Source organism: Schistocerca gregaria, chromosome 4 (assembly GCF_023897955.1).
Source record: "Schistocerca gregaria isolate iqSchGreg1 chromosome 4, iqSchGreg1.2, whole genome shotgun sequence".
NCBI lineage: Eukaryota > Metazoa > Arthropoda > Insecta > Orthoptera > Acrididae > Schistocerca > Schistocerca gregaria.
In genome coordinates this window covers 151,750,918-151,823,006 of record NC_064923.1, presented here as the reverse complement: position 1 = coordinate 151,823,006, position 72,089 = coordinate 151,750,918, and the positions used below count along the sequence as shown (strand labels likewise).

At 43.8% G+C, this 72,089-nt stretch overlaps 1 pseudogene; it reads right to left on the bottom strand.

Annotated features, from left to right (window-relative positions):
• Positions 1-52,674: 52,674 nt before the first annotated feature.
• On the bottom strand, positions 52,675-52,792 carry LOC126268322 (5S ribosomal RNA; annotated as a pseudogene).
• Between the last annotated feature and the right edge of the window lie 19,297 nt (positions 52,793-72,089).

Sequence of the window (72,089 nt, the reverse complement as noted above, 5' to 3'; positions counted from 1 at the left end):
ACTTTCCCTTGTCAAGACCTATTCAGGAACATATCAGAGTGTACCATTCACGTAAAAATGCAACGTTTTTAAACATAGTTTGCAGACAAAAAAAAAAATCCAAACTTTCGACATTTAACAAGATAAGCTCTAGACCATACTTTACTCTTCCCCACACAAATTATGTATAAATTGTCTTTGTAGGAAGTTTAGAAGTGTTTAATTACTAATTATATTATTTTACTTGCGTATCTCTGAAACTACCTAATTTCGGACATTTACCTCTTTATACTAGATTCTCAAGCATGTAAATGTGTAGTTGAATCAGATGCATATTAAAATCTGGAGATAAGGAGACTGGAATGCTATGGACACGTACGAAAGTCGATGGGCATATTCCCCAGAAAACTGAAACAAACTTCTCGCACCAACACATTGTCAGATGGCAATCCACTGAGCGGTCGACTGATAAAACAATGTGTAAGTTTCAGCAGTGTTATGGAATGACCATCAGGACCAACGAAAATGATTTAGAGTGCACGAAGAAAATGATCTTTTCCTTATAATTCTACAAACTCAAAACTTACAGAAAACCGACACATTCATTTACCCATTTAGAGCTAAATCATGGTGTAAATTCCGAAAGGTTGAAGTTTTGGGAATGTGTTCTCAATACAAGAACTCTGTTCTTGAAACTGTTATGTAAAGCATCGTGCAAATATATAGGAACCTAAATCATCCAGACCTCCTGAAAAGTGTCTATATCGGCAGACACAGAATCACAATGAATCCTTCAATAATATTTTCTGTTCAAGAGTGCCAAAAATGTATTTGTAAGTCTAAATACACTCCTGGAAATTGAAATAAGAACACCGTGAATTCATTGTCCCAGGAAGGGGAAACTTTATTCACACATTCCTGGGGTCAGATACATCACATGATCACACTGACAGAACCACAGGCACATAGACACAGGGAACAGAGCATGCACAATGTCGGCACTAGTACATTGTATATCCACGTTTCGCAGCAATGCGGGCTGCTATTCTCCCATGGAGACGATCTTAGAGATGCTGGATGTAGTCCTGTGGAACGGCTTGCCATGCCATTTCCACCTGGCGCCTCAGTTGGACCAGCGTTCGTGCTGGACGTGCAGACCGCGTGAGACGACGCTTCATCCAGTCCCAAACATGCTCAATGGGGGACAGATCCGGAGATCTTGCTGGCCAGGGTAGTTTACTTACACCTTTATGAGCACGTTGGGTGGCACGGGATACATGCGGACGTGCATTGTCCTGTTGGAACAGCAAGTTCCCTTGCCGGTCTAGGAATGGTAGAACGATGGGTTCGATGACGGTTTGGATGTACCGTGCACTATTCAGTGTCCCCTCGACGATCACCAGAGGTGTACGGCCAGTGTAGGAGATCGCTCCCCACACCATGATGCCTGGTGTTGGCCCTGTGTGCCTCGGTCGTATGCAGTCCTGATTGTGGCGCTCACCTGCACGGCGCCAAACACGCATACGACCATCATTGGCACCAAGGTAGAAGCGACTCTCATCGCTGAACACGACACGTCTCCATTCGTCCCTCCATTCACGCCTGTCGCGACACCACTGGAGGCGGGCTGCACGTTGTTGGGGCGTGAGCGGAAGACGGCCTAACGGTGTGCGGGACCGTAGCCCAGCTTCATGGAGACGGTTGCGAATGGTCCTCGCCGATACCCCAGGAGCAACAGTGTCCCTAATTTGCTGGGAAGTGGCGGTGCGGTCCCCTACGGCACTGCGTAGTATCCTACGGTCTTGGCGTGCATCCGTGCGTCGCTGCGGTCCGGTCCCAGGTCGACGGGCACGTGCACCTTCCGCCGACCACTGGCGACAACATCGATGTACTGTGGAGACCTCACGCCCCACGTGTTGAGCAATTCGGCGGTACGTCCACCCGGCCTCCCGCATGCCCACTATACGCCCTCGCTCAAAGTCCGTCAACTGCACATACGGTTCACGTCCACGCTGTCGCGGCATGCTACCAGTGTTAAAGACTGCGACTGAGGTCCGTATGCCACGGCAAACTGGCTGACACTGACGGCGGCGGTGCACAAATGCTGCGCAGCTAGCGCCATTCGACGGCCAACACCGCGGTTCCTGATGTGTCCGCTGTGCCGTGCGTGTGATCATTGCTTGTACAGCCCTCTCGCAGTGTCCGGAGCAAGTATGGTGTCAATGTGTTCTTTTTTCCATTTCCAGGAGTGTATATAGGAACCTAAATCATCCAGACCTCCTGAAAAGTGTCTATATCGGCAGACACAGAATCACAATGAATCCTTCAATAATATTTTCTGTTCAAGAGTGCCAAAAATGTATTTGTAAGTCTAAATACTTTAAAACAAGTAGTTATCGATGCTGTATTAACATTTAATGATGGAAGATGGGGAGAATAAGAGTTGTAGCCTATCTCAGCATAATCCCTGTCTGTCATATTGCAAAGAGGTCGAAATTACCAGGCAAGTCGAGACGTACCAAGACACAGTGTGCAGCTGAGTTCACAACCAAAAAAGCTTGGTCAAACAGATCGCTGAATATTTCAGAGAAGGAGGGTGGCAAAGATGATGCTGACTATGCTGCTTGGGGGTTTGAGCCTTAATTTAAAAACACGTGCGAGTTTTATCGTCTTAAACTTTAAACACATTTTTTCAAAATGACTTTTTTATACTTTATATACCTATATAAAAAACTACCTGTGATAGGTACTTGAAACTTTGTGACCTGTTTTGTTATAACATACTGTACGTACCGAAGCACCATCACGATAGTGATTTGAATAGGTATGAATCGAGGGGAAAGAAAAAATGGGATAATTTAAAACGATATACACCTCTAGTTCTTTTGTACCTTATATTTAATTCTGCTTCCGTATGCATACGCAAAATGTATAAGTTACCTGTAAAAAATAGTAGACTGTTGTTTTCGTCACTGATTCTAGAGGTAAAACTACGTCAACATTCAGCCAACTGTCTTCACTTGAAGGTTTTTCGAGTCTTTTTACACCAGGGAAGAAACGGTAGGAATGCTTGTCGTACGTGGAAAATGTAAGTTAGCAGAACATCAACTGCAATCATCTTTACAAAACAGTTACAAACATTCGACAGCTGTAGTAATTTCAAATGATATGTTACGTACAGTAAAGACAGTGCTTACTACAATATTGTGTCATCATTAATTTTAGTTTCATCTACATCTACATCTACGTGATTACTCCTGTATTCACAATAAAGTGCCTGGCAGAGGGTTCAATGAACCACCTTCAAGCTCTCTCTCTCTACCGTTCCACTCTCGAACGGCACGTGGGAAAAACGAGCACTTCAATTTTTCTGTGCTAGCCCTGATTTCTCTAATTTTATCGTGATGATCATTTCTCCCCATGTAGGTGGGTGCCAACGGAATGTTTTCGCAATCGGAGGAGAAAACTGGTGATTGAAATTTCATGAGAAGATCCCGTCGCAACGAAAAACACCTTTGTTTTAATGATTGCCACTCCAATTCACGTATCATATCTGTGACACTATCTCCCATATTTCGCGATAATACAAAACGAGCTGCCCTTCTTTGTGCTTTTTCGATGTCATCCGTCAGTCCCACCTGATGCGGATCCCATACCGCACAGCAATACTCCAGATTAGGTCTCTTTAGTAGACCTGTTGCACTTTCTGAGTGTTCTGTCAACGAATCGTAGTCATTGGTTTGCCCCCCCCCCCCCCCCAAATATTATCTATGTAATCATTCCAATTTAGGTTATTTGTAATTGTAATCCCTAAGTATTTAGTTGAATTTACAGCCTTCAGATTTGTGTGACTTCTTGCGTAATCGAAATTTAGCTTATTTCTTTTAGTATTCATGTGAATAATTTCAGACGTTCCCTTATTCAGGGTGAATCGCCACTTTTCGCTCCATACAGATATCTTATCTAAATCATTTTGCAAGTTGTTTTGACCATCTGATGACTTCACAAGACGGTAAATGACAGCATCTTCTGCAAACAATCTAAGATGGCTACTCAGATTGTCTTGTATGTCGTTAGTATATATCAGGAACAATAGAGGGGCTATAACACTTCCTTGGGAAACGCCGGATATTACTTCTGTTTTACTCGATGAATTTCCGTCTATTACTACGAAATGTGACTTTTCTGACAGGAAATCACGAATCCAGTCGCACAATTGAGGCGATACTCTGTAGGCACTAAATTTGGTTAGAAGACGCTTGTGAGAAATGGTGTCGAAAACCTTGTAGAAATCTAAAAATATGGAAACAATTTGACATCCCCTGTCGAAAGCACTTATTACTTCAGGCGTACAAAGAGTAGGTGTGTTTCAGAAGAACGATATTTTCTGAAACCGTGCTGACTATGTATCAATAAATCGTTTTCTTCGAGGTACTTCATAATGTTCGAATACAGTATATGTTCCAAAACCCAACTGCAAGTCGACGTTAGTGATATAGGCCTGTAATTCACCGGATTACTCCTACTTCCCTTTCTGGGTATTGGTGTGACTTGAGCAATTTTCCAGTCTTTAGGTACGCATCTCTCTGTGAGCGAGTGGTTCTGTATAATTGCTAAATATGGAGCTATTTTGTCAGCATACTCTGAGAGGAACCTGACTGGTATACAATCTGGACCGGAGGCCTTGCCTTTATTCAGTGATTTAAGCTGCTTCGTTACTCTGAGGATATCTACATCTATGTTTCTGATCTTGGCAGTTGCTCTTGATTGGAATTCAGGAATATTTACTTCATAATCTTTGGTGAGTGAGTTTCGGTAAACCGTGTTTAATAACTCTGCTTTAGTGGCTCTGTCATCAGTGATTTCACCGTTGTTATCGCGCAGTGAAGTCATTGGTTGCGTCTTGCAACTGGTGTACTTTATGTATGAGCAGAGTTTCTTTGGATTTTCTGCCGAATTTCGAGACAGGATTTCGTTGTGGAAATTACTAAAAGCATCTCGCATTGAAGTACACGCTATATTCCGAACTTCCGTAAAACTTTGCCAATCTTGGGGATTTTGTTTTCTTTTAAATTTGGGATGCTTTCTTCGATGCTTCTGCAACAGCGATCTGACCCGTTTTGTGTATCATGGTGGATCAGTACCATTACTTATTAATTTACGTGGTATATATCTCTCATTTGCTGTCGATACTATCTCTTTGAAAACATTCCACAACTTTTCTACACTTACATGATGAGATCGGAAGGAGTGAAGACTGTCTCTTAAGAAGACGTTAAGAGCATTTTCATCAGTTTTTTTTTAAACAGATATACTTTGCGTTTCTTTTTTATGGTTGTAGGTGTTACGGTATTCAGCCTAGCAGCAACTGTCTTGTTGTCTCTAATCCCTGTATTCGTCATAATACTCACATTTGACCAGGATTATTTGTTGCTAAAATGTCAAGTATGCTTTCGCAACCATTTACGCTTCGAGTGGGCTCATGAACAAATTGTTCAAAATAATTTTCTGAAAAAGCATTCAGTACAATTTCGGATGACGTTTTATGCCTGCTGCCGGCTTTAAACGTATAATTTTTCCAGCATATCGTGGGGCGATTAAAGTCACCACCGACTATAACTGTATGAGCGGGGTACTCATTTGAAATGAGACTCAAGTTTTCTTTGAACTGTTCAGCAACTATATCTTCTGAGTCCAGGAGTCGGTAAAACGATCCAATTAATAGTTTAGTCCGATTGTCAGGTATTACCTCTACCCACACAATTTCACACGATCTATCTACTTCAATTTCGCTTGAAGGCAAACTACTTCTGACAGCAATAAATACTCCATCACCAACTGTGTTTAATCTATCCTTCCTGAACACTGTTAGATCGTTTGAAAAAGTTTATAGCGATTGACTGAATGTTAAAGTATATTTATTAAAATATTTATTTAAGCTCTACAATGTTCATTACTGTGGAACAGGTACAGAATTAAAAGCAAATTTTAGGACTGATGACCACGCCTTCCCTGTCTGCAGAGGCGTATGGAGAGTGGGAAAACAAAATAATGCCGTTTCTGCGCCATTTCGCAGCTTCCCTCTTCAGCTGCATTCGCTGTTCGCCGCGAGGCAGCTGCTGCTGATCCCGCTGGCAGCCCGTGAGACTTGGCGACCTTTCCCCTCAGATTAGTATGATCCGCGCATGTTGTTTGAATCTGCACGTTAATTATACTATCCGTCACAAAGGGCGCGCCGGGCGTACACATGCGGGCTTATCACCCGCGCTGACGGACACGCGGAAGTCAAAGAGATTTTCAAACGTTAATTTGCGTAATTACGCGTGCTCGCCTAGCTGCAGCCGGCGCGGATTTTTTACGCATCCGCCGCGGCGCCCGGGGCAAAGAAAGCCCGTAATTTTGATTAGCCGGTAATGTAATTAAACATCGCGCTCCAGAAAGTTACCGGCATTGTCACGGACCGCGACTAATAAGTTTCAAAGGAAGCTAATCACATGGACGGGCGACGCCCGCTCGATACGTTTACACGAACGCACCGAGAGCGCGAGCGCGTGAATGCTCTCGTCCATCCGACAGCCGACGGCAGTTTATAATAAATCATTATCGGCGATTCGGTCCTGTCCTTTAACTAGGTGAGCCTGAAATATAGCCCCCCGGCTTAAGCTCGTGTCGGATGTCATGTTATTTTTGCCGCACTTTTTTTTTATTGTTTCGTGCAAAAGAGAATAATTCATTACAGGGCAGAGGTTTGTCGTTGATACTTTCCCGGCCTTGTTTCTGTATTTACAGGATATCCCATACCTACTTTTGAGGAAGAATGTCTCAATAAATATATATCCTTCAAAATAAGTTGTTATATATATTTAATATCTGCCTTTGGAATTAGTGAAAAAAATGGTTCAAATGGCTCTGAGCACTATGGTACTTAACATCTTAGGTCATCAGTCCCCTAGAACTTACAACTACTTAAACCTAACTAACCTAAGGACATCACACACATCCATGTCCGAGGCAGGATTCTAACCTGCGACCATAGCAGTCCCGCGGTTCCGGACTGCGACGCCTAGAACCGCAAGACCACCGCGGCCGGCTGCATTTAGTACAACATGCTTTTTTACTCCTATACGCGTTTCGGTTTATTGATTTAAAATATCGTCAGTGGTCTGGATTGAATATATATCTACAGCAATACGCTATCAAAATATTGGAGAATCAAATTTACTTATAGCATTGGTGTCTGACTTCCGCTTATACACGTAATTTAAAGAGAAATGGCAGTATGGACCAAAACAAATCGATAAGTCCACATAAAAATTGGTTCTAAAGTACATACCTCAAAAACTGTGGGCATTTGTTCATCTTAGGTATTATGAAGCATATCGCTTCTACTGCAGCTCTTTGGTGTTACGAACCGCCTACAGCTGGCCGTGAACAAATTAAGACATATTATTTTGTTTTTCTCCACGAATACAACAAGGAGTAAACATCTGCTAGTGTTAGTACCGTAAACGTCGTTCATAGTCCTGGGTAAGTGCAGCGTATGTATTTGTTCTACTGGAACTCGTCTGTGTTTTGATAAGTTTGTAAAATCACTTTGCATTTTAATTTTATCTTTGTACTTGCAGCATAATGGAAGCCTACAATTCCCTCGAGTCTGTGTCCTGTTCTCTGAAGAAATAATGAACTGCACCGTAAAAGATATTACAATGTTACTTAAACACAACATGCTTCCGTTACTACTGATATATGTGCTGCGCTTACCAATAACTACGAATATGATTTTGCAACAATAGCTACAGCTGTTTGCGACATGGAAGTTAACAGAGGAGTGTGTCGTCAGTTGTTAAACGCAGTCGGCATATCATTCGTGATAGCAAGTGGTCGCAGTAGAAGGGCGTTTCACAACAGCGAAGTTGAACAAGTGCTCATACGTAGGAAGTTTAGAAAGTATGTTCAATGAACTTATTCTCTTGTTAAGGTCGGTACTACTACCACTCAAAACATGGAATACTCCTTTTAACACTCTGTAACAGGAATGTCGTCTGCTAGCATATTTCGTAGGTATGCCTGCAGTGGGCACAGATGTCTATGACCTAAAGTCACAAGGTTTGCAGGACTAGAAATTTATTGACGTGAAATACTACAAAATATACCACCACCAGAGTTTATATACGTTTTCCTGGCTAATCGTGTATCTGCGTGTTTTGTTGGACTTGTGTGAACAACATATTTCGTGTGAGACGGCAGCAAAATGCATCATGTGGAATACAATAGACCTCTCTGGTGCTATTGTACGCCCTGAGTTTGTGAGTGTAATGTACTGTTCCTTGATTGTTGTGATCTATGTATTTTACCTGTAAGTGCAAATATAGTTACTGGCACTAAATGTCATTTATTCAGTATTACTTATTCAACTGCATCGATTCTAATAGGTTATGTGCTCAGAGACGCATTTAGAATAAGCATATACATAATATAATAGTGAGAAAGTATTGTAACACTTCGAAGCGGTGCACTTACGTGAAATACGAGTTATCCTTACAAGACGAACGCAACTCTTTTATATTATTCTTCTTTATTATTCTTTACGTCACGAAAGATCAAAGTTACCGTGAATATGAGCGCGGCACAAATTCCGCAGATTGAAAGACTTTGTGTGTGTGTGGTCTTCAGTCCTGAGACTGGTTTGATGCAGCTCTCCATGCAACTATATCCTGTGCAAGCTTCTTCATCTCCCAGTACTTACTGCAACCTACATCCTTCTGAATCTGCATAGTGTATTCATCTCTTGGTCTCCCTCTACGATTTTTACCCTCCACGCTGCCCTCCAATGCTAAATTTGTAATCCCTTGATGCCTCAAAACATGTCCTACCAACCGATCCCTTCTTTTAGTCAAGTTGTGCCACAAACTCCTCTTCTCCCCAATTCTATTCAATACCTCCTCATCAGTTATGTGATCTACCCATCTAATGTTCAGCATTCTTCTGTAGCACCACATTTCGAAAGCTTCTATTCTCTTTTTGTCCAAACTATTTATCGTCCATGTTTCACTTCCATACATGGCTACACTCCATACAAATACTTTCAGAAGTGACTTCCTGACACTTAAATCTATACTCGATGTTAACAAATTTCTCTTCTTCAGAAACGCTTTCCTTGCCATTGCCAGTCTACATTTTATATCCTCACTACTTCGACCATCGTCAGTTATTTTGCTCCCTAAATAGCAAAACTCCTTTACTACTTTAAGTGTCTCATTTCCTAATCTAATTCCCTCATCGTCACCCGATTTAATTTGACTACATTCCATTATCCTCGTTTTGCTTTTGTTGATGTTCATCTTATATCCTCCTTTCAAGACACTGTCCATTCCGTTCAACTGCTCTTCCAGGTCATTTGCTGTCTCTGACAGAATTACAATGTCATCGGCGAACCTGAAAGTCTTTATTTCTTCTCCATGAATTTTAATATCTGAATTTTTCTTTTGTTTCCTTTACTGCTTGCTCAATATACAGATTGAATAACATCGGGGAGAGACTACAACCCTGTCTCACTCCCTTCCCAACCACTGCTTCCCTCTCATGCCCCTCGACTCCTATAACTGCCATCAGGTTCCTGTACAAATTGTAAATAGCCTTACGCTCCCTGTATTTTACCCCTGCCACCTTCAGAATTTGGAAGAGAATATTCCAGTTAAGATTGTCAAAAGCTTTCTCTAAGTCTACAAATTCTAGAAACGTATGTTTGCCTTTTCTTAATCTTTCTTCTAAGATAAGTCGTAAGGTTAGTATTGCCTCACGTGTTCGAACATTTCTGCGGAATCCAAACTGATCTTCCCCAAGGTCCGCTTCTACCAGTTTTTCCATTCGTCTGTAAAGAATTCGCGTTAGTATTTTGCAGCTGTGACTTATTAAACTGATAGTTCGGTAATTTTCACATCTGTCAACACCTGCTTTCTTTGGGATTGGGATTATTATATTCTTCTTGAATTCTGAGGGTATTTCGCCTGTCTCATACATCTTGCTCACCAGATGGTAGAGTTTTGTCAGGACTGGCTCTCCCAAGGCCGTCAGTGGTTCCAATGGAATGTTGTCTATTCCGGGGGCCTTGTTTCGACTCAGGTCTTTCCTTGCTCTGTCAAACTCTTCACGCAGTGTCTTATCTCCCATTTCGTCTTCATCTACATCCTCTTCCATTTCCATAATATTGTCCTCAAGTACATCGCCCTTGTATAAACCATCTATATACTCCTTCCACCTTACCGCCTTCCCTTCTTTGCTTAGAACTGGGTTTCCATCTGAGCTCTTGATATTCATACAAGTGGCTCTCTTTTCTTCAAAGGTCTCTTTAATTTTCTGTAGGCAGTATCTATCTTACCCCTAGTGAGATAAGCCTCTACATCCTTACATTTGTCCTCTAGTCATCCCTGCTTAGCCATTTTGCACTTCCTGTCGATCTCATTTTTGAGACGTTGGTAATCCTTTTTGCCTGCTTCATTTACTGCATTTTTATATTTTCTTCTATTATCAATTAAATTCAATATTTCTTCTGTTACCCAAGGATTTCTATTAGCTCTCGTCTTTTGAAAGACTTACGGGTCACGAAAACTAGCTGACCCAGTAAATTATGTTCACGTTGAAAAAGTTGCGACAACGAAAGAAGTCTGGGAGAAATTACAAATTGCCTTTGAGGATGGAGGTCCTTCAAGGAAAGTAGGATTATTACGTGAGTTAATTACCACTGAGCTGGACAAATAAATAAATGTCGTGTAACTAGGGCCTCCCGTCGGGTAGACCGTTCACCGGGTGCAAGTCTTTCGATTTGACGCCACTTCGGCGACTTGCTCGTCGATGGGCATGAAGTGATGATGATGATTAGAACAACACATCACCCAGCCCCTGAGCGGAGAAAATCTCCGACTCAGCCGGGAATCGAACCCGGGCCCTTAGGAATAACATTCTGTCGCGCTCTCAGCTATAGATGGCGGACAGCTGGACAAATGCAAGAGTGTAGACGAATACGTCAACAAAATAATAGCCACGTCGAACCGACTGAGAAGCATTGGGTTTGAGATTGCTGACGAAAGGATAGGGACACTACTGTTGGCAGGACAGGCCGAAAGCTATGCACCTATGATTATGGGGCTGGAAAGCTCATGTATAGCGATTACGGGCTACAGCGTTAAAGTGAAAATCCTACAGGATGTAAAGAGTGCTTCAAGCTGTCATGTACTGGAGAAGGAAGCTGCATCTATTCTTTATTCAAAAAACAAAAGGAAGATATCAGTGAGGTGGTATAGATGTCTGAAGAAGGGGCATATTGCATCTCAGTGCAGAGTAAAAGTAAACCAAAGGTCAGACACGCTGAGAGCCCAGCTAGAGGGACCAATAATAAAGGTAAGGCACTCTCATGTTTCTATTCATTTGGAGATGTGTAATTATCAACTGGAATGGATTTTAGACTCAGATGGCTCTGTGAATATTGTTAAAGAAATCTCTTCTTTATGATGTTAAAGGTAAGACTCATATGGGAATATCTACTGTTGATGGCAGCAAACTCCAGTGTCATTTGGCTAGGATTCTAGACCTACATATAAGTGTAAATGGTGAATCCGATATGGTTACAGCACATGATGTTCATTATGTAAAAAATGTTGCGAATAACTTACTGTCTGTAAGGGAAATTGCCAAGAAGGGAAATACAGTCATTTTTGACAAGCACGGAACAAGAGTGATCGACGAAAGGGGTATTTTTAAGTTGGATACCATTGACAGTAAACATAGAAACGCTAGTCATTCAGTATACTCAACGGAAGGTTTTTATGGCATCACAGACTTTTTTCACCTGTAGTTAGGCAGCAAAACTAAATTTAACAATTCATCATATGGAAGTAAACCAGCATATTTAAATGGGAAATTGGAGGAGGAGACATATGTAATTCCATCAAGACAAGTCATTAAAACCAGATTGGAAAGGGGAAAGATTTGGCGTTTGCGAAAAAGTACCTATGGATTTAAAAAGAGAGGACATTGCTGGAACTGATGTCTACATAAAACTCAAATAAATTTGAGTATGATGCAATCTAAGGCAGATTAGAGTATATACTATAAAAGGGAAGAGAAGGGATAATAATAATGGCAACAAGGCTTAGACGACTTCTTTATCCTGACTGAGAACGAAAGCCAAATGGGAAGGATGAAGAGAGACAAGAATTGAGCATAAATGAATCGTCATATACAGAAAAAATCTGGGCATGAGTGATTGTAAACACATCACTACTCCAACGGAAATAGAAGTGAAGTTAAATATAAATGAGACAGATGTGGAATGTGACAAGAATGTTCCATACTTCGAATTAGTAGGAAACCTATTATATTTGTCTCAAATTTCACGACCTGACATTACTTTTGCCACCAACGCAGTGAGCAGATACTGCATAGACACGAACGAAAAATCAGGGTAGCCGAGAGCGCTAATGCGCTGCTTCCTGGACTTAGGTAAGCGCGCCGGCCCCGGATCGAATCCGCCTGGCGGATTAACGGCGAGGGCCAGTCTGCTGGCCAGCTTGGATGTGGTCTTTAGGCGGTTTTTCACATCCTGCAAGGTGAATACCTAGCTGGTCCCCACGTTCCGCCTATTTTACACGGCTTGCAGACATTTGAACACTTTACGCAGACAGCTGGGGTACACTTCTTCTGCCCCGGCGGTTCGGGGTAGCGACAGGAAGGTTATCCGGCTACCCTATGTCACGAACATTGCCACATCAGTAATAACACGGGAAACCCTGCATCACACGGGACTAAGAACCATAGGAAAGAGAGAGAGAGAGAAGGTAATGCTAAACTAGAAGGCTACAGTATTGCGGACTGGGGGGGGGGGGGGGGTGAACTGGGAGACAGGTACTCCTCTGCTTGCTGCTACTTTAAATTAATGGGTGGCCTCATTTTATGGTCGTATCAAAAGCAAAAAACTGTTGCATAGAGTATCGTAGAGGCCGAGTATACAGCACACTGGAAACATTGTATCTAATATGTGAAATAGTACCCAATTTAATCGCGGAACCTGTAACGATCTTCTGTGACAATAAAGAAGCCATTAACCTAGCTAAAAATGATGTCACTAGTGCTAGGACAAAACATATTGATATTATTCGGGACCACAGAGAGCGACAAAACATCGCTGTGGACTACCTGCGCACAGAAGAAATGTTGGTTGACCTTCTGACAAAACCCTTGGACAAAGAGTAGTTTGAAAAGTTTGTCGGACTATTTGATTTATCTTGTGTAAGCCACAAAATATACATTCAAGGGGGGATGTTGGAATTCTGTGGACAATATATTTAGTGTGAGACGGCGGCAAAATGCATCATGTGGAATATAATAGTCCTTTCTGGTGCTATTTTATCCTCTGAGTTTTGTGTGTGTAACGTAATGTTCCTTGGTTGCTGTGTTCGATGTATTTTACCTGGAAGTGCAAATATAGTTATTGGCACTAAATTTATTTCACTCACTGTTACTTATTCAACTGTGTCGACTCTAATACTTTTTGTGTGTGTGTAGTGTTGGCAATTTAGCAGCTAGTGCACACTAACTAATTAAAAAAATTGTGTGAGTACCTCCACATGATTACCAAAACTATTCCTCTAAATTTTGGTTAAAAGATAAATAACAAAGAAATTTAAGATTGTAGATTCAGCTGCACTGTACAATAAAATAAAAGGATAAATTTTTCGAAACCCTATAATTTTCTCCCCTTGCGACGCTAAGGTTTGAAACTTCACTCAAAGACTCTGTAATCGTGCAAAATCGTGACGCCCTCTACGTCACGCTAGGGCTCGGCGACGCTTCTAACAACAAGTTGTTGATACATGCGACAAAAGAGTCACAGCTCGTAAGTTCATATGAGCTGTGAGGAGGGTCAATGATGTCACACTGGCACTAAAATTCACCATAATTCTGTCCAACGCCACCGTGAATTTGCCACACTATGGAACGTCGTCACAGCCTCACTTATGCACATTTCTCCCTTCCTTTTCATGTCTCAGCGATAGAGGTCAGAACCGCGACACCCAGCGTTGAGATCACGCGATGTTATTGTGGGTGACCGAGGAAAACATTTCAGACACACAACCGCTCAGAGTCGATACGAGAAGGTCTCAAGGGCAACATAAAGAGCGTCAATAAAACCTCCCCTTTCCCCTGGGGCGTCGATTCCCACACATTTCGAAGTGCGATGAGGGACAGAAAGACACTGACAATCTTTGACACTGCCTTCTATAAGGACGTACTGCGGCAGCATCCCTATTGAATGTGATAGAACCCCTTTGGAGTGCCGCGCCACCTCACAATTTTGGCTCTTGTGTGCAGGTTGGAACCACTAGGCACCGTTCAAAACCATCGAACGAAATTTAAATGTGATGCGAAGAAGCAAATGATACACTACTTGCCATTAAAATTGCTACACCAAGAAGAAATGCAGATGATAAACTGGTATTCATTGGACAAATATATTATACTAGAACTGACATATGATTACATTATCACGCGATTTGGATGCAAACATCCTGAGAAATCAGTACCCAGAACAACAACCTCTGGCCGTAATAACGGCCTTGATACGCCAAGGCATTGAGTCAAACAGAGCTTGGATGGCGAGTACAGGTACAGCTGCCCATGCAGCTTCAACACGATACCAGAGTTCATCTAGAGTAGTGACTGGCGTATTGTTACGAGCCATTTGCTAGGCCACCATTGACCGGAGGTTTTCAATTGGTGAGAGATCTGGAGAATGTGCTGGCCAGGGCAGCAGTCGAACATTTTCTGTATCCAGAAAGGCCCGTACAGGACCTGCAACAAGCGGTCGTGTATTATCCTGCTGAAATGTAGGGTTTCGCAGTGATCGAATGAATGGTAGAGTCATGGGTCATAACGCATCTGAAATGTAACGTCCACTGTTCAAAGTGCCGTCAATGCGAACAAGGGGTGACGGAGACGTGTAACCAGTGGCACCCCATACCATCACGCCGGGTGATACGCCAGTATGGCGAAGACGAATACACGCTTCCAATGTGCGTTCACCGCGATGTCGCCAAACACGGATGCGACATTCGTGATGCTGTAAACAGAACCTGGATTCATCCGAGAAAATGAGGTTTTGCCATTCGTGCACCCAGTTTCGTCGTTGACCGCACCATCGTACTCGTTCCTGTCTGTGATGCAGCGTCAAGGGTAACGGCAGCCATGATTTCCGAGCTGATAGTGCATGTTGCTGCAGACGTCGTCGAACTGTTCATGCAGATCGTTGTTGTTTTGCAGACGTCCCCATCTGTTGACTCAGGGATAGAGACATGGCTGCACGATCCGTTACAGCCATGCGGATAAGATGCCTGTTCATCTAGACTGCTAGTGATACGAGGCCGCTGGGATCCATCACGGCGTTCCGTATTACCCGCCTGAACCCACTGATTCCATATTGTGCTAACAGTCATTGGATCTCGACCAACGCGAGCAGCAATGTCGCGATACGATAAATCGCAATCACGATAGGCTACAATCCGACCTTTATCAAAGTCGGAAACGTGATGGGACGCATTTCTCCTCCTCACACGATGCATCACAACAACATTTTACCAGGTGACGCCGGTCAACTGCTGTTTGTGTATGAGAAATCGGTTGGAAATTTTCCTCTTGTCAGAACGTTGTAGGTGTCGCCACCGGCGCCAACCTTGTGTGAATGCTCTGACAAGCTAATCATTTGCATATCACAGCATCTTCTTCCTGTCGGTTAAATTGCGCCTCTGTAGCACGTCATCTTCGTAGTGTAGCAATTTTGATGGACAGTAGTGTACTTATTCACATTTTTTCAAAGCTCATATGGTATGAACACGAGGGAGTGCCACATGAACTTGTGTGTGAATAAAATGGCAATGGATCCCACTAAGACAATCCAGTTCGGTATCACCATCAAAACGTTGCTGAGCGGGTTAGAAAAGTAGCTGTCACGAACCACAGTCCAAGTGGTGTCGAATGGGTTGACTTACTCTGGGTCTCCAGAAAAGTGTCAGGCTGATTTCGCGTCGTAATTTCTATGTACATTTTATTTTCACGAAATTTAAATCAACAGTTTTCTCCAGTGAATGCGAAAATAATTTGTTGACTGAACTTACATACAGAGAGATGACCATCGCAACAAAATAAGACAATTTACAAGGTAAAAGATATATGTACATGGTTTGGTCCTGACAGGCCAACTGGGACAGACCGGCGCGGTGCCATCCTCTGGCAGTTGCGTCATCGGACACGGTACGGAGTGGCATGTAATCAGCACGCTGCTCATTCATTGTCAGGTTTAGTGACCTACAAACTGCTCCTAATCTGTCAAGTAGCTCACCAGTTGCCTCACATGGCTGAATGAACCCCATACCAGTCCTCCCACAAAGGAAAAATTCCTAGCAGTAGCGGGAGGCGAATCTGAGTCCCCAGTTTAGCAGTCAGCCGCTCTCACCACTCAGCTGTGGAGACTGCCTTGAGAAATCAGAGCTCGGAGATGGATGAGAAATATTCTGAAAGCAGTTCTATGAAGCAACTGCCAAACATCTGCGTATGCATTCGAAAGTAATCGTGTTGATGTAAGTGCAGCTTTGGATTTCACAATATCTGAAAAATGTTGTTATGATCTGTGGTTTGATATTCGTGACTAATTACGTTTTACTTTCATTCGTGTTTTTATTCAACTTGTAAGTGGAATGAAGATGTAGAGTGGAACTGAAGATGTAAATGGGGAGTAGCTTGTGGGGGAGGGGGACAATGAAGATCAATAAAGGTAGTAGGGAATGAAAAGTAGGGGAAGCGAAAGTAAGTTGTACTGAAATGAACAAGAAGGGTGGGTACAGAAGTAAGAGTGGGGAAGGGAGAAAAGTTTCAGGTGAAACGGGTAGCTGACAGAAGTGTCGTCACGTAACCACATTAGCTTCGGTCGAGATGGTACTGCAACCTTTGACCAATACTCTCTATTTCATTGCTAAATTTTTTCAGCATACAACACACAGAAAGGCATAGGACTGGTTTAAGATTTCGGCGAGTCTGTACCACGGACGAAGAACGGGGTCACTATTCGGCAGTTTGTATACTTGTTTTTTATTTTACTTACATGTAATGTCAGCTAAAATTTTATTTCAGTAATACACTCCTGGAAATGGAAAAAAGAACACATTGACACCAGTGTGTCAGACCCACCATACTTGCTCCGGACACTGCGAGAGGGCTGTACAAGCAATGATCACACGCACGGCACAGCGGACACACCAGGAACGCGGTGTTGGCCGTCGAATGGCGCTAGCTGCGCAGCATTTGTGCACCGCCGCCGTCAGTGTCAGCCAGTTTGCCGTGGCATACGGAGCTCCATCGCAGTCTTTAACACTGGTAGCATGCCGCGACAGCGTGGACGTGAACCGTATGTGCAGTTGACGGACTTTGAGCGAGGGCGTATAGTGGGCATGCGGGAGGCCGGGTGGACATACCACCGAATTGCTCAACACGTGGGGCGTGAGGTCTCCACAGTATCGATGTTGTCGCCAGTGGTCGGCGGAAGGTGCACATGCCCGTCGACCTGGGACCGGACCGCAGCGACGCACGGATGCACGCCAAGACCGTAGGATCCTACGCAGTGCCGTAGGGGACCGCACCGCCACTTCCCAGCAAATTAGGGACACTATTGCTCCTGGGGTATCGGCAAGGACCATTCGCAACCGTTTCCATGAAGCTGGGCTACGGTCCCGCACACCGTTAGGCCGTCTTCCGCTCACGCCCCAACATCGTGCAGCCCGCCTCCAGTGGTGTCGCGACAGGCGTGAATGGAGGGACGAATGGAGACGTGTCGTCTTCAGCGATGAGAGTCGCTTCTGCCTTGGTGCCAATGATGGTCGTATGCGTGTTTGGCGCCGTGCAGGTGAGCGCCACAATCAGGACTGCATACGACCGAGGCACACAGGGCCAACACCCGGCATCATGGTGTGGGGAGCGATCTCCTACACTGGCCGTACACCTCTGGTGATCGTCGAGGGGACACTGAATAGTGCACGGTACATCCAAACCGTCATCGAACCCATCGTTCTACCATTTCTAGACCGGCAAGGGAACTTGCTGTTCCAACAGGACAATGCACGTCCGCATGTATCCCGTGCCACCCTATCTGTCCGCCATTGAGCATGTTTGGGACTGGATGAAGCGTCGTCTCACGCGGTCTGCACGTCCAGCACGAACGCTGGTCCAACTGAGGCGCCAGGTGGAAATGGCATGGCAAGCCGTTCCACAGGACTACATCCAGCATCTGTACGATCGTCTCCATGGGAGAGTAGCAGCCTGAACTGCTGCGAAAGGTGGATATACACTGTACTAGTGCCGACATTGTGCATGCTCTGTTGCCTGTGTCTATATGCCTGTGGTTCTGTCAGTGTGATCATGTGATGTATCTGACCCTAGGAATGTGTCAATAAAGTTTCACCTTCCTGGGACAATGAATTCACGGTGTTCTTATTTCAATTACCAGGAGTGTATAAGGAAAAATCTCTGTTTAAGATCAAAATCTTCCTATTACTAAACTAAAATTGTTGGACCAGCAAATAACGGTAGTGTTCTCAAGCTTGTTTTCACTAAGTAGCAAGAGCAAGGCAACCAGTCTTAGAGGTTTCTGTCACCACTCTAGTTTCGTCAAGCAGAACTAATACTCCCTCGTTGAGCCACGTGGGATTAGCCGAGTGGTCTAAGGCGCTGCAGTCATGGACTGTGAGGCTGGTCCAGGCGGAGGTTCGAGTCATCCCTCGGGCATGGGTGTGTGTGTTTGTCCTTAGGATAATTTAGGTTAAGTAGTGTGTAAGCTTAGGGACTGATGACCTTAGCAGTTAATTCCCATAAGATTTCACACACATTTGAACTCCCTCGTTGCATCAGGTGCTGAAAAGTGCAGAATATACGGAAACTTATTTCCATTTATCGCAGGTGGGCTTCTTAATGTAATATTGCAAATTTAGACATCGGCATAGGAGAAATTTCTGCAACACACTCCATAGTTCTGCACCACACAGTAGAAACGTTAACGATGCGTCGTTTGGGAATGCTCAGTCTACAGCGTACTTAGTGACGAAAGCTGGAAGTATGTCACTGGAAGAGCATCAGAACGCTGGTCCATCTGAATTGTGTGCCAATCTCAAGTCATCACGAGTTACATTAGCTTGAATTCATCACGCGTGCCTCTCTATGCAGTGTAGCGCTGGGAACAGTGCGATTGTGGCGCTACCTAGCTGCAACTGCGGCTTACCGAGCACATCGGTGGAGCGTCCTCGAGCTTTCTGCCTTCTATCTGGAAGCACCAAGAAGTCACCTCTCTCTCCATGCAGGACGTTGCTCGCTGTACTACTGCAGAGCAGTTACTTCGTATCGGTCACAGCGGCACTCACCATCAAACGTCAATGTTGGGGCCGATGCTGGAGAAAGTTTGCACTCTGGTCTACCAATATGCCTGACGCCGATGAATGGGTTGGCTGACGCTTTCGTGCGGATGCCCCTGTGTGTTGTTGCACGTCGATAGTGGCCGGTAGTATTCTTGTGTTAGCCACATTGTCTAAGTTGTAGTTACCTGAGGTTTATCGGGATGATCTTTTTCGCTGTTTGAACTAGTTGATGGATATGCGTTAAGATCATGTTGTTTGTTGTTTGAGTATAATGCAATATACCGAGCGGTCAAAATATTTCATCGCTGAGAGAGGCGTATTCTCTAAGATTACTGATGTTGCTTCTAGCTTGATGACCAAGTCGTTAAATTAAACCCGACTGTTAGCTCGAATTAAAAGATTAGTGTCTGTTTTATTATAATAGTGTGGGAAAGTTATTTCTATTTTGTTTTATTATAACTGCGTAGGGAGTAATTTGCTGTGCTTTATTTGTGTGGGGAACCATTTATATCGTTTTATTGTAATTGTGTATAAACTTATCTGTATATTCAAATGGTTCAAATGGCTCTGTGCGCTATACCTTAAAACTACTTGAACCTAACTAACCTAGGGAAATCACACACATCCATGCCCGAGCCAGGATTCGACCCTGCGACCGTAGTGGTGGCGCGGTTCCAGACTGAAGCGCCTAGAACCGCTCGGTCACAAAGGCCGGCTATCTGTATGTAACAGAGGGAGATTACTGCGATTCGAAATCTTGTAATAGTGTTAGTGGGGGCTTTAGTATTATTTTTAAAGAAATGTTTGTTGGAATTACAGTAAATGAATGTGTTTGAAAAGAATGTGTCACACTTACTAGAACTTGTTACACATTGCATGAAGACTTTAAAAATTGGTCTGAAAGATAAATGGTTCAAATGGCTCTGAGCACTATGGGACTTAACATCTGAGGTCTTCAGTCCCCTAGAATTTAGAACTACTTAAACCTAACTAATCTAAGGACATCACACACATCCATGCCCGAGGCAGGAGTCTGAAAACAGTTGACAAAAATTATGTAATGGTACACTGAACCTCATTTCGAAATTAGTGACGGGATAAAAACTGGAGTCACGAATACAGCACTAAATTATCACTAAAGTTATACAAAAGAATAACTGTAAGACGGTACAACTGTTCCCGTTGTCCTACTATTCTGACGAGCGGTGTAACTCGGTTGAAATGTAAGTACATCAACAAATTATTTCTAACCCTTTCATTGTTCATGTTGTTCTGAAGCAACGTTGATTTGCACTATTTACAAGCACAGCGAACCATTATAATACATTTAATTTGCCACTGTGTTCCGAGTCATTCTTCTGTCACGTACGGTTAGCAGTGGCTATCCGAATGAGCTGGAAATCGGTAGAAGCGATGTGTGTATACATACAAATATATGATTACAATTTCAGAAGAATTCGATTATTTGTTCTCAAGAGAAAGAGCTTCAGAAACTGAGCAAGTCAATAACGGGTTGGTCCACCACCGGGCCTTATGCAAATAGTTATGGCGGGCGACGGTCAGGTAGGTACCCCATCGTTGTCCGAGGCATCGCCAGACACGTCTCAATTGCTAATCGGGACTCAGATCATAGCGGGATTCATCATCGAAGACAGTTCTACTCTAGTCAATCACAATCCAGGCCAAATAAATGTCTGGAAACCCCCTGGATAAGGTAGGATACCAACCTCATTATCGCCGTTAGATATCCCGAAAACCAGGACTGGTTTTCTGGGATGCCATTTCATTTCATAGCACGACCCCTTTGGGTGTCAACCGCACCACTCTTACAGTACAGCAGTATGTCGACCATTTTGCGTGCCCCGTTTGGTTGCCCCTCATGGAAATCCATCCTGGATTTACATTTCAGTGAGACTCTGCCCGCCCGCATACGACGAGTATTTATATTGCCTGTCGTTCTGCTTACCAAACTCTACCTTGTCCCGCAAGGTAGCCGAATCTTTCCCCAATTGATAACGTTCGGAGCATTACGGGCAGAGTCCTTCAACCAGCTCGTGATTTTGATGATCTGATGCATCCAATTGGACAGAATTTGGCAGATGCAACAACTTTGTCAATCAATGACAAGCCGAATAATGCTTAACTGATTGCATAAGGTCCCGAGATGGACTGACACGTTATTGACTTGTTGAATTTGTGGAGCTTTTTCTCTTGAGAATAAATCACCCAATTTTTCTGAAATTGTTGGTCTTCGTGGTGTGCAATGTCGTGCGAGGCCCAGTGATGACGAAAGGCGTCGGTTTGTTTCCCGTACAAACAAACCGATTTTTAAAGCAGAATTTTACTTGCAGATTGGTAGTGTGGTTCCGAACTGGAATTAGTACTACAGCAGTGCGGAGCAGCGCTGCTCAGCAGTCAGTGCAAGCCATGCTGGTGATGTCACTGCTGGAGCACTGGTTAATCTTCCTATTTTAATATCTGTACTGACCTTCACCGAAGAGTCCAGCAGTATATTGCTCCCTCCTACGTAAATCTCGCTAAGAGACCATGAGGATAAAATCAGAGAGATTAGAGCCCACACAGAAGCATACCGACAATCCTTCTTTCCACGTACAATACGAGACTGGAATAGAAAGAAGACCCCGTAAGAGGTACTCGGGGTACCCTCCGCCACACACCGTCAGGTGGCTTGCGGAGTATGGATGTAGATGTAGATGTAGATGTAGATACATATCGATCAAACGAAAATCGCACTGGACCAATTCGGGACCGCTGTACCAAATAGGCACGTAAAATTTCTATATAAAAATGATTCTGTTTGTAACGGGGAACCAACCGATGATTTGCGTCGAGACTGGGTGTCACTTAAAAAACGTGGTGAGCAGTATTTGTTTTTGGCTGACACCAGCTACTCACTGCGAACACGAAATTGCAAATACCTGTCGAAACTTCAGAGAAAACGTCAAGTATTAAGCACATACAGGTTTTATTTCTGCATTAAAATAATGTTTGAAGCTTCGAAGGGACTGTTGATTACGAGAAAAATCCTCTTTCTAATTAAACAAACATAACTTTATATTAATACCTCATATCTGGAAAGCAACTCCCACCCGTAAAGAAAGACTAAAATAATTTTCTTCTTAAAATTGTGATAAATGAAAATCCAATAACTTCTGTCGACAATGTTCTGGTACAAGCTCGTAATAATACGCAGCAAATCGTAGTGGAAGAAAACATGTAAAGAAAATTCGTCAGCAATTCCGTAAGATGTAAAATTTTGGTTAATAAAGTATAATTATATCCAATGTACGCTTCAAAAGTTCGAAATCCACCCTTTCCTATCTCCGTTGCATATTATTTATTGTTTTCAGTGCTTTAAAAATACAGAACGACACATCGTTTTAAATAATTACTAACGGGTAGTGATAATTTGTCCCCAAAAAACTTGGCAGTGTAAATCGGAGCCCATGATGGCGTCTGTTACATATGCTGTATGAATAAACAGCCTGTGTTAAAGCCATGCTGTCACACAGCTGCGCTTTTGTGTAATCTCTTTGTCGTCATTTTGTTGACCCTAGTTAAATCATCACTCGTACGTAGGGTACAGTGGAGGAATAGTGCGCACTTAAGCAAAAATGTTATTTCGACACATTCATAATAGATAACCTGAAGCTAACTGTGCTTAATATTATTGTAGGTTCCCCACTTTTACTACACTAAATCAATCTGGATGTAACGAAATAAAAAAATAAAACAAAGGGATTATACTCAAGTTTAACAGCAAATAAAACAATGATGCAGTCATGCGTGATTCATTAGCCGATGTGATAATTATCAGCAGTGATTGAGGAATCATGTGCTTGAGAAGGGCTTATGTTAAATATATGTCAGAGAAAATAATCCAGTTATGTTACCCTACAGTTTCTGTTAGAAAATTAGAACAGTGAAATGTATCTGAACAGTAACGTGTGAAGGGAAATCACATTTCAATAATTTTTAGAATGTTCATTTCGTAGATAAGCAGTCACGACGAACCTAGTTCTGGGGAGTGTTCCCTAGAATATGCAGCATGATTCAAAGCAGAGTACCCAACAAACATGTACCACAATTTCTTTTCTTGACCTACTTCTCCACAGATCCAACATAACCCAGTAGATTGTTTGCTATACGTATGTAATAACTTCAGTGCCCCAGTAAACTGGTTACAATACCGACAACCGTTTTCAAAAATGCTGGCAACACTTGATCGTCTGATGAATCTGATATTTTCTCTTTACTTCTGTTTTTCTTTTCCTTCTTTCCTGGGTGTTCAGTGACGCACCCGACGGATAGCTTTCTCATTGTTATTCTTCAGTCCATTTTGTTGTGTATTTTAATTCCTTACTTTTTCCTTCATTTCAGCTTGTTTCAGTTGTTTATCACAGAGCTGCGACTTTCTCAGGTACCATAACCCCATCCTGCCATTACATACTAACAAGACTGATTCTGTACTTTAAACTTATACTTAGGAAAGAATTCAATTTAATGATACAGTGAATTACAGCTTTGGATAACGAATTCGGATAAAAGTAAAACATTAATGAGTGTCAGCAAATCTTCCTATTTTCAGACTGTAAAAAATAACAACAAACTGGCCTGTTTCATTCTTACTTATAGTATTTGTACTTACAATAATCACAAGAAAACTTCAACAATCGGAAGTCGTCTTGTTTACCACGTGTCTCAGATGATGAATGGGTATGTTCACCAGCTGCACACAATTACGCAACTGCCGTTATTTAAATTTTTCAAAGTTGCAGCCTTAATATACAGTTAGCACGTCAAAAAATTCCTCTTCCTCAAGGCACGGAGTCACACGGGTCATGTGTCAATAGTGTGCTTGGTTGGCACATCTGCCATCTACACAGTTAGCTCATGTTCAGCAATGGACGATTGCAGTTACTTTCCTAGGTGTTGTAGGATATCAACGGTTGGATAGCGGGAGCTAAAGGAAATATGCTATTTGATGGAATGCTTCCGATTTAAGCCAAGTGAGAACTGGAGTGAAACTTTTTAACTTAGAGTGCTTCAAAGTATTTTATAAAATAGTAAATGAAAACACGTGTCACATGTAACACACCATTTCATCTCACTTTGATTTACCGTCAGGAACATCATGAATGAGAGCTCTGTATTTTGTTTTCTAAAATATACAGCAGATTTTGGGGTTAAATACAGCAGAAATATCGATACAGCTGAGCTTATTTATAAAATGCATCTTTCAAATTTCCAATTATAGGAAACAGCTCGTGATCACACACACAGGTTTCTTTTAGACATTTCTAAGCATTTTTTTATTTGTTGCTATTTTTTTCTAAGTATGAGCTACGAGATGATTATGCGAAGATCGAAATTGCCTTGACGATATTTATGACAGTTCCTGTTACTGCAGCTTTTTACTAATTAGTTTCAGCAAATTAACTACTTAAGTCTGAGTGGATATGATGTAGTCGTCAAATTCAGTTACCTCACCGCCAGAATACGACACAGTTGCTAATAGAGATTTCATTGCCATATGCCAAGGATATAGAAAGTTAAATTATATTAAAAACTCAGTTCTTGGAAACGAATATGTTTCTAACACTTAATTGTGCCCCTTTTTATTTTATTTTGATTTAATAATTTTTAAATATTAAAAATTTATGAGGGAATAAAATTTGTTCTTATTATGCATCACACTAAAATACAGGAGCTGCCGCCGGCCGGAGTGGCCGTATGGTTCTAGGCGCTACAGTCTGAAACCGAGCGACCGCTACGGTCGCAGGTTCGTATCGTGCCTCGATCATGGATGTGTGTGATGTCCTTAGGTTAGTTAGGTTTAATTAGTTCTAAGTTCTAGGCGACTGATGACCTCAGAAGTTAAGTCGCATAGTGCTCAGAGCCATTTGAACCATTTTGAACAGGAGCTGCCATAAACAATAAGACATAGTTTTTGTTTTACTGATGTTTTTAGAATGATTCTACAATTTGTAATTTATTTCCTACAGTGACACATAATTTGTTGTGTGCAATATTTTTCAATATATGTAGCACATTTAAGTTATGTTTTCCAATAACAAACAACGCCTCCCAATGTCGGAGCCCCCAATGTAGACGCGCGAATTCAGTCCGCCGGAACACATTCAACTGTGTTTTACGGAACATTAATTTCCTCAACCGTGTCTTAATGTTAGCAGTAATTCGCTTGGCGGTAACTGCCCCAGTGTCAGATGCTGTTATCTGCTCTCCACACGTCACAGTCAAGCCAGGTGAAAGAGCAATGTCGAGAGTTAAGTTCTTCATGTTTCTCATCCTTGCTATTCCTTCCCCTGATATTTCCAGCACTTAACAATATTTGGGCTACAGGCATTAGTCTCACAATTTGGTGAAGTATATTTTTCATATCACCGACAGGGTATCGTCAAGAACAATGTTTGTTTTCCGCACAGGTTTCTTCTTATTAAGGAGGTAGTCCACTTTGAAAATTTCAAGAAATCGATTTTTGTTTTCATATTCTGCGCGATACCTACTTCATTGTAGTGTTCATTCCAAATTCGCCAGGAACTCCGGTATCGAGTTACAAGGTGATTTGTGAAAGAGTGTCTCAAAAAACCATTCATAGGGGGAAAAAGTATTCGACATGTAATTTTTAGCAACGGACGAACAAGCATATGTTAATTATAAACGTTCTCAAACTTGAAACAGGGCCAGCTTGTTACAACTTCCGCACGAAAGCGGACGAAAAGTATATGAAGCGAGCATCTCGAATTTCTAAACGAAAAAAATGGTTATTGTATGGATACCACCATTTTGTTAGAGCTTAAAACTTTTCGATTGTCGTATCTGCGCTGATAGAAAACATGTTGAAAATTACTTGTATAAAATTATCATGTTACTGATCCAATACGAAGGCTTCGGGAATTTCCGCCGATACCCACGTGAAAACAGAAATGATTGCTTAAAGACAAAAGAGTAGGGAATGCACGTTTAGCATCAGTTTTCACATTACTTATTATTATTATTTTTTGTGTGATCATACTTCTCACTGTCTTGACGCGGCCACCACATATTCCTCTCATGTACCAACCTTTTAGTCTCAGAGTAACACTTACAGCCTATGGCCTCAGTTATTTTCTGGATGTATTCCAGTCTCGAATTCCACTGCAGCAGGAGTGTCCAACCGATAATCTTAGCTGTGCAACATTGAAAGAGGGCGAATATTTTTGGGCAACACGTAATTTACTTAACATTAACAAAAATCTGTGACAAAAAAGCGACTGGACCAATGAGAGAATGGAATCGTGTGGCGGTAGTTTCAAATTGAATACTGGAACTAGCTTTGTGCCCCATGCGAGCTGTGAGTTGGATCCCCCAGTGTGTAAGAGCACAAAAACACGTGACTGCCCTAACTTTTGACTTCTTGCTGGTTTATCGTTCACTTTTCTTCGAGTGCTGTTAAAGGCAAAAGTAGATGCTATAATCTGAAATACACGGCACTGGCGTGCATTCTATTTATGTTTACATTTGTCCTCTGTCAATGTCAAAACGTTGATGTGTTCCATTACCCCGAGTACTTGCACTAAGAGCTGGGAGAGTCAACGTCAGCTTTGCGTTATGTAATTAATAACTTTGTGTTTCAGTGAATGGTACACTGTAATATATTTTTGAATAGTTCTTTAGGAGAAGAAATGAATTACCGAATAAAAAATACAGGCGTCATATCTTTATAAAAACAAAGCTACAGCAAAGCCAATCATGCTGATTGATGTTCCCCTAACAGGCTAAAGAACATTTGCTTGAAACATTTTGCAATTTGCATCTGGACAAACAGTTATTTAGGTTGATCAAAATAATTTGGGCACCCTGTATACGAACATTCAAAAAAGCTGCCTCACTGGTGTCTCTGATATTCACTTAAATGTGGGCTCGAAGTCGGTGTGGTTTCAGCTCTTATAGTTCTCAGCGCCTCATTTGTAGTCTAGTCATGCGACCACGTTGGTGAAAGTACTACTTGAATTCAGTACTTTCCACAAACTGCAGTTTTTGTTTGGAGTTGGCTGCTAACTGCACACTTTCGTATGCAGTGTCAACATGAACGCTGTTAAATCTATTTTAAGTGCTAACAGAAATGAAAAATACCAGAAAAAGTTAGCTGAGAAAGTGACATAATCAAATAAGCGTGACTAGAAGCGAACGTTCAACAGAGTAGTGTGTAATAACTGTAAGTTGTTGTGTGGGTGCAATCTAGGAATGTCAGATTTTCAGTCCTATAGTTAATTCGTTAACTAATACGTGTATCAGTTATTTTGTCCGAAATATAAAAAAAGGCGAAAACTCCCACTTATACAAAAATAGGAAACGGAGAGTAGCGAAAGCTTAAACATTATTTCATTCTTGCCATAGACTGTACTTAATTCTGTAAAAAAACAACAGAATTCCAAAAACTATATCTTTCTTTTCTCTAAATAAAAATATGGCATTTCAGTCTTTGATCGCTATTTTTTTTATTTTCAGTGACCGGTTTCAGGCTAGCTGCCCATCTTCAGATCGTATATTGCAATTACAGAGTAACTTGTCGGTACAGAAGTATAGGTTTACTGTCATAACTGAATGACAGTGAACCGACAGTTCTGTACTGACAAGTTACTCTGTAACTCCAATATACGATCTGAAGATGGGTAGCTAGCCTGAAAGAGGTCACTGAAAATAAAAAAATAGCGATCAAAGACTGAAATGCCATATTTTTATTTAAAGAGCGGTTGCGGAAATGTCATTAAGATAATCATGTCTAATTTTGATTTATTTTCTCTGACAAGTTATGAAAATTTTTATTATTATTGGCAGTGGCTGTAGCTGTATAAATTTATTGATAACCACAACTATTGTACAACATATGCTCTTAATTTCACGCTCTCATGCTTATCGGTATCAAAAAACTGGTGAACACCCAGAATATATACTCAAGAGCCGCCACTGGACACACTTGTTCTAAATGTTCCTTATTTTTAATGCAGTGTTTTGAGACAGCACCGTTTTTCTCCCACTCGATACGAACATCCGAAACGTATAAACCTTCATTCGCAAACTGCTTAGCTCTGCTGTGCACCCTAACACTTGTCTTCGCTACTACTCGCGAACTATAAATGTGTTGGCATTTGTCGAGCAGGGGTTGCAGGCAGTGAAGAGAGCAGATAGGGACGCTGCGGAGTAGGTGGGCTGTGAGGAGAGAAAAACTCCGCTTTCATGTATTTTAAGTATGCACTGCAGGCAACAGAAACTCACGTTTTGAGCTTCGATGAGCTCCTGATAATCGGCTTCCTTTCCTGACGTGAAGCAGGAAGTAACCCTGCAATGCACCAGCAACAGCATGATCACATATTTTCGACATATAACTCAGCAGCTAAAGAAAGCTAATGGTACCCTGCACAGTCGCCATCGAACATCTGCAAATCACTACCATACGAAATCTCCCGACTGTCTCCGACTGCTACCGACTATGGAGTTCATGTGGCAAGTTATATGATTAAAATGGCTCTGAGCACTATGGGACTTAATATCTGAGGTCATCAGTCCCCTAGAACTTAGAACTACTTAAACCTAACTAACCTATGGATATCACACACATCCATGCCCGAGGCAGGATTCGAACCTGCGACCGTAGAGGTCGCGCGGTTCCAGACTGAAGGGCCTAGAATCGGGCAAGTTATAGTTCCCGCAAAACACCGACTGTGTTCATTTTATGTATTGCACCTGATTATCGCTTTAATGCGTAGATACAAGATTATTATTTTTTTAACCAAAAACATGTGATGCTTAAAGACATCGCAAAATCGTTTCAAATTATCTTCTGTGGCGTTTATAGTTAATTCGAATAAATTATGAATACAAAGATGTCACCAAACTTGCTTATGATGAAACGAGACAGAAGATTAAAATTTCCCAAGCATAATAATTGACGGTAAAATGTGGTGTCTCAAAAAGAGTAGTGTAACGTGTTAGTATTATCATAGTCTCAAATCTGTAGGTGTGAGTGCTGTCTCGGATTCGGCATGGAAGGGATATACACTAAAAGCACATTTCCCCAAACGGACGATTTTAATAAAAAAAGTTGTCTGCACGAGAGTGTTATAATACTACAGTAGGGGAGAGTATCCTACTGCCAGCAACGTTCGTGGCCAACTACGGCACAAAATTCAGTGGGAGGGCTGGGACAAGTCCGTTATTCACCCGACAGACATCGGTTTTAAATTCAGGAAATGTGTCAAACTAACAAATTCCGTATGGAAGGAAGGGAAATTGCCACTCCGAGATATACAGTTTTGCACACTGTGCATTTATAACACATGGAGAACAAAGGGCCTGTTATTGATACTGGACTAAACTTGCGTTTCGGGAAACTATAGAAGCAAAAATTTTTGGGAAGACTGCAAGGAATATGGTAGCCCGAAATTACCTACATCTAGAGCCTCTGCATCCGTATGGTATACAATTCTATTTTGAGTGGTGGGTGCAGTGGCGAAGTTCTGTTACAACTGGACATATAATCTCCTCTGTAGTTATGAGAGTATACATCCAGCTGGCTGTGGTCATGATTCATAATCAAGACGTCGTCGGTCCCGGACTCGAATCCCGCTGCAGCTTCAATTTTCTCCCTTGTCGGAGAAAAGGAGATTCTTAGTAGGGAGGCGTCGTTCTCACGGTAAGCGTGGCTGTTTTTTGGCAGAAAACATCTACCTTCTGAAAGAAGGCTGTTAAGCTTCCATGACAGTCATGCCCACGAAATACACTCCTGGAAATGGAAAAAAGAACACATTGACACCGGTGTGTCAGACCCACCATACTTGCTCCGGACACTGCGAGAGGGCTGTACAAGCAATGATCACACGCACGGCACAGCGGACACACCAGGAACCGCGGTGTTGGCCGTCGAATGGCGCTAGCTGCGCAGCATTTGTGCACCGCCGCCGTCAGTGTCAGCCAGTTTGCCGTGGCATACGGAGCTCCATCGCAGTCTTTAACACTGGTAGCATGCCGCGACAGCGTGGACGTGAACCGTATGTGCAGTTGACGGACTTTGAGCGAGGGCGTATAGTGGGCATGCGGGAGACCGGGTGGACGTACCGCCGAATTGCTCAATACGTGGGGCGTGAGGTCTCCACAGTACATCGATGTTGTCGCCAGTGGTCGGCGGAAGGTGCACGTGCCCGTCGACCTGGGACCGGACCGCAGCGACGCACGGATGCACGCCAAGACCGTAGGATCCTACGAAGTGCCGTAGGGGACCGCACCGCCACTTCCCAGCAAATTAGGGGCACTGTTGCTCCTGGGGTATCGGCGAGGACCATTCGCAACCGTCTCCATGAAGCTGGGCTACGGTCCCGCACACCGTTAGGCCGTCTTCCGCTCACGCCCCAACATCGTGCAGCCCGCCTCCAGTGGTGTCGCGACAGGCGTGAATGGAGGGACGAATGGAGACGTGTCGTCTTCAGCGATGAGAGTCGCTTCTGCCTTGGTGCCAATGATGGTCGTCTGCGTGTTTGGCGTCGTGCAGGTGAGCGCCACAATCAGGACTGTATACGACCGAGGCACACAGGGCCAACACCCGGCATCATGGTGTGGGGAGCGATCTCCTACACTGGCCGTACACCTCTGGTGATCGTCGAGGGGACACTGAATAGTGCACGGTACATCCAAACCGTCATCGAACCCATCGTTCTACCATTCCTAGACCGGCAAGGGAACTTGCTGTTCCAACAGGACAATGCACGTCCGCATGTATCCCGTGCCACCCAACGTCCTCTAGAAGGTGTAAGTCAACTACCCTGGCCAGCAAGATCTCCGGATCTGTCCCCCATTGAGCATGTTTGGGACTGGATGAAGCGTCGTCTCACGCGGTCTGCACGTCCAGCACGAACGCTGGTCCAACTGAGGCGCCAGGTGGAAATGGCATGGCAAGCCGTTCCACAGGACTACATCCAGCATCTCTACGATCGTCTCCATGGGAGAATAGCAGCCTGCATTGCTGCGAAAGGTGGATATACACTGTACTAGTGCCGACATTTTGCATGCTCTGTTGCCTGTGTCTATGTTCCTGTGGTTCTGTCAGTGTGATCATGTGATGTATCTGACCCCAGGAATGTGTCCATAAAGTTTCCCCTTCCTGGGACAATGAATTCACGGTGTTCTTATTTCAATTTCCAGGAGTGTATATGTTTTTGCCCCTCGCTGAAAGAACCTGGCGACTTCCTGGCAGTCTTGCCTCCACTAAACATGTACTCCAGCCACTTTGTCCCTATCTTTCCAGCTTCTAACATGAGAATGCACAGACGTTTATGACCTTCTCAATGTTTGATCAAAAGATCTGTTACAGCAGTCTGTCTTAAATGGCTTCTTCCACCCACTTTCTGCCAACTGGCCACCATCACGACAGACTGCCACCTGTCTCAGGTAAAATGTTTTGCGAACCGCCGCCCTTCTGTCTGACCCTAAGTGAAAGTAGGAGAGTGCGTTGGGCATAGGTCCCTCTGCAAGTAAGATCCACTGAGTGCTGCTTCCCAGATTCACTACCAGGCCACTGCACTCAGCATTTATGAGCCCCAATTCATATCTCTCTGTGTTCTCTGTCACCTCCATTGTGTCCCCTCGGGTACAAGTTCTCTACAGGTTCAAATAGTTCAAATGACTCTAAGCACTATGGGACTTAACATCTGAGGTCATGAGTCCCCTAGACTTAGAACTACTTAAACCTAACTAATCTAAGAACATCACACACTCCCATGCCCGGGGCAGGATACGAGCCTGCGACCGTAGCAGCAGCGCTCTCTACAGGTTGCACATATATTTATAAGAACATTCTGCCCACAATTTCCCCATGTAAAAAGTCATAGACCACACATACCAAATGTAGTACAGAAACATAGGAATACACATTTCAGTTTGTTGTGTGCACTGTTTGACCACATTATTTCAGAAGTATCAGAGCATGGAAGACATAAGGCGATTCAATCACCGCTGCAATTTTATGAAAGTATTGTTAGAAGAGCGTATACAATCGTTTGTAGGCCACGTCACTGTACCTGCAACCACAATCCTGTTGTGAACATTCGTCTCAGCTGTGGACACTGTCTTGGAATGCGGAAATTTACATCGCTGCTGGCGATGTGGTGGGAGGATGGTGGTAGGAGACCGTGACGATTTTCTGAAATGTCATCTGCATCCGGCACTTGTATGTGAGGCTGTCTCACCAGACATGAACTACGTTCTATTGATCTGAACAAGGAAGAACTATACTATGCATTTTTCATATATAAAAGCGATTAAAATTAATACCTCACTTCCATTCACCATAGCTGTTACATCATTTACTATTTTCGATGTGTTTCGATTGCACCTAAATTACGAGAAGATACTGGCTGCTCTTATGATCATTTGCTACGTTTTTTCCACCATAACAATTCCTGAAATATTTTGTTCTATGAGCCAAGATTAAATAGCTAATGCGAGTGTTTCGACTTCCCTTCCTCTCAGTTTCAGCCCCATTATGCTATTTTTACGTGCCATTAGAGTAAACAATGTATCATCTTCACTTTCATTACTTTTCATGGCTGTCTGTTATCGTTTCACTAATAACACGTAGTTACGTAGCGACTGAAAGATCAGCGTTAAAACAGGGAAAGTTGGAGGACGAATTCCAACCAAGATGAAACAAATAGTGACTTGCAAGAAGACTTGGGGAACATCAGTGCACGTTTTCATGCCCATGTGTGTATGAAAAACTGTTTATTCTATGTCTTTCAGTATCGGCGATTTCCTACTTGCACTTGGTGTGGAAGCATTGTGTGTGTGTGTGTGTGTGTGTGTGTGTGTGTGTGTGTGCGTGAGTATGCATGTGTGTGTGTGTGTGTGTGTGTGTGTGTGTGTGTGTGTCTGGATTTCGGGGAAAGGGGGGGGGGGGGGGGGGCAGGCGAATGTTCTCGCAGTCACCGGCAGCTTTCAACACTGTTTGGAAAGGGAAAGAGAGAGACAGAGAGATGTTGCTACACGAAGGAGGATCCTGCACAACCAAGCTCTGCTGGATACCCCACACAGTAGGCGAACAGCGCGGCGCGTCGTAGAGGTGATGTTTGTAGCCCTGTATTGTGTAGCAAGGGTGAGCAGACTTTGTAGTATTGTGAGCCCCTAAGCCCTCACGGTGACTGTGTGAAGGTCCGCAACAGGAGATGCAGACAATAAACAAGTATAGGTCGAATATTGCATTCTGAAAACAAGTATGTTTTACAAGGGCTCGTCCTATCCTTTTCTGGAAAAAAGGAACATGAGTAACAACGAACATGAGGCGTCGGCTGCTACCACACCAATAGCGGGCCTGCTTTGCTTGCGTGTGTGTGTGTGTGTGTGTGTGTGTGTGTGTGTGTCTGGTGTGTAACGTCGAAAGCTACCAATAAGTGCGACAGCGTTCTTGTACAATTTATACAACCAGTAAATCCACGATTCTTTAAAGAATCTAACTCATATGTAAAACAATTTTAAACGTCTGATTACTCTGTAAATGAATTAATGAGGTCAAAATTTGCCTTTAAGCATGTAAACGAGAAAAAGCTTAGAGAAGATTTGAATTTCTGCTAAACTTCTCTAGAGAACACTGAAATACGCACGAATTTACCACGCCAAAATTCTTATTCCCTTTCAAGACATAAGTGACGTGACAAGTTATGACACGCCTTGAAATATGGTGTCGGACATCCTTTTGTCCAGCGTACATCTACATTTACAACTACATCCATACTCCGCAAGCCACCTGACGGTGTGTGGCGGAGGGTTCCCTGTGTACCTCTATCGGTTCTCCCTTCTATTCCAATCTCGTATTGTTCGTGGAAAGAAGGATTGTCGGTATGCCTCTGTGTGGGCTCTAATCTCTCTGATTTTATCCTCATGGTCTCTTCGCGAGATATACGTAGGAGGGAACAATATACTGCTTGACTCTTCGGTGAAGATATGTTCTCGAAACTTTAACAAAAGCCTGTATCGAGCTACTAAGCGTCTCTCCTGCAGAGTCTTCCAGAGTCTTTTATCTATCATCTTTGTAACGCTTTCGCGATTACTAAATGATCCTGTAACGAAGCGCGCTGCTCTCCGTTGGATCTTCTCTATCTTTTCTGTCAACCCTATCTGGTACGGATCCCACACTGCTGAGCAGTATTCAAGCAGTGGGCGAACAAGCGTGCTGTAACCTACTTCCTTTGTTTTCGGATTGCATTTCCTTAGGATTCTTCCAATGAACCTCAGTCTGGCATCTGCTTTACCGACGATCAACTTTATATGATCATTCCATTTTAAATCACTCCTAATGCGTACTCCCAGATAATTTATGGAATAAACTGCTTCCAGTTGCTGACCTGCTATTTTGTAGCTAAATGATAAGGGATCTATCTTTCTATGTATTCGCAGTTGCTGACTTCCTATTTTGTAGCTAAATGATAAGGGATCTATCTTTCTATGTATTCGCAGCACATTACACTTGTCTACATTGAGATTCAATTGCCATTCCCTGCACCATGCGTCAATTCGTTGCAGATCCTCTTGCATTTCAGTACAATTTTCCATTGTTACAACCTCTCGATACACCACAGCATCATCTGGAAAATGTATCAGTGAACTTCCGATGTCATCCACAAGGTCATTTATGTATATTGTGAATAGCAAAGGTCCTATGACACTCCCCTGCGGCAAACCTGAAATCACTCTTACTTCGGAAGACTTCTCTGTATTGAAAATGACATGCTGCGGTCTGTTATCTAGGAACTCTTCAATCCAATCACACAATTGGTCTGATAGTCCATATGCTCTTGCTTTGTACAGCATCTCGATGTAGCATGGACGCAGAAAGTCGTTGGAGGTCCCCTGTAGAAATTCTGAGCCACACTACCTCTACAGCGGTCCCTAATCGCGAAAGTGTTGCCGGTACGCGGTTCTGTGCATAAAATGACCTCTCGCTTATGTCTCTTAAATGCTCATGCACGTCGGGCGATCTCAGTGGCCAAATCATTTGCTCGAATTGTCCAGAATGCTCTTCAAACCAATTGCGAATAACTGTGGCACGATGGCATGGCGCATTGTCACCCATAAAAATTCATCATTGTTTGGGAACATGACGTCCATGAACTGCTGCAGATGGTTTCCAGATAGCTGAACATAACCGTTTCGAGTCAATGACCGGTTCAGATTGGGCAAGAGGACCAAGTCCATTCCATGTAAATACAGCCCACACCATAATGCAGTCACCACCAGATTGAACAGTGCCTTGTTGACAACTTTGGTGCCGGCTTCGTGGGGTCTGCGCTACACTCGAAACCTACCATCAGGTCTTATCAACAGAAATCGGGACTCATCTGACGAGACGACGGTTTCCCAGTCATATAGGGCCCAGCCGATATGGTCACGAGCTCAGGAGTGGGGCTACAGGCGATGTCGTGTGCTGGCATACTGCGCCGCACTGGCCAGCGGATACGTTCGTCGTACGTCCCATATAGATTTCTGCGGCTGTTAATCACTGCACTGCTTGTCTGTTAAAACTGACTCGAAGCAAATGGCGCTGGTCTCAGTCATTATGTGACGGTCGTCGGCCACTATTATGTCTGTGGTGAGTGTGATAGCATCGTTCGATACCACACTTGCTAGGGGTTGCAAATATCGACCGCGGTCCGTAATAGATATCGCTGGACCCGCGAGTGCCGACTAGCGCCACTCTGCTGCTTGTGACAAGTTTCTAGCGAGCTCTCGTCCACTCTTGCTCGGGCCGTTAATTAGGAATGTAGCATAGCCTTCAGCTGATAGGAAGCAATGTCTAGTAAGGCGCTTAGTCAAGTATGGCATAAGTGATACCTCTTTAGATATGTGTTTATAATTATACACTCCTGGAAATGGAAAAAAGAACACATTGACACCGGTGTGTCAGACCCACCATACTTGCTCCGGACACTGCGAGAGGGCTGTACAAGCAATGATCACACGCACGGCACAGCGGACACACCAGGAACCGCGGTGTTGGCCGTCGAATGGCGCTAGCTGCGCAGCATTTGTACACCGCCGCCGTCAGTGTCAGCCAGTTTGTCGTGGCATACGGAGCTCCATCGCAGTCTTTAACACTGGTAGCATGCCGCGACAGCGTGGACGTGAACCGTATGTGCAGTTGACGGGCTTTGAGCGAGGGCGTATAGCGGGCATGCGGGAGGCCGGGTGGACGTACCGCCGAATTGCTCAAAACGTGGGGCGTGAGGTCTCCACAGTACATCGATGTTGTCGCCAGTGGTCGGCGGAAGGTGCACGTGCCCGTCGACCTGGGACCGGACCGCAGCGACGCACGGATGCACGCCAAGACCGTAGGATCCTACACAGTGCCGTAGGGGACCGCACCGCCACTTCCCAGCAAATTAGGGACACTGTTGCTCCTGGGGTATCGGCGAGGACCATTCGCAACCATCTCCATGAAGCTGCCCTACGGTCCCGCACACCGTTAGGCCGTCTTCCGCTCACGCCCCAACATCGTGCAGCCCGCCTCCAGTGGTGTCGCGACAGGCGTGAATGGAGGGACGAATGGAGACGTGTCGTGTTCAGCGATGAGAGTCGCTTCTGCCTTGGTGCCAATGATGGTCGTATGCGTGTTTGGCGCCGTGCAGGTGAGCGTACAATCAGGACTGCATACGACCGAGGCACACAGGGCCAACACCCGGCATCATGGTGTGGGGAGCGATCTCCTACACTGGCCGTACACCTCTGGTGATCGTCGAGGGGACACTGAATAGTGCACGGTACATCCAAACCGTCATCGAACCCATCGTTCTACCATTCCTAGACCGGCAAGGGAACTTGCTGTTCCAACAGGACAATGCACGTCCGCATGAATCCCGTACCACCCAACGTGCTCTCGAAGGTGTAAGTCAACTACCCTGGCCAGCAAGATCTCCGGATCTGTCCCCCATTGAGCATGTTTGGGACTGGATGAAGCGTCGTCTCACGCGGTCTGCACGTCCAGCACGAACGCTGGTCCAACTGAGGCGCCAGGTGGAAATGGCATGGCAAGCCGTTCCACAGGACTACATCCAGCATCTCTACGATCGTCTCCATGGGATAATAGCAGCCTGCATTGCTGCAAAAAGTGGATATACACTGTACTAGTGCCGACATTGTGCATGCTCTGTTGCCTGTGTCAATGTGCCTGTGGTTCTGTCAGTGTGATCATGTGATGTATCTGACCCCAGGAATGTGTCGATAAAGTTTCCCCTTCGTGGGACAATGAATTCACGCTGTTCTTATTTCAATTTCCAGGAGTGTATGTGTGCAGCATATGAAGAAACTAGTACAATATACAGAGTGTTACAAAAAGGTACGACCAAACTTTCAGGAAACATTCCTCACACACATATAAAGAAAAGATGTTATGTGGACATGTGTCCGGAAATGCTTAATTTCCATGTTAGAGCTCATTTTAGTTTCGTCAGTATGTACTCTCCTTCCTAGATTCACCGCCAGTTGGCCCAATTGAAGGAAGGTAATGTTGACATCGGTGCTTGTGTTGACATGCGACTCATTGCTCTACAGTACTAGCATCAATCATATCAACACGTAGCAAATGAGGTCTGACCACTTTGGGACTCAACATCTTAGGTCATAAGTCCCCTAGAACTTGGAACTACTTAAACCTAACAAACCTAAGGACATCACACACATCCATGCCCGAGGCAGGATTCGAACCCGCGACCGTAGCAGCCTTGCGGTTCCGGACTGCAGCGCCAGAACCGCACGGCCACCGCGGCCGGCATCAATACGTAGCATCAACAGGTTAGTGTTCCTCACGATCGTGGTTTTGCAGCCAGTGCAATGTTTACAAATGCGGAGTTGGCACATGCCCATTTGATGTATGGATTAGCAATTAGCACGGGACAATAGCCGTGGCGCGGTACGTTTGTATCGCGACAGATTTCCAGAACGAAGGTGTCCCGACAGGAAGACGTTCGAAGCAATTGATCTGAGTCTTCGGGAGCACGGAACATTCCAGCCTATGACTCGCGACTGGGGAAGACCTGGAATGACGAGGACACGTGCAATGGACGAGGCAATTCTTCGTGCAGTTCACGATAACCCCAATGTCAGCGTCAGAGAAGTTGCTGCTGTACAAGGTGACGTTGACCACGTCACTGTATGGAGAGTGCTACGGGAGAACCAGTTGTTTCCGTACCATGTACAGCGTGTGTAGGCACTATCAGCAGCTGATAGTCCTCCACGGGGACACTTCTGCGAATGCTTCATCCAACAATGTGTCAATCCTCATATCAGTGCAAATGTTCTCTTTACGGATGAGGCTTCATTCCAACGTTATAAAATTGTAAATTTTCACAATCAGCATGTGTGGACTGTCGAGAATCCGCACGCAATTGTTCAATCACGTCATCAACACAGATTTTCTGTGAACGTTTGGGCAGGCATTGTTGGTGATGTTTTCATTGTGCCCCATGTTCTTCCACCTACGCTCAATGGAGCACGTTATCATAATTTCATACGGGATACTCTACCTGTGCTCCTAGAACATGTGCCTTTTCGACACATGTGGTTCATGCACGATGGAGCTCTTGTACATTTCAGTCGAAGTGTTCGTACGTTTCTCAACAACAGATTCGGTGACCGATGGATTGGTAGAGGCGGACCAATTCCACGGCCTCCAAGCTCTCCTGACCTCAACCCTCTTATCTTTCATTTATGGGGGCATTTGAAAGCTCTTGTCTACGCAACTCCGATACCAAATGTAGAGACTCTTCGTGCTCGTATTGTGGACGGCTGTGATACAATACGCCATTCTCCAGGGCTGCATCAGCGCATCAGGGATTCCATGCGACGGAGGGTGGATGCATGTTTCCTCGCAACGGAGGACATTTTGAACATTTCCTGTAACAAAGTGTTTCAAGTCACGCTGGTACGTTCTGTTGCTGTGTGTTTCCATTCCATGATTAATGTGATTTGAAGAGAAGTAATAAAATGAGCTCTATCATGTAAAGTTAGCGTTCCGGACACATGTCCACATACCATATTTTCTTTCTTTGTGCGTGAGGAATGTTTCCTGAAAGTTTGGCCGTACCTTTTTGTAATACCCTGTATATTATTTTTTACCAACGAGTACTAATTATTTCAGTCGTTCCAGGTACAGACTATGCAGCCAGCTCCTTACCGATTTCAGTGCCAAACCTGCAGTATATGTTTCTATTTCGCATTGGCCATCTGTCATCAAAAAACTGACGACGAGAATGTTAACAGTGAAAAGTAATGCCCGAAATTTGGTATTATCGGCACAGTATTAACACTGTGGATCCCAGAATACTGATTTCCTTAACAATTTCCGAAATGAAAAGTTTCATATGCCTGGCTCCAACTACCATTCCGCATTCAAAGTGTGGTAATTTCGAGAATGAGATTTTCACTCTGCAGCGGAGTGTGCGCTGATGTGAAACGTCCTGGCAGATTAAAACTGTATGCAGAACCGAGACTCGAACTAGGGATCTTTGCCTTGAGCGGGCAAGTGCTCTCCCAACTGAGCTACCCAAGCACGACTCACGCCCCGTCCTCACAGCTGTACTTCTGCCAGTACCTTGTCTCCTACCTTCCAAACTTTACAGAAGCTCTCCTGCGACAGGCAAAGGCAAAGGTCCCGAGTTCGAGTGTGGGTCCGGTACACAGTTTTAATGTGCCAGGAAGCATGTCGTAATTTCCGCTGTACGGCCATAATCACGTCCGAAACATTTTCACATGAGTCATCTGAGTACAAATGTCAACTCCCCACAACGCACTGACCTTTTATGCCTTGTGTACATGATGCTACTGTCATTTGTGTATGTTCGTAACGCCGTGCGGGATTAGCCAAGCGGTCTAGGGCGCTACGGTCATAGACTGTGCTGCTGAGCCCGGGGGAGGTTCGAGTCCTCCCTCGGGCATGGATGTGTGTGTTTGTCTTTAGGATAATTTAGGTTAAGTAGTGTGTAAGCGTAGGGACTGATGACCTTAACAGTGAAGTCCCATACGATTTCACACACACACATGTGTATATCCTTGACTTTTGTCACCTCAGCGTAAATGACTGATTAAACGTTGCCGCTGTGTCCGACCGGTTCATGCGCTTCAGGTTAGAATCCTGCCTCGGGCATTGATGTGTGTGATGTCCTTAGGTTAGTTAGGTTTAAGTATTTCTAAGTCTAGGGGACTCATGACCTCAGATGTTAAGTCCCATGGTGCTTAGAGCCATTTGAACCATTTGGTCGACAATTCCTGTCGGACGTGGATGTGTAGCTGGAAGTTACTGACTTTATCACGCAGCACGGCACAGTGTTTAACCAGACGGGTACCTTCAACCTGCTTCGTCGATGGGATAATCAATTTTCACGCCGATACTACCTGATTATCATACCTATTCTGGACTGTACGGTCTTTGGACGCAAAGTTTTTGACAGCTCCTTATCCGAGTACCGCTGGTGAGCCCAATGCAACACCTTTTTTTCTGGGCCAGTTTTGGTTGAAAAACTGTAGAATTTGTTGTGGGGGATAGTGGAGTATTCCCACTTCAGACCATATAGTTTTATGAAGTTCCGATAAGTGACGGTGCTATATGTAGCTTTCAAAATGGCTACAGTAACGAAGGTGCGTTCCAAGAAGAGATCTGTCAATAAATTTCTTTATGGCTAAATCCAGAGTATCGCAAATGTTGATAGGCACTTGAAAATTTGTACGGAGACATGGCAGTGAACAAAACCACGCTGAGTAGCTGGGCAAGGCGTATGTCTTCATCGCAACAAGACCGCGCAAACCTGTCCAATCACCCACATGCCAGCCGGCCTCACGCACCTGTGACTCCTGCAGTGTTGGAAAGTATGGACACTCTCATTGGAGGTGGAAGCCGGATCACAGTCAAACACCACGCTGCTCAACTGGACGTCTCTGTTGATACTGCTGACACACTAATTCACCAATGGGGTACCTCGCCGCCTAGCACACGATCATACAGAGCTTCAATCTGTTTGCCCCAAAGAGGGATGCACTCCCTGGAAAGCAGTACGTGGTTGGTGGAAAGGTTATTCATGCAGCAAGAAGTTGGGTCCAACACTGACGTTCACAGGAGCATACAGGCCCTCCCAGTAAGTTGGCGTAAGGCCTTTGCATTGAACAGAGATTGTGTTGAAAACAGGGTTTTGTAACCAAAATCGTATGGATTAATAGAATGAGCTGGAATCTTGAATGAAACCAACATGCTTTTGAGCCGTGCATCGCTCGTGTTCATGCCATGTATTGTTTGCCATTACGGTACTGCCGCTTCGTTTTCTTAGTACATCTACTGGCGTCACTAACTTCCTGCCTTACTTCCCCGTGAGCGGCAGCAGCAGCGCGTATCGATAAGTGCACTGTCCTACCATCCGATATTTTTTCGGATCGTCGTGTGTCTGGCAGTCAGTTGGAGACGAACCAAGAGGTCGGTCGGGACAAAGCTGCAATGAAGTCGGGGACGGAGCCCTAGTGAGGTCCGCACAGCCAGTAGCAGCGGGACGACCGTTGGTTGGTCGTGTGGTTGGTCGTCTCATCGGCCGACGTATATTTGGTCCTTTCAGCGTTTCCAAGCATGGCAGTTGGTCGGTTGGCGTGGAGCAGCAAGAAATTCTCCGTTGCGCGTTCTCTGGCCGGGGCCGCTGCTGGTTGGCGCGTGGAGTGTGAGGTGTTGCTTGCGACTGCTACGAAGTTCGTCGCCTACCGATCTTGGACATGAAGGTTGAGGACTCACTTAACCTACTATCGAGCCTCAACTGTTTACATTTATTCGTTTGATCCTGGTTGTCGCTTTTGGGACATTCCCCTGAGCAACAACGTGTGTGTATTCAATTCGGCTAAGATTCCAGCCATCTCCCTCTGTGGTTTAATTTAATTTATTCCCTGTTATTGAAGTTGATCAGTGGTAACTTCTGCCTTGTGGCCGTTGACTTTCCGGTCACCTGCCCTGGCGTTTGACATAATTTTTGGCATTGCATTTTCGTCGTAGTGTTGTTGCTGTCCAGCGCGGCCTGTAGTTCGACATCTGAGGTGTTGCTGGTCGCTGTGGGCGTCGTTGTATTGAAATCTTGTGGTCGTTTTTGTGGTTGTGTGGAGTGCAACTGATTTTGTTGACTGGTCGGTCGGCTGTCCGTCGGTTGGGTTGCCTTCAGATTAAAAAGTCGTTGGACAGCCTACCTGTCTCACCTAAACGGGTTCAAAATGGCTCTAAGCACTATGCGACTTAACTTCTGAGATCATCAGTCGCCTAGAACTTAGAACTAATTAACCTAAGGACATCACACACATCCATGCCCGAGGCAGGATTCGAACCTGCGACCGTAGCGGTCGCTCGCTTCCAGACTGTAGCACCTAGAACCGCACGGTCCCTCCGGCCGGCACCTAAACGGACATTAGTGTTACAATCCCAGGCCGACCCTCGGAAACTTCTGAGCGCCGTTCCTTGTGTTACATAGTAATTTCTCTGTTTGGGTTTAAGTTATTTGGTTGATGTGTGGTCTTCTGCCGAGTATCAATATCTCTTAAATTAATGTTCTTGTCCTGCTCTTAAGACATGAGACTGTTATTTTGTATAGAGCCGTTCAGCCGAATTTTATATTAAATGTTTTGAGATACGGCCTTCTCCCTTTTAAAATTAAAACTCTTCCTTCTAGGGCTTAAGCCATTAAATTATTTGCTGATGTGAAGCCTTCAGCCGAGTTTTAATATCTCTTAAATTAATGTTCTTGTCTTGCCCATAAGGCATAAGATTGTTATGCTTTTGTATGGGGCCTTCGGCCCAATTTTGCATGAAATGATTTAAGACAAGGCCTTCTGACTTTTCACATACTAAGATGGTATCCATCTTAGTATTATATAGTTAAGGCTCACCGGCCACTTGACCATCTTCTTTTTCTGTGCGAATGCACAAACAGTGCCCGAACTCTTACGGGAATCGGCAACGCGCCGCGAGTAATGAGTATAATTGGCGGGGACAGTACGAATGTAGTGCGGGACAATACGGTGAGAATGTGAGTTTCGCGGGAGGCGTGCCAGAGATAAATCCCTGCAGTCGCTCTATCCTCTGTGTCCTTGGTGGCTCAGATGGATATAGTATCTGCCATGTAAGCAGGAGATCACGCATTGGAGTTCTGGTCGGGGCACACATTTTCATCTGTCCCAGTTGACGCCTGTAAGCAGCTAAAGGTGTTCATTTCACTGTAACTTCTGGCTTTTGATTGAAACTCTTCTTATTGCTTAATTTGCGGCCTGCAGCCAAGTTCCGTTAAAATTAAATTTATAAGGCCTTCAGCCTGTTTAGATTGAAGATTTAGAAAATATTCTTGGATGAAACCTCCAGAAGAAACTTGTATTTCAATTTCCCGTGTTACGCCTTGTGTCTTGGATTTTGAGTGTGGCCTTCAGCCGATCTTAAGTTAATCATAGGAGGTCGATTAACGTTTTGAGTGTTTTGCATCCTTGTTGTAATATTGTGTGTTGATAAATAAAGGCCGGCCAGGGTGGTCGAGCGGTTCTAGGCGCTAAAACCTGTAACCGCGAGACCGCAACGGTCACGGGTTCGAATGCTGCCTCGGGCATGGATATGTGTGCTGTCCTTAGGTTTGTTAGATTTAAATAGTTCTAAGTGCTAGGGGACTGATGGTCTCAGATGTTAAGTCCCATAGTGCTCAGAGCCATTTGAACCATTTTGATAAATAAAGTTTGTATGTTGAGTGCAACTGACAGCAACTTATTTTGGACCCTTGCCACAGCCTAATCCGCTCTGTCCTGCTAGCCCAGGCATTTGAGCTATAAGAAAAAAAAAACGACGTACAATAAATTACCGTCGTAGTTAGTGACAATGAACCTCAAGTGTTAATCTTCATCCGTTAAGCATTTATGACCTAGTGAAGTCTGAGAGTTTTTGTTGGAAACACCGTGCAATTTGAATCGTCGTCGACGTGACGAGTGGACAGCGCAGTCGCTCGTCGCTGACGCAGACACCCGACCCCGGAGACCACCCTGCCGTGGCGTCTGCCAGCCGGCGGGCTGAGTCGGCCGGGCTGTGCCGATCGGTTTGTGGCGTGTGGCTAATGGCCGGCTAATCTGCGAGTCTCGCGTGACGGCCCGCGCCTTTATCGGCAGCACGCGCCGCAAGCCGGTCCCCGGCCTTTATCGGCGCCCCGCTTTCTGTCTCAAAAGCCCGACCCCGGCTCGTCACGTGGGCCAATTTACTCGATCGCCGTCCGCCGCCGTTCCCGTTTAAAAAGCGACCTCGCCGACGTTTACAGCTGTTTAATCGCGCTACCCTACTTGCTTCGAGAGGGAAATTCGTTCCTGGCCTTCGCGCTCTCTACTCTTCTCATTCCACTTTTCCCTTCACTCAGTCGAGCAAGAAGAAGCGATTGTTACGACATCGGACGTTTTCTGGAAGGAACAGGTTTTAAGTACTCGCATGTATCATTACCGCTAAGATCTAACTGGAATATTTCTTTCTAGTAGTGCGTGCTGTAATAGATTGACTCTGAGCTTTGTTTGTGGGAAATCTATAACTTTTTTTAATTAAATCAAATCTTTATTCTTCGTGTCTAAGTATTACAGCCTGAGAATTCCGATTTGGGGCTTGCATCATAGCTGTGTGTAATGTAACTATGTCGCTGTGAGAGAACAAACTTCCTGTAATCGAGTTCAGAATTCGAAAGAGTTTGTCCACACATATGGCACCCTCTCTTTCAGCAGAACAATGCGACCACAAAAAATGGTTCAAATGGCTCTGACCACTATGGACTTAACTGCTGAGGTCATCAGTCCCCTATAACTTAGAACTACTTAAACCTGACTAACCTAAGGACATCACACACATCCATGCCCGAGGCAGAATTCGAACCTGCGACCGTAGCGGCCGCGCGGTTCCAGACTGTAGCGCCTACAACCGCTCGGCCAGCCCGGCCGGCTAATGCGACCACACGCGAGCGCTGCAATATTTGCAGCGATACGATGCCTTGGGTTCACTGTCATCGATTATCCTCCATACAGACCCGACGTGGTTCCATCCTATTTTCATCTGTTTCCAAATCTTAAATAACGCCTTTGAGGACTTGACTTTGTTAGTGATGAGGCGGTTCCAGCAACAACTTGCAGCATTTTACAATTACGGTATTAACAATCCGGTCTCTCAGTGGGAGCAATGCATGAATCACCATGGTCACTATTTTGAGAAATAAATATGTAGACATTTAGAATAAAGATGTAGAATGTTAATAGAGTCCTCTTCGTTTAAAAAAGTTTTCAGAGGTTTCACATAAAAAATTCGGATGCTTTATCTCTCAGAACGCCCTGGTATAACACTGCGGTATATTCGACCTAAATTTGAATAATGTATATGACCCTGTATTAAGGCAGTGACCTACTCTCGTTATGCTGCACTAAATCACCCTAAGTACGTTACTAAAGAGTGAATAATTTTGCGTGTGATATTGTAAGGTAAAAATGAATCAAATTAAATTTAACATTAAACTCAAAATTAATAAAGATATATTTATGTACTGGTCCCATTCACTTACTAAGGATCATTCTTTGATGTTAAATATAGTTCCCACAAGTAACTGTACCTAGTACCAATGGTATTCAATAACAGCTAAGCATGGACCCGGAAATATACTCAGTTACTCGAAACACACAGACGCGTCCAACCCATACGACTCGCTTAATTGTGTAAACAAACCAAATTCGAAAACGTGCACTCACGGTGTCAGACTTAAATACACCACCTGCTGCTGTTCTAGACTAGTCAGAACAAAGAAAATTTATGGTAATTTTGCATGAACACCGTACAACAGTGGATTTCCAATCTATCCTATTCAGAACTGAAACTGTTTATTAAGTGAGAAATTACAATATGTACAATATGATAAATGCGGTGAATGAAGTGGAACGTGCGTGACTACCGCACTAGCAAGCAATTGCCTTGGTTGTGGTATATTGAGAACTGATTGCATATGAATTTGGTGCTTTTAATTCCAACAAGGCATTAGTTTTTTTAAAAACCTTTATAATCGATTCTGTCAACAGTTGTAGTATTTATATTAGGCGACTAGTTTCGAATCATACAGGTTCATTTCAAAGCCTAGTCCACTGAGGCTGCATTGACACAATTTGATCTTAATAATAAACATTAACAAAAACACTTGCTGTTCAAATGTTTTCATAATGAATGTCACGATTCACTCACGCCTTTCACTATGTTTGATTTTCGTGGTGACCGAGCGGTTCTAGGCGCTACAGTCAGGAACCGCGCGTCTGCTACGGTCGCAGGTTCGAATTCTGCATGGGCCATGGATGTGTGTGCTGTCCTTAGGTTAGTTAGGTTTAAGTAGTTCTAAGGGGGACTGATGACCTCAGATGTTAAGTCCCATAGTGCTCAGAGCCATTTGAACCATAAGTTTGATTTTGACTTGGTAATAGGCATGTATGGATTGTGGCATTCATTCTGCAAACATTTATAGAGCATGTGTTGCCACTTTGATGTTTATTACCCTTAAGATCAGGCACTGTCAGCGCAGCCTCAGTAGGCCAGGCTGGAAAATGAACCTGCTGGGTCCGAAACTAGTCGCCTAACATAAATACTGTAAATGTTGACAGAATCTTTAATAAACGCTTTATGGAATGTAATGAAGTTACTGGTGACCCGCCAAAAAATATTAAAACTGAAGCATTAGTTTTTGCTTGATGATATTGGTGATGGGGTCCCATATTCCGCGAAGCGTAGGGGACGATGCGGGAGATCCGCACTGCCGTACTAGGCAAGGTCCTAGTGGAGGTGGTTTGCCATTGCGTTCCTCCGACCGTAATGGAGATGAATGATGATAATGAATACGACACGACAACACTCAGTCATCTCGAGGCAGAGAAAATCCCTGACCCCGCCGGGGATCGAACCCGGGACCCCGTGCGCGGCAAGGGAGAACGCTACCGATAAACCGCGAATTGCTTATGAGCTCAAATTTCTAAGATACAACATTTTAGTGAAACATAAGTTACACAGTTTTAAGATCAATCCATGGATCAAATAAAAAAAATTGTTGGTGTTGTGGTCTTCAGTCCTGAGACTGGTTTGATGCAGCTCTCCATGCTACTCTATCCTGTGCAAGCTTCTTCATCTCCCAGTACCTACTGCAACCCACATCCTTCTGAATCTGCTCAGTGTATTCATCTCTTGGTCTCCCTCTACGATTTTTACCCTCCACGCTGCCATCCAATACTAAATTGGTGATGCCTCGATGTCTCAGAACATGTCCTACCAACCGATCCCTTCTTCTAGTCACGTTTTGCCACAAACACCTCTTCTCCCCAATCCTATTCAGTACTTCCTCATTAGTTATGTGATCTACCCATCTAATGTTCAGCATTCGTCTGTAGCACCACATTTCGAAAGCTTCTATTCTCTTCTTGTCTAAACTATTTATCGTCCACGCTTCACTTCCATACATGGCTACACTCCATACAAATACTTTCAGAAACGACTTCCTAACATTTATATCTATACTCTATGTTAACAAATTTCTCTTCTTCAGAAACGCTTTCCTTGCCATTGCCAGTCTACTTTTTATATCCTGTCTACTTCGACCATCATCAGTTATTTTACTCCCTAAATAGCAAAACTCCTTTACTACTTTAAGCGTCTCATTTCCTAATCTAAATCCCTCAGCATCACCTGAATTAATTCGACTTTATTCCATTATCCTCGTTTTGCTTGTGTTGATGCTCATCTTATATCCTCCTTTCAAGACACTGTCCATTCCATTTAACTGCTCTTCCCAGTCCTTTGCTGTCTCTGATAGAATTACAATGTCATCGGCGAACCTCAAAGTTTTTATTTCTTCTCCATAAATTTTAATACCTACTCCAAATTTTTCTTTTGTTTCCTTTACTGCTTGCTCAATATACAGATTGAATAACATCGGGGAAAGGCTACAACCGTGTCTCACTCCCTTCCCAACCACTGCTTCCCTTTCATGCCCCTCGACTCTTATAACTGCCATCTGGTTTCTGTACAAACTGTAAATAGCCGTTCGCTCCCTGTATTTAACCCCTGCCACCTTCAGAATTTGAAAGAGAGTATTCCAGTTAACATTGTCAAAAGCTTTCTCTAAGTCTACAAAAGCTAGAAACGTAGGTTTGCCTTTCCTTAATCTTTCTTCTAAGATAAGTCGTAGGGTCAGTATTGCCTCACGTGTTCCGATATTTCTACGGAATCCAAACTGATCTTCCCCGAGGTCAGCTTCTATCAATTTTTCCATTCGTCTGTAAAGAACTCGCGTTAGTATTTTGCCGCTGTTACTTATTACACTGATAGTTCGGTAATTTTCACATCTGTCAACACCTGCTTTTTTTGGGATTGGAATTATTATATTCTTCTTGAAGTCTGAGGGTATTTCGCCTGTCTCATACACCTTGCTCACCAGATGGTAGAGTTTTGTCAGGACTGGCTCTCCCAAGGCCATCAGTAGTTCTAATGGAATGTTGTCTCCTCCCGGGGCCTTGTTCCAACTCAGGTCTTTCAGTGCTCTGCCAAACTCTTCATGCAGTATAGTATCTCCCATTTCATCTTTATCTACATCCTCTTCCATTTCCATAATATTGTCCTCAAGTACGTCGCCCTTGTATAGACCCTCTATATACTCCTTCCACCTCTCTGCTTTCACTTCTTTGCTTAGAACTGGATTTCCTTCTCAGCTCTTGATATTCATACAAGTGGTTCTCTTTTCTCCAAAGGTGTCTCTAATTTTCCTATAGGCAGTATCTATCTTAACCCTAGTGAGAGAAGCCTCTACATCCTTACATTTGTCCTCTAGGCATCCCTGCTTAGCCATTTTGCACTTCCTGTCGATCTCATTTCTGAGACGTTTGTATTCCTTTTTGCCTGCTTCATTTACTGCATTTTTATAATTTTCTCCTTTCATCAATTAAGTTCAATATTTCTTCTGTTACCCAAGGAGTTCTACTAGCCCTTGTCTTTTTACCTACTTGTTCCTCAGCTGCCTTCACTACTTCATCCCTCAGAGCTTCCCATTCTTCTTCTACTGTACTTCTTTCCCCCATTCCTGTCAATTGTTCCCTTATGCTCTCCCTGAAACTCTGTACAACCTCTGGTTCTTTCAGTTTATCCAGGTCCCATCTCCTTAAATTCCCACCTTTTTGCAGTTTCCTCAGATTTAATCTACAGTTCATAACAAATAGATTGTGGTTAGAGTCCACATCTGCCCCTGGAAATGTCTTACAATTTAAAACCTGGTTCCTAAATCTCTGTCTTACCATTATATGATCAATCTGATACCTCTTGTATCTCGAGGGTTCTTGCATGTATACAACCTTCTTTCATGATTCTTGAACCAAGTGTTAGCTATGATTAAGCTATGCTCTGTGTAAAACTCTACCAGGCGGCATCCTCTTTAATTTCTTAGCCCCAATCCATATTCACCTACTATGTTTCCTTCTCTCCCTTTTCCTACTCTCGAATTCCAGTCACCCATGACTATTAAATTTTCATCCCCCTTCACTACCTGAATGATTTCTTTTATCTGATCATACATTTCTTCAATTTCATCTGCAGAGCTAGCTGGCATATAAACTTGTACTACTGTAGTAGTACCTCCGGAATATTTTACCCAAGAGGACGCCATCATCATTTAATCATACAGTGAAGCTGCATGCCCTCGGAAAAAATTATGGCTGTAGTTTCCCCTTGCTTTCAGCCGTTAGCAGTACCAGAACAGCAAGGCCATTTTGGTTAGTGTTACACGGCCAGATCAGTCAATCATCCAGACTGTTGCCCCTCTTCAGGAACCACATGTTTGTCTGGCCTCTCAACAGATACCCCTCCGTTGTGGTTGCACCTACGGTACGGCCATCTGTATCGCTGAGGCACGCAAGCCTCCACACCAAAATTACATGAAATTTTTGTTATACAAAAGTCGCCGTGTACAGAAATAAGGAAAATAGTCATCGATGAAAACAGCTACTTACTAAACAATTCTTAAATTTCTTTTCCTTCACGTACTTGAAAGTATTTTGGAACAGCTCCTTTTTAATCTCCAGCAGTAAACTGACGTAGTTTTAATAATGTCGTGAAATCCGTCATTTTGCTCCTCACTGGTACCTTCAGGAAAATGATTGAAGTGGCTGCGGGAAAAGTGCAACTTAATACTCATCTTACAAGGGATTTAATACAAGCATCTCCTGTACCAGCTCAACAAAGCTGTCGGCTTTGATGTTCCCCATAAAATTTCCGATAATTTCAAAAACTGATGTGCAAGCTTTTCATTCAGTCTCATTCATCGAATTTACGAAGTAAGAATCCATAACGTTTTGTCTTTATGTTGGCTCGTCAAATATTTCTGCTTCAATTTTTTCCGTACAAAACAGAGGCATTTTTGTGCTATAAATATAAAGCATGATCCCTTCTCGTCAGGAGTCCTTACAAACTACTTCATAATGTCCAGCTTGATATTTAGTTGAAGAAAGATTTTAACTCGTTCAACTAAGAGGTCACTAATGAGCGGATCTCCCGGCGAATTTCAAGTCTGTGCATTTTCATTTCAGAAGTCAGCATCTGGGATACCCATCGTGCACAGATATTCCGATAGCCAAACAAAGCAACAATGTGACCCACACGTTCTTGTGGAATGCCGGTTGTGCTTGCAGTTTCTCTCTGAGAGATACGACGACCGTCCTGGGCCAATCTGTCAACATTTTGCTTGTGAAACTCGGTGGTTTCTGTCACAGGACGTCCAACTCTTTGTTTGTCACGCAGGTCAGATGTTCCCGCCTCAACATCTTTGAACTTACTCGCCCAACGACGCACAGTACGCACATCAGCACAATCACCATAAACTGCTTAATTCTCTGATGGATCTCCTTTGCGGTGACACCTTCTGCTGTCAAGAATTCAATGACTGCACGTTACTTAAATCGCATCGACCGACCGTCTTCGCAGGGTTCCATACTTTACACTGTAACAACACAACCGTTCAATGCGAAGGCTTCCCGCTAACTGGAGCTCTAGAAAAGGGGCTACAAAACAAGCCAGTACCTGCCGCATACAAATGCTGCCAACTGTTGAAGAGTTGCGAAGGTGAAGGCATTACTTTTCAGTGAACTCTCGTAGTAATCAGCACTAGCGGCCAAACACTTTCGTCATAATAAGTCACCCTCATTCTGCCAACGCCCCTGTCAAGGAGGGCGGAGGAGCGGACAATGGTTCAGTGCACTCTCTTACCTTAAGGTTGGGAAACTGCCGCAAACGAGGAAGAGTCAGAAATGATCAACTTGCTAAGATCCCAAATGGCAATGGAAACCACTGCATTAAAAACTCGTAACGTGTGTCCACAGGACATGTGGCCTTAGTTGAAAAAGTGTCATGATGATCTCTCCATTGGCAAAAGATTCTGGAATAGTCCTCCATTCAGATATCCGGGAGTGGTCTGCGAAAGGGGAGGTGTCCATGAGAAAAACATTGAATAATCAACGAAAGCATAACATGTTACGAGACGGGGCGCGCAATGTTAGAAGCATGAACGTGGTAGGGAAACTATATAACCTGAAAAGGGAAATGCAAAGGCTCAGTCTGTATACGGAAGTGGTTAGTGAAGTGAAAGGGAAGGAAGACAAGGATTTCTGTTCAAGTGAGTATGTGGTAATATCAACAGCAGCAGAAAATCGTATAATGGGTATAGGATTCGCTCTGAATAGGATGGTAGGGCAGAGAGTGTGTTACTGTGAACAGTTCAGTGATAGAGTTGTTGTTATCAGAATCGACAACACACCAACACCGACAAAGACAGTTTATGTAAGCAAGCGACGTCTCAGGCTGAAGATGAAGAGATAGAGAAGTTATATGAGGATATTGAAAGGATAATACGGTATGTAAAGGGAGATGCAACTCTAATAGTCATTGAAGACTGGAATGCAGTTGCAGGGGAACTAGAAACTCCTCCCGAACAGGCCATGAAGGCAAAGGGTACCGACCGGCCACCGTGTCATCCTACAGGCGTCACCGGATGCGGATATGGAGGGGCACACCACTTCATCGGCGGTCAGTTTCCGAGACCGGAGTCATTACTTCTCAATCAAGTAGCTCCTCAGCTTGCCTCACAAGGGCTGAGTAAACCCCACTTGGCAACAGCGCTCAGCAGACCGGATGGTCACCCATCCAATTGCTAACCCAGCCCAACAGTGCTTGACTTCGGTGATCTGACAGGAACCGGCGTTATCACTGCGGCAAGGCCGTTGGCGTTGTAGGGGAGTAGTAGAAGAAAAGTTTACAGGAGAATATGGGCTTGGGACAAGGAACGAGAGAGAAGAAAGACTGATTGAGTTCTGTACTCATTTTCAGCTAATAATAGAGAATACTCTATTCAAGAATTACAAGAGGGGGAGGTATACTTGGAAAAGGCCGACTTATACGGAAAGATTTCAGATAGATTACATCATTACAGACAGAGATTCCGAAATCAGATACTGGATCCTAAGGTGTACCCGGGAGCAGATATAGCCTCAGATCACAATATAGTAGTAATGAAGAGTAGGCTGAAGTTTCAGACAGTAGTCAGGAAGAATCAGTACGCAAAGAAGTGGGATACGGAATTACTAAGGAATGACGAGATACGCTTGAAGTCCTCTAAGGCTATATATAAAGCAATAAGGAATAGCTCAGTAGGCAGTTCATGTGAAGACAAATGGACATCTCTAAAAAGAGCCATCATAGAAGTTTGAAAGAAAAATATAGGTACAAAGAAGGTAACTGTGAAAAAGCTGTGGGTAACAAAATAAATACTTCAGTCGATCGATGAAAAGAGTAAGTACAAAAAATTTCTGGGGAACTCAGAAATGCTGAAATAAAAGACGCTAAGAAATGAAAGAAATAGGAAGTGCAGGGAAGCTAAGACTAAATGTCTGCCTGAAAAATGTGAAAAAATCGAAAAAGAAATGGTTGTTTGAAGGACATGTCCAGCATACAGGAAAATCAAAACAACCTTCTGTGAAATTAAAAGCAGGAGTATCAACATTTAGAGTCCAATGGGAATTCCACATTTAAATGCAGAGGAGAGAGCGGATAAGTGGAAACAATACAGTGAAAGCCTGTATGAGAGGGAAGATTTGTCTGGCGTGATAGAAGAAGAAACAGAAGTCGATTTAGAAGAGACAGGTGATCCAGTATTAGAATCAGCATTTAGAAGAGCAGTGGAGGACTTCAGATCAAATAAGACAGTAGGGATAGATAACATTCCATCAGAATTTCTAAAATCATTGGGGGAAGTGGCAACAAAACGACTGTTCTCCTTAGTGTGTAGAATATATGAGTCTGGCGACGTACCATCTGACCTTCGGAAAAATATCTTTCATACAATTCCGAAGACTGCAAGAGCTGACAAGTACGAGAATTATCGCACAATCAGGTTGGCTTTAGAAAAGGTGAAGGCACAAGACAGGCAATTCTGAGTTGCGGTTCATAATGGAAGACGGACCAAAGAAAAATCAAGACACTTCACGGGATTTATCGAACTGGTAAAAGCGTTCGACAACGTAAAATGGGACAAGATGTTCGAAGTTCTGGGAAAGACAGGGGTAAGCTATGGGGGGAGATGGGTAATATACAATATGAACAAGAGCCAAGGGGGGAATAATAAGGGTGGACGACCACGAAGGAAGTGCTCGGATTGAAAAGGATGTATAATACAAGGATGTAGCCTTTCGGTCCTACTGTCCAATCTGTACATCGAAGAAGCAATGATGGAAATAAAACAAAGGTTCAGGGGTGGAACTAAAATACAAGGTGAAAGGATATGAATGATTCGATTCGCTGATGACATTGCTATCCTTATTGAAAGTGAAGGAGAATTACATGATCTGCTGAATAGAATGAACGATCTAATGAGTACAGAATATGGATTGAGAGTAAATCGAAGGAAGACGAAAGTAATGAGAAGTAATAGAAATGAGAATAGAGAGAAACTTACCAGGATTGATGGTCACGAAGTAGATGAAGTTAAGGAATTCTGCTACGAAGCAAGGAGGACTTCAGAAGCAGACTAGCAATGGCAAAAAGTGCGTTCCTGACCAAGAGAACTCTGCTAGCATCAAACATAGCCCTTAATTCGAGGAAGAAATTTCTGAGAATGTACGTTTGGAGCACGGCATTGTATGTTAGTGAAACGTGGACTGTGGAAAAATCGGAACAGAAGAGAATCGAAGCATCTGAGATATGGTGCTACAGACGAATGTTGAAAAGTAGGTGGATTGATAAGGTAAGGTATGAGGAGGTTCTGCGCAGAGGAAAGGAATATGTTGAAAACACTGACGAAGAGAAGGCAAAGGATGACAGGACATCTGTTAAGACATCAGGGAAAGACTTTCATGGTACTGGCGGGAGCTGTGCATGGTGCAAACTGTAGAGGAAGACAAAGATTGTAATACATTCACAAATAATTAAGAATATATGTTGCAAGTTCCACTCTGAGATGAAAAGTTTGGCACAGGAGAGAGAGGAACGTGTGTTGGGTCGCATCAAACCAGTCAGACGACTGATGACTCATCAAAAAAACTGCCGTAACTGTCGCAGGGCGTTTGATGTCGCGGGACTGCAGTTTTGCAGTTTGCACAACTTGAAACGGGCGGCGCTGACGTATTTACGGAGTGTTTCGTCTACTTGAGGTCGTATTCCGTTGCACCCGCGAAAAAGATTCGCATCATTGAGTGACACGACACCTTTCATAGCTTATCCACACCAAAGCACAGTCCCCGCACTGATCAAATCTGACGTCGCGCGCACGCACTCTTTCACCAGCTACCCGCCGGTGCGTGTCCTTTGCGCACGCGAATACTACCATACTTCACCTACGGATCAAAGCTCAGCACACCGTTAAACGTTCGCAGTTTACTCAGTAGCAATCAGTGTTCTCCTGCAGTCTGCACTGACACGGTGCATGTATTAATTTAAATGTTTCATTTATCCTGTAATACACGAAAAACAATCAACTAGTCATGTTATCACACCAACGATCATTGTCGCTCTCATGAGCGATTCTGTCGGTATCATCTGCGATTCTATCACTCGAGTTCTCAGTTTAGATGATCGACACCGAGTTTCTTACCGGGAAAGAGAAAAAGAGTGGAACATTTACACTCATCAGCAAGAACATTATGACCAGCAACCTACTGTTGATATAAACCTATCCACGCGACAGCAGCGCCACCTCGAGAGGAATGAATGCTAGTCAGACACACACACGGTGCATTAGGTATCAGTGGGGGTGCTGTCCGTGTGTAGAATGGGGAAGAAACCCGATCTATCTGAGTTTGATCAGGGGCAGATTGTGACGGCATGGCGGCTCGACACGAGCGTTTCGGAAACTGCACGAGTTGTCGGGTTTTCGAAGAGTGCTGTGATGAGTGTCTTCAACACGTGGCGAAATCAAGCTGAAACCAAGACGTCGTGGGGTTAGGCGGCCACCCCTCATTGCAGATGTCGGACGTCGTAGACAGGGCTGCGACTGGTAAAACAGGACAGGCGGCGAACTGTGGCGGAGCTATTATCAGATTTTAATGCTATCCGGAGTACAAGTTGTAACGTCCCCTTAAAAAACTTAATGAATTACTGTGCTGGTAAACCCCTTACATTATTTGATTTTTAAACAGCTGAGCAGAACTGAACGTACTCAGACATTTCGCTCTTTACCTATTCTGATCAACACTAAACTGACACACAACATTTTTAGCGCAAAGCAATCTGACTTTCAATAATCCCTACAAGAGAATGGCCCTGACTAACACTAACCTATACGTTTCACAAATCACTTACCTCATAAAAATCTTCATTGGTCGAACTACGGCAATACAGCGAGCGCCTCTACTGCCAGGTAAATAAAAGATTCAAACTACTGAACGCACTAACTACTGATAGGCATAGTTAGCAAATGAAAGATTTTGATAGAGAACAAACAATATATTTACCTTGATAGTCTTCAAAAGTCACAAATTATATAGCAGTTCATGACATCCAGTCTTACAAATTTACTGTCTCTCTCCAGATCATCCGCTCTCAAAACTCCGCCATCTCTCTCCCCACATCCACCACTGCTGGTGGCTCACCTCCAACTGCGCAACGCTAAGCGCTGTTAACAGCCAACTGCCCAACACTACAATAGCAAATTACAACAACGCAAACCAGCCACAGACTGCACACAGCACATCCAGTGATTTTCATACAGAGCGTTACGTGGCGTTACCAATATAAAACACTAAACAGCCTACTTACAAAGTGTGTCTGAACAGATGGTGCATCGAACACTCCTAACGATGGTCTTCCGCAGCCGACAATCCTTGCATGTGCCAGTGTTAACACCACGACATAAGTAACTACGACTGAAATGGACACGTCACCGTCGGCAATGGACGTTGGCGCACTGGCTGAGAGTTGCGTGGTTTGATGAATCCCAGTATCTTCTTGTGCATGCCAATGGGAGGTTGCGAATTCGTCGTCTTCGAGGGGAACAACTCTTTGACACCTGTATTGAGGGATGGAGAGGAGCTAGCGGCGGCTCCATTATGTTGTGGGGATCAGTCACATGAGTATCCAAGGAGACAGTGGAGCTCGTGCAAGGTACAATGGCGCCAAGGAGGATTGTATACTGGTTGCAAACCACGTACACCCCTCCATGCGGACTATATTTCACACCACCAGTGGCATTTTTCAGCATTCAAATGAGCCATGACACAAGGTCAGGAGTATGCTGGAGTTGTTCGAGGAACACAGTGGTGACTTCCAATTGATGTGCTGGACCCCCAACTAGCCAGATCTGAACCCGATCCAACACATTTGGGATGAAATTGAAGTTGCGTCAGACCTCATTGCTCCCCTTACCAGAATTTACCTTACCAAAGCTTCATTGCTTCCACTCCACGACAGGTCTCCGCTGTTATCCGTGCCAAATGTGCTGCTAGGTGGGTGTGAGACGCCCACTACACCGGCTGGGCAGAACAGGTAATAGGACTGTGGAAAGGACCAAGAGTTTCTAACATTCTCCGTGGTTTCTGTTCGTTCTAAGTCGTGTCTCCCTACCACTTTCGCGCAACGACGCTCTGGGCGTGTTTTTTAGGGAACTGACTACTTTGAACCTGGGACCTGTTGCTGGTAAGGAGACGCCAGACCACACATGACATGTAGAGTTCAAAAGAGTTCAGTGAGACTAGCGATGATATAACCAAATTCTTAATGATTTCAGCGTCAGCTCCACTGCACTCCCTGTAAAAGAATCTTAATACTAAATAAATTTAATGGAAGGTGTTCAAGGCTTTCCTATTTTTAGTTAGCTGGTAAAATAACGTCGAAAAAGCTGTTAAGTATACTATTGGAAATTTTATTCTACTCACAAAACATTGTTTATAAATTGCACTATTGATAAAAGGAAATGTTTTAATACAGGATGATAAAAACCAACTGCGTTCAACAAAAATGTGAACGAATATTCCCTGAATGGGTTTCCAAGTTCTACAATGGATCGGTGGATGACCTATGCCATATCTCATCTACAATCTAGGTTTAAATTAAGTTTCACAAAAGAGAAAACTATCAAAATGTTCTATAGTGACCCTCAATTATCTTTAATTACTAATGTAACTTGTCGTAAATTACAGTGGCTAATGTGGCTTCTCAATAATTATATAACAGAAAAATCCTCGCGTTTCAGATTTTAACTTACGTTGCAAATGTGAATACCACGAGCTTTAATTGACGATCGATACTAGTATTACGCAAAACGGGGGTGTAACAGATGAGACTTCTGTACTTCTGAGTGAAGCTTTATGCACTGTTATGCGGCATCGCGTGCGTTCATTACCTTGTCTTTGGATAGACAGCTTCAGGGCGGCGCAGCTCCTCACATCTCGCTGTCACGGAAGCAACTCTTTTCTAACTTTTCCTTACTACAATTTACCGAAGTTGGTTTAAAAAACACTATCTGGCTGTGTTTCCATCTGACCAATCAGGGTCTCAATGTTAACATTAAGCTCCGCTTACAAAAATACTGTCTATCCAATGAGAAACGTTATACTTTTCGTGGTGGGGCAATGTTTTTAAAGTTTGAACGTAACACAGACGCGAAAAAGTCTTACGCTAAAAGTTGCAGCTGGTGTGGCCCTTTTAGTGTTATCGTAAGATCTATACTGTTCTTATGGAGGGCTCTAGCTTTTAACATGGTCGGGGGTGGTCCTGGTGGTTAGCTGGAGACGTGGGTGTCCATCCCTTATCGTCGGGCCTTCTAGCTTAACACGGTTCTGCTCTCGGCTTCTGTTCTCGTTTCTCTCCTCGGAACTGCATCTGTCTTACGGTGGGAAGGTATGACATGCATTTAGGCATTCTTGTGTTAGTCTGTGGTATTCCATTTGCTCACTCGTTACTCGTATTACTTTGGTTAATTTAATATCACGATTTATTTGGAGGTATGTGACATACTACTGGATTTGCTTATCATGTCAGAGTTTTCATGGAAGGTGTTGGATTTGTCTGACACCTTACAGGCGGATGTCAGTTTCCTCTTATAATTGTCATTTATTGTAATTTAATAACCTTTACAACCAAAGTGGCACATAGCCAAATCTTTACCGAATGCAACTCTTTCACGTCTGAAGGCCTCCACCAAGAAATCTTAACAAGATAAAAATCCAAATAAGATAGCAATAAAATAATTCAAAAAACAACAGACGCAAGGTGCAATACAAATGGCTGAGAGTCACAATGAAAGTTGAAGATTTTAACATACATTACCGTAGACCTTTAAAGGCAGAAGGCCAACACGAGATCTCAAGAAATCAAAATTAAATTAAGTTAGCAATAAAAATAATTTAAAACCCAAAAAAGGAACACATGCCAGGTGCAACACAAATAGCTGAGGGCCACAACTAACTATGAAAATTTTTAAAACGCATTACCCAAATCCTTAAAGGCAGAAGGCTGCAGTGTTTAAGCTTGAATTTAAAAATCAATTTTGCAAAATTTTAAGGAAACAAAACAATTAAGCATAAGCCTAAAATTTAAAATAGCTGACAACAGATAAATAAACACCGGTGGCAGCCACGGATCGACCGGCACAACGACTTGCTTGCCACCAACAGGGACACGTGAACTTGACGTCCTGGGTCAGTGAGGCACGAAGCTCGCAGCGATCGGACTTCTCCACAAACGCTCCGACACTGCGCAGGGATCGGCAGCGGACCCAGGCGACTGCACCGCACGGAGATATTCCCTGGTACACACCAGCAGACCGACTGCTTGCCGGTCCGTCCGCGACTGCTGCTCCGTCGCGACTGCACTGCTGGTGCATTTCCCACTCACTTCCAGACACACGACGGCGGGAATACTGTCTCTGACCCAACCATGCAGAGGAAACACGCCCACTGGAAAAACGACATCCCTGTACCAGGAAACGACCGACCCAAGTCCCACAAGAGGGTAACCGAAGGGACCCTGAAGCGCTCGGAGAACCAGTTACACGTCGCCTGATGAGACGACCGACCTCTCAGAGCCAGTACGCTGACAACATTTAAAATAACTTTTCAATTAAAACTACACACACAACCTGACAAACAGTTGCACTAAGACCTGAACGATACCGAACAATAACTAAGCACACACGACGACAAATCGGGAGTCGTCGCACACACACACAGCCGACTCATGGAAGATCGGCGAGCCAAGACGCGTCGTCCGGTAGGACGAGCGGCCGACGATCCACCAAGACCGTGTCACGGGGCAAGTGATGCGTGGCGTCAATGGTCGGGCGAGCCATGTCGACGCAGACCTCACTGATGCTCCACCTAACTGCATTGCAACTCCCCGACTGGCAGGTCCGGACTGCACTCCAGACGCGTTCCAACTGACTGGCAGACCAGAACTGGCCATCCGAACTGCCGATTCGAACTGCAATCAACTCAATTAAAACAGACAACGAGCGGGAAGTAATAGCAGTCGAGCAAAATTACTACGAGAGGGGATCTATCGATATGCGCTGCTAGCACCGCTCACGATCAAGCAAAGCTGCAACTCAGTGACAGTAGTAATTTAAATTAACGTAATGAGGTGGCAGTTAAAAACAGGGTGTAAAATACATGATGGCCACACACGGCTCAAGGTGGTCATAATGTTTAGGCTGATCAGTGTATGTTCAGATAGGTTTGTTTATGATTCAAATATATTGACATTTATTACTGAATATAATGAGCAAAACAAAGAATAAAGAAAAAACGTATGTGTAGATACCCAAAAGCTATATAGGTTATATGTTAACCTATCCCAAATTGTTCTTCAGCCATACATGACACTCTTATATCTCTAACTTCCGCAGTACATGACCTTCTAACACATACTTTCTTAAATCAGGTAAAGTGTTATTATTCAGGGTGTCGATACAAGTTTAAAGTGTTATGGCATCCTAGCTAATGAAGATATTTGCGCCATGTTTGGCTTATGTGACACATTCAAACACATTCAGCATGTGCGCCTTTGATGGCACGCACAACATCCAGCCTGTATCCAAGCTCTAGGCATAGTCGGCACAACATATCTGTGTAAACAGTGGAAAAAGCATCAACGATTCGCTCCTTTGAACCCTATATATGGTTAAAAGGTTTTTGTAGATTCTGCCCTGGGTGGACCCCTATAGAAAGAAGTCCACTGGTAGGCGACCTAGGAGGCCAGGCAATTGAACCACCCCTGTCACTCCAGAGACCTGGAAACACGTGGCCCAATCTAGCAGTATGAGCCCAGAGAGGCGGTGCATCAACTTGTTCGAAACGACTTTATTTTGGCAGTCTGCCTGTAGTGGTAACGCAAACAGCTCCAGTATATCAGGGTAACTGCTTTTTTCTGAGAAAAAATAGTCCCACAATCACCATCAAACAATATCATCAATTTTCGGGTTGTTATGTAACTCTTTGTCAAAATATACGGATTGACCGTGCCTCAGATATGAACATTGTGTTTGTTTACTTTACCACACACGTGTAACGATACTTCGTCAGAAAATTAATGGAACACCGCTCCAATTGCCTTCTTCAGAACTATCGCACTACCGATTTTGTCCTTTATAACAGGCCATTATCAAATGTATCTGAAAGTGTCTAATACTAATATGTAATATGATGGCCATAAAGATATGTTTTATAATAGGAGATATAATAGGAGATATGTGTACGTACAGCACAACTGCAGAAATAATATACACCTTACGTTAAGCTGTGCACGAGAAACACCAAATGATAAAAACAGTAGTCGTCAAGTGGATTGGGAGAAAAAGCTTTGCGCACATTGCCGTCATGAGAAAATTATAAAAACTGTACGGCCATTTTTCTCATGACGTCAGTGGGCGCGAAACCTTTTAAATTCACTTGACCTCTACTATTGTTATCAACTGAAGTATCTTATCGACAGCATATTGTAAGTTGTATATTATATATCCACTTGTACTATACATATATAAGCACTGTCTCTCATTTCCTATTATAAAAAATATCTATGTGTCCATCATATTATGTATTTACATTTTGCAGTTCCAGATACACTCGATAATGGCCTAACATAAGCACCGAAACCTGTCGTTTGACCTTAATAACGCTCTAAAACAAGCAACTCGAGTGGAGTTTCATTACCTGAACAACAGCTACGGTATCGACAGCATCAGCCAGACGTATAAAATCTAATAATCCTCAGAAAATTCTAGACTGATTAGAAAAGTTACATCCTTCTCCAAACAGTGAATAACGGCAACAGCAAATTCCATAGGTTATGGCTTGTTCTCTGGTTTCATTGCGTGCAATAGCTGCAGTCGTTGAGAATACATTTGAAGGTCCCACGGATAAAACTGGGTAGGTCCATTAAATTAGCAAATGAGTTCATGCAATAGTCTCATGGCCAGCCAGCCGCCGGTACTACAAGGCACTTAAACTGACTTCCCAGTAACTAGACAATTCACAGAGATACAAGGGCCTTCACTTTCACTGGCAACGGAAAGAACGTTCTGTATCGGTCTTCTCGCGGAAAGAATAGGGAAAGTGCAAGGTTTGCTAGCACTGCTTGCATTATACCTATTAGATGGCTTTCGTCTGCAAGAGGGATCGGCTGAGTTCCTTACCCTGTGTATTTTCCTCATAGCAATGGTGTTTGGTTTGAAATGTGATTGTAGTGCTGTCCTCTTAGCCTCTTTAAAACGTGTGGATGATTCCAAGATGGTGGGAAGCCATCTGTGAATCAATCATCCAAAAAGAGAAAAAGTTATGGATGAATGAGTAATGTCTGTAGGGACCTTAGGGCAATGTCTCATGAGTTAGTAGTGACTACAAATCCTCACTGTTTGACAGTTTCAAACAAATCAAAACCCACGAAAGAGAACAGCCTTTCAATAATTTTAGTTTGTTAGGTAATTGCAATGATGTAACTAGCTTCATTTCTGGGACATTAATAGCTCGTAGAAGGCTTAGGCACGACGATTCCAATGACAGAAATTGCTCTTAAAACTGAAACGAAATGTCACCATGAGTGAAATTCATGTTTGCCGAAAGGCCTCCTGAAGGAAACTGGAATACCTCCCAAAGACAAAAGAGACATGCATACTAAATGGCTTTGCAAACTATCCAAAGAAAAGAGCCAGCCGTTTCAGACCAAATGTACGTATTTAAGACAAGAAAGAACATTTGCGAAAAGGGAAAGGCAGACACAAATTATCTTGCAAAAGAACTATCACTAACAAAATGCAGTGATTTATATAAAGAAAAATACCCTGAACTTCCTGTTGCATGCAAGACACACCGGAACTGTTTCAAAATATCAACTCTGATTTGATAAATAAGAACACTATTGCAGAATTACCGAAAGACTGGGTTAATGCTTTTGAAACTGAAAGAGTGAATCCAAGGCCTTACAAATTCATTTCTCCTCAACAAGGGAATATAGGAGCTCAGACGACCGTTTGAAAGGCATTTGACAAACCAAGGTGTTCGTTCAAGACACGATCGCGTAGAGAAGTTCTGGTTGTGAAGGTACAAGAGACGTTAAAGTATAGGATACTTAAACGTAGCCTGTATACCAGTGATGTGGAACTTTCTGGTGGTTTACAACATACTTCGAAATTTTTGAAAATTTGTGGTAAGTTCTACGGGAATAAACTACTGATGTCATCGATCTTTAGGCTTACACACTACTTAATCTAAACCAAACTAACTTACGTTAAGGACAACACACACACCCATGCCCGAGGGAGGACTGGAACCTCCGACGGGAGTAGCTGCGCGGACGGTGCAAGGCGCCCAAGACCGCACGGCTTCCCCGCGCAGCATAGACTCTGAATAGGCGTACCAACCCCTAGAGACCTAATGAATTGTTATAGACTCATAGAGTATATAATGGCAAGTGTTTTGTAACACAGACATTTTTGTAACGTAAATCAACATTGTTTTGGAAATAAATAATTCTAGGAGTATATTTTCAGAAGTCACTGCCAATATCTTATGAATAATAAGCAGACGTTCAAGAACAGTTCTGACATCAAGAGGCGAGAAAATTATATTCCAGTCTACCACACAACGAACCAAAATCCAAGACCAACAATAAGAAACTTCCAAAGCTAAACAACACAAAGAAAGAACTGAAGCCTACCAGCCGGGCGGAGTGACCGAGCGGTTCTAGGCGCTACAATCTGAAACCCACGAGACCGCTACGGTCGCAGATTCTAATCCTGCCTCGGGAATGGATGTGTGTGATGTCCTTAGGCTAGTTCGGTAGTGGTGGTGGTGGTTAGTGTTTAACGTCCTGTCGACAACGAGGTCATTAGAGAGGGAGCACAAGCTCGGGTTAAGGAAGGATTGGGAAGGAAATCGGCCGTGCCCTTTTAAAGGAACCACCCCGGCATTTGCCTGAAACGATTTAGGTAAATCACGGAAAACCTAAATCAGGATGGCCGGAGACGGGATTGAACCGTCGTCCTCCCGAATGCGAGTCCAGTGTGCTGACCACTGCGCCACCTCGCTCGGTGGCTAGTTCGGTTTGAGTAGTTCTAAGTTGTAGGGGATTGAAGACCTCAGAAGTTAAGTCCCATAGTGCTCAGAGCCATTTGAAGCCCACCAAAAAAATGATGAACTTATTACGTTCTTTTTCGTCGCCGAGATGTCCTTTCCATGTGTGCCTTTTTCATCATATAATTTCTATTGTTGTTCTTTCTAATGTATTTCCTCTACAATCAGTAAATTTGGTATCTTGATTGTGTTGGAGGGTTTAAGTATTTTTTATACTCTTGAAAGTTTAAATTTCCATCCCTTAAAAATGCAGAAATTGTGACTTAACCCGTTTTTTCCGTGTGCTCTTCATTTGTCAAGTTTTCCGATGGAACCGGTCGACGCTTGACCTAGGGATATGAAACTCCTGTGACGTCCTACTGTGACGTCCTCCGAAGCGATTTTTGCAGTTAATGTTGAAAAGCCAAACGTAGTCCTTCTGTGTCGGCTTCAGTTGTAACAGGTCGTTCAGTACGTTGCTTCACATCAACGCTTCTTGTCTGCGTAAAATTCATGCACCACCGGTCTGTAGTGTCGTGGTTGCTTCCAATGCCGTGTATGGAAGTTTCTCTAAACCTACGTGCCCGATTTTGTCTGAAGAAACCATTCTACACAATGCGCCTTTTCCTGAACCGTCATCTTTATGCTCCACTCACGATACCCTCGAAAACACATAAACGTAACTTTGTGAGCTTGTCTGTCACATAAGCCAAACATTATTTGAATATCTGAATCAGTTTAGGTGCTGTCACAATCTGAAATTGTAGAGCATCTTTAGAGACACCCCGTATTATAGTGTGGATTAACACTTAAGACATGATGTAACACCTTAAAAGAGCTTATTGATCCCTGTAGAGCAGTGTAGATGGCTCAGGACCGATACCACGTCGTGAGGTGACGCTTCTTCATGGCAGAGGAATGGTGGGTACGTGCCAGTTGGGCGAACGGAACCAGTGCAGTAAAAAAGGTCGGCTTTGAGACGTGGCAGAATGGCAGAAATGGCAGACGGAGCTGTTGTGTTTGGACGTATCTGTGACTACACCGAGAATGTAATTGTATATCAATGCGAACTGTCCAACGTATTTGCAATCAATGAAGTACCAGTCGTTGCCATTTAAGATGATGTCGAACAGAGATCATGAAAAGATCCTAGCAGGGAACGAAGACCAGTGTCACGTCTTATCATTACCGATCTGTGGCTCACAAATGCAGTCCTTTTTGCCCCCCCCCCCTCTCCCCCATACTGCTCACATCCAAATTTTTCATTATTTGTAAGTAAATTATTCAGATGCATATAATGTCTGACTCTTTATCATGCAAACCATCACGGACTTAAGCGTAACAAAACCTTCAAAATTCTAATGACAGTCATGAAATTTAGAATGTACTGGGTGGTTATAAATAAACTGAAACTTTTCCGAGTGCTACAGTGCGGGCTGTATACGTCACAGGACGCTGAAATATCGTAGATAACATTAATTGGTGTGTGCACTAAGTAAGCTGAAAGAATAATAGGTTCCACTTTCCAACACAAGTTGAAAGTATGGCGCTGTAAGAAATAGGAATGTGAAATGTTTCCTGTTTTGACACCAATATTCTACTTGTCACTTGGCGATGAGTGTTGATTTCTTTTGTTATGGAACTGTTGGTGTAAAGGGTTAAGAAGGTAGAAGCACTCGCATTCCGTGCGAAACGCAATGGCTATGGACGAGAAAGATTGTGCACTGCTGGTAAAGTTGTCTTATCAGAACGGCAGGAATAGCAGCACTGCGCTACAGGAATATCGCAGATAGAAACGGCTGTGAGGAATCCCCATGTCCGTAACAATATCATCAACAAATTTGAAGAAATAGATGAATTAGGTGGTGCAGCAGGGACAGGGAGGCGGCCCATTCCAATGGTAGTTGTTGAAAAAGTTGCTGTAGTTATATCCAACTGTGCAGCACATGCTTCTGCAGCCTTGGATCATGCTGCTTCACCGGAATTATCTCCCTCCTGGTCAAAAGCACAGAATATTTTGCGACATATTTGGCGCTGGTATTCCTAAAAGCCTCAGACTGTGCACCAAATTAAGCACCAAGATCACCTAGGCTAGGTGCTTCAGTCCGCAACCACGCTGGTGCTACGGTCGCAGGTTCGAGTTATACCTCGGGCATGGATGTGTGTGATGTCCTTAGGTTAGTTAGGTTTAAGTTGTTCTAATTCTAGGGGACTGATGATCTGAGAAGTTAAGTACCATAGTGCTCAGAGCCATTTTTGAGCCTTTCACCTAGGCTAGACTTTGTCCTTCGTTTTTAGGCGCTCTTGTAATGCGACTGAAAGTATTCTTTAGATGGTCGAGCCACATTTTGCTCTCCACGGTGCGGTAAATGCACCGAATTGTTGCATATAGGGCTCTACTCCGCCACATGTTGTGCGAGAACATCTACTACACTCAGCTTATATGACTGCGTGCTGTGTTTTCACTAGCTCCTTCATTATCGGTCCGTTTTTCTTCGCGGAGATGACACCTCGCGGGCCTGTTATCTGTACGGTCACATCTGCACATCTCCTTCTGAAAACGTAATTCCAGCATTGCAAAAACGTAAGTATATGCACATAACTATTTTTATGCAAGATGCACTGACACCACATATCGTTCGCCAGGAAACTTTGTGACCGCCAATTGTAGAAAGAGAAGAGGAAGGAAAGAAGACGAGATGGGAAATACGGTACTACGAGAAAAAATTGATAAATCACTGAAAAACCTAAATCGAAATAAATCCACTGGAGTAGACGATATTCCACCGGAATGATTGAGATCCTTTGCAGAGCCAGTCACGACAAACTATTGCACCTACTAATCAACAAGTATCAAACACGGGAAATACATGGCAGATACTAAGACATCCTCCGGAAGATCATTTTGGGTTCCGGAAAAATTTAGGAACATGCGAGGCCGTACTGACGTCACAGCTTACTTGTGACGGTAGACGAAAGACAAAACTACCTTTCTGCTATCTGTGGAACTGGAGGAAGCCTTAGAAATTTTTTATTGAATACACTCTTTGAAACTGCGAAGTTAGCAGAAAAAATAATAGGACAGAAAAGTCATCTACAACTTTTACAGAATCCAGATTGTTGTCGAAAGTGCCGAAGGGCGTTAAAGGGAAAAAGTAGTTTAGAAGGAAGTGACACAGAGTTGTAGACTATCCCTGTTATTATTCAATCTGTTCTTTGAGCAAGCAGTAAAGGAAACCAAATAAAAAGGTGGAAAACAAATAAAAGTTCAGAGAATGGAAACAAAAATTTTACTTTTTGCCAATGACATTGTAATTATACCAAAGACGGCTTAGAACGTCGAGGAACTGGTGAAGTTATGTCTTGATGAGAGGCTACAAGATGTAAAACATCAAGTAATTGAAAATGGTCGAATTTAAACAGGTGATGTTGATAGGGTTGCGTTGGGAAATGAGACACTGATAGTAGCTGATGCGTTTTGCTATTTAGATTACAAAATAACTGCTGATGGACGAAGTAGCGAGGACATAATAAAGCGTTGCTGAAAAAGAAGATTTGTTAACATCCAATATGAAGTGTCAGGAAATCATTTTCTAAAGACTTCCGTATGAGGTGTAGCCCTGTACGGAAGTCAGACTTGGACAACAAGCACTTTAGACAAGAACAGAACAGAACTTGACAAAATTAAGAGGTCAGTTGACATAACGCACCGACGAACCATCAATCTGGTATCGGAAAGAAGTGTATGTGATGGTGGGGAGAGGGGAGGGTGAAGGTAAATATTGCAGAGGAGACCAAGTGATGAATACAGTAAGCAGGATGTACGTTGCAGTAACTATTAAGGAATGAAGAGGCTTGCACAGGGCCGGCCGTTATGACCGAGCGGTTCTAGGCGCTACAGTCCAGAACCGCGCTGCTGCTACGGTCACATGTTCGTCTCCTGCCTCGAGCATGGATGTGTGTGATGTCCTTAGGTTAGTTAGCTCTAAGTAGTTCTAAGTCTAGAGGACTGATGACCTCAGATGTTAAGTCCCATAGTGGTTAGAGCCATTTGATTTGCTTGCACAGGATAGACTAGCGTGGAGAGTTGCATCAAACATATTTTCGGACTGAAGACCACAACAGCAGCAACAACAACAACGACAACAACCCTTACTAGCATAAACTCCGGGTTCTTTTATTAAGAAGTTCGTGATAGTTTTTTTAAATGGTAAATGGCTATTGATTAATTGATGACAGAAAAAGAAGTCAGTAGGGTAATACATGCCTTAAGAGTGAGAGAACAGCAACTGTCTTTGTAGATGATTATCGATCGCCTGCTGTAGTTGACATGGACTTCGTCACTTACGCCGCTTTTCCACTAATTACTTTCTCCTCACCTCAGTCTACGCCTGCCACTGTACGAGTGCCTCTATATCCATTCACCGCAAATCACCTATGTTGTACCGTTGGACAACATACTAATAAGCATCCCTGGCGTAAAGAAACAATTGAAATTGAAAATAAATAAGTCACCAGGTACTGATGGAATCCCACTTCGGTTTCCCAAAGAGCAGTCTGCGGCATTGGCCCTTTACCTAGCTTTCATTTATCGCGAATCTCTTGCCCAGCGCAATGTCCCAAGGGCATGAAAAAAAAGGTCTGATCACTCTTGCATGTAAGAGGCAAAAGGACGCACCCACAAAATTACAGTCAAATATCCCTGACATCGGTTTGCTGCAGAATCCTTGAACATATTCTCGATTCGGATATAATAAATTTTCTTCAGACGAAATGCTTATATCCATGAATCAGGATGGGTTTAGAGAATATCCCTAGTTCGGGGCTCGGCTTGTCCGTTTCTTACGTGATACACGGCGAACTATAGATGAAGGACAACAGGTAGATTCCATATTTCGAGATTTAAGGAAAGCATTTGACACGGTGCCCCACTGCAGACAGTTAACGAAGGTACGAGCACATCGAATAGGTTCCCAGATATGTAAGTGTCTCTAAGACGTCTTAAGTAATAGAACACAGTACGTTGTCTTAGACGACGAGTGCTCGTCAGAGACAAGGACATCGTCAGGAGTGCTCCAGGATGGTAGGATCGCTACAATATATACACTCCTGGAAATGGAAAAAAGAACACATTGACACCGGTGTGTCAGACCCACCATACTTGCTCCGGACACTGCGAGAGGGCTGTACAAGCAATGATCACACGCACGGCACAGCGGACACACCAGGAACCGCGGTGTTGGCCATCGAATGGCGCTAGCTGCGCAGCATTTGTGCACCGCCGCCGTCAGTGTCAGCCAGTTTGCCGTGGCATACGGAGCTCCATCGCAGTCTTTAACACTGGTAGCATGCCGCGACAGCGTCGACGTGAACCGTATGTGCAGTTGACGGACTTTGAGCGAGGACGTATAGTGGGCATGCGGGAGGCCGGGTGGACGTACCGCCAAATTGCTCAACACGTGGGGCGAGAGGTCTCCACAGTACATCGATGTTGTCGCCAGTGGTCGGCGGAAGGTGCACGTGCCCGTCGACCTGGGACCGGACCGCAGCGACGCACGGATGCACGCCAAGACCGTAGGATCCTACGCAGTGCCGTAGGGCACCGCACCGCCACTTCCCAGCAAATTAGGGACACTGTTGCTCCTGGGGTATCGGCGAGGACCATTCGCAACCGTCTCCATGAATCTGGGCTACGGTCCCGCACACCGTTAGGCCGTCTTCCGCTCAGGCCCCAACATCGTGCAGCCCGCCTCCAGTGGTGTCGCGACAGGCGTGAATGGAGGGACGAATGGAGACGTGTCGTCCTCAGCGATGAGAGTCGCTTCTGCCTTGGTGCCAATGATGGTCGTATGCGTGTTTGGCGCCGTGCAGGTGAGCGCCACAATCAGGACTGCATACGACCGAGGCACACAGGGCAAACACCCGGCATCATGGTGTGTGGAGCGATCTCCTACACTGGCCGTACACCTCTGGTGATCGTCGAGGGGACACTGAATAGTGCACGGTACATCCAAACCGTCATCGAACCCATTGTTCTACCATTCCTAGACCGGCAAGGGAACTTGCTGTTCCAACAGGACAATGCACGTCCGCATGTATCCCGTGCCACCCAACGTGCTCTAGAAGGTGTAAGTCAACTACCCTGGCCAGCAAGATCACTGGATCTGTCCCCCATTGAGCATGTTTGGGACTGAATGAAGCGTCGTCTCACGCGGTCTGCACGTCGAGCACGAACGCTGGTCCAACTGAGGCGCCAGGTGGAAATGGCATGGCAAGCCGTTCCACAGGACTACATCCAGCATCTCTACGATCGTCTCCATGGGAGAATAGCAGCCTGCATTGCTGCGAAAGGTGGATATACACTGTACTAGTGCCGACATTGTGCATGCTCTGTTGCCTGTGTCTATGTGCCTGTGGTTCTGTCAGTGTGATCATGTGATGTATCTGACCCCAGGAATGTGTCAATAAAGTTTCCCCTTCCTGGGACAATGAATTCATGGTGTTCTTATTTCAATTTCCAGGAGTGTACATAAAACCTGGCGGAAACGGGCAACAATCTGCGGTCTTTTGCTGATGATGCTGAGATGTACGGGAAGGCGTCAAAACTGAATGACTCTAGGAGGATACAAATGACTTGGACAAATTTTCTAGCTCTTTGTTGATCCATTATGGACTGTGGTACAACGGCTGGAACGTATTTCTTGATACAATAATTTACCAACAGCTGTATGTATTGTAGAAATTATTTTATGAACTTCTTATATGCTACCAGTTGCAGCGTTACATTGATACCATCTTCAGGTCCCACACGTCACAGTCGTAAAATCGCTATACACCGAAAGAGCCATATAACTGGATCCGTAAATCAAATCGCTACGCAACAGCTCTTGTCGGCAACAGCTCTGGCTACCAAGAGCACAACAGTGTATATGCACTATAACGATCCCAATGAGCTAATGGAACGATTGAACCTGCTCATCTGCTAGTAATACCGCTCATTCGAATGAGGTTGTTTTAGTAATTTCAGAGCTTAGAGAGAGAGGTACAGTCGAATAAATATGGGGACAGTAGTTCGATAACTGTACAAACTAGCACCTAAAACATACCTTCGTGGACATGTTATGATTAAAGGTTTTGATGACATTTGGCAGGCTGTCTTGTAGATAAGAGGACATATTCACATGTGAAAAAGGGATTCAAATATATTTTAATGATTGATAGATACTGTAAATTTGAATGAGCAGTACATGTCAAAACAAGAAACGGTAAGCGATGTTGTGCACGTGTCTGAACATTTGTTGTAGACTGGGATGAATCGATACCTGGACAGCTTTCAAACTGATCATGATGGAGAGTTTCACGATAAGTATGAAGAAGAGGAAGGATGTCTACTAAGCCCATGTAAATTGAAGAAGATGGTGCCACTCTTCACAACAGGCAGCTTAGAACGGAATGAGATAATTAAATCTGGACCTGTAGAAGTACAAATTG